Raw genomic sequence first — 72,089 nt, 5'->3', positions numbered from 1 at the left:
AGTGATATTTGGGAACTTTTCTGTCTACAGACTGACCTTTTACACATTGCACTGCTCTTTATTTATTCATATTATACTTTTTATTACAACTTTTTGAACTATCCTCGAACAAAAAGTGAATACATATAACTGTATATATATATTATAAATAAATTGTAGCTGTCTAACAAATAAAATTTATGAATTATGATAGTCTTGTCTAAGTAAAAAGTAGAATAGAGTTTTGAAGTTCTGTACTAACATTATAATGTGCTGCATTAGCATTTGACAACTTCTGATTTGAAAAATGATGTTTAAGATACAAATATTTTATATTCATTTAATATTATTTTTTAAAAAAATACAAAAATTATTTTTTATAATTATTTTATTTTTGTAGAGTGTGTCCAATGAATATAAAAATATATTATTTTATAATTATCTTAATGGTTTGATCGAGTGTGAAACATCATTGTTCAGTTAAAAACGTATAAGTATTAGTGGTGATGATAGTATCTGATGGATAATAGCAACGGTCCCGTGAATGAACAGTGTCGTATGCGGGAATGAAGGAAAGACATGTCATTTTATGGCAGTGTGTTTGCTTGGCTTGTAAATCAGAAGTATCAAACCTTCGTTCTTGTAGGTTGAGCTTGCGCATGCCCATGCGAGCTTTTCAGACACTGTGCGTACGTTTTGTCCCCGACCATCGTCAGCAATGGTCTTTGTCCTACTCTTACCAATTCACTGCTCGTGTCATACTCATAATTAAGCATTCATTTTTCTTTTCCTCATAAATTTGTTCAACTATCTTATTTTTGGATGAAGCCAAATAGAATGAATATATATATATATATATATATACATATATATATATATATATAATTACAATTATTTAATATTCCTTTTGTTCTCTTCTTGCATTATTTTTAGTACTTCTTGGCATTTTTCTCTTCTCGCCTATGCATTGTGGATGGGAAGTCTCTTTATTTAAGATTTCCTTTTTTAGTATCTCTCTATCCTTTTTCACTGACTTGGAGTATATTAAATAGTAAAATAATCTGTGGATACCGGAATACTAGATAATAAACAAAATATGGAAAAAATACAGATAGAAATAATAAATATTAATGAGGTATATGATGTATTATACATATAAATATGTGTGTGTGATTGTTTACATATTGTTATTGTTTAAAATAAAGGCTTTAATTTTTTTTACTGTTAATGTTCATCAATAAAATATATTCTTCGTTATGATGATTTTTTAAGATAGATTATTTTATATAACTATTTAATTGGTTGATCTGTAATTGTTTTACTTAGTCATATATATATATATATATATATATATATATATATTGTTGTAAAAAAAATTTATATGAAACTCCATTCATTTTACTCTCTATTAAATATTCTACAATAAATTCATATTTTTAATTTATTCTTTTGTTTACCACTGTGCATGTGTCGGTATGGAAATTTTAGACTATAGAGCAACAGAGGAACGAGGTGAAAACAACGGCAATTTTCTCTTTCCTTGGTAGAAGTCATAGGTAACAAAAAGAGCAAGTGTCAATTTGACGTGAAATCAAGTAAAACGTATGTATCTGGTTTTTATTTAACCTTAAACAATTTTAAATAATTCTTTTTTATTTTTCAGTTAAATCTAAGATTTAAACTTCCGAAGCAAAAGAAAAACAAAAGGTTAAGCATGGGTTTTTTCTTGAAGAGAAACTTGGATTTTTATTTATTTTTAGCTCTTAGTGCTTTCCTTTGCGAAAGTATTATCCCAACTTTGTTAATTCTTGAAGCGAATTATGGTTTTGGTTATCTTCCATCATAAACTGTAAACTATGCACGTGAGAAATGACTATGCATATATTAAACTCTGAAAAAGGACTTAACAGGATGGCTTCATAATTTGATTTTAGATCCTGAAAGAGTACTCTCGCGCACTAGACAGGTGGTCCCTCCTACCCTCTCACGCCAAAACATATAGTTACTTAAAATATATAAAAAAATCCAAGTGGTCAAAGCATTATAGAATTATTTATATATATATATATATATATATATATATTTGCCACTTTGCTTAGTCAGAAGCTTAATTGATAGTAGCCATCATTTGGAAGAGAGCACGTGTGTAATGATGATAGAAGTAATATCATTCCCTAATTGGTGGTGAAAATGGTGTACAGTCTACCAAATCATAACACCGAATCATAGGCCCCTGAATTTTCTTTTTTCATTTCAATTTTTTACTTTTCCTTCTATTTGTACTATTCAACTCGAATAAATTTGTTTCTGGTAAAAATAGTGATGAAAAAAGAAACAAGTAAAAGATTTTTTTAAGAAATATTTCTTACATCCATTTTTAACATCTTTTTATACTATATTCATGATCAGCTTGCTTTATTACATTTTGTTTATCCTTTTATATTATGTTCATGATCACATCTTCAATGGCTTTCGAATAGGTATGAAAGAGCATTCATAATCAAACACTAATAAATAAGATATTTGAATTATTATGCTTTATTTTTTAAATTATTTATAATTAGATTGTTACATAGGTACTGATCCTGTGATGGGTGTTTATATATTTATCTTTATGCGGAGTAGCGTGAGAATATTATTTTTTTATTCCTAATTGTCATGTAAGTCTCCTTCTAATTATTCATACTCAATGAAATGCAGGTGGTAAAAGATCGAGCTTATTGTGTTTTTTATTCTAATTATTTTTGGCAATTATGACAGATAAAGAAATGAGCTTCAGAGACAGCACCAAAGTCCCAGACCCTAAAGACACAAATGCGAAGGAGCAGAAAATGCCACATGCTTTTGTCATGATGAGGCTTATACTGGTTGTAGTAGGAAGAAAACTTTCCCGAAATCCTAATACATATTCCAGTGTATTAGGACTTCTTTGGTCTTTAGTCTCTTTCAAGTAAGTCATACACAACCCTTTACCGGAAAGTAACTATAATACTGATGTAAACAAGAAATAAATAAGGTAAAAAAGAGAAAAAGTCAAAAAATAAGTGAAAGAAAAGAGATAGTTTCATGAAAAATAAATGAACAAAAGTAATTTTACTTATTCAAATTATAATAATTTATGATCATCATATAAACGCTTGTTTTTTTATTTTAGCATATAATAGGTGATGTGTTTAACATAATAAACACGAATCAGTTATATTGTATATTTCTATTACTTTTTAGGAGAAAGGTTAAGTTTGTATTGTCCTCTTGTTTTTCTCTTATTTCTTTTCTATTCTTCATACATTCACTCTTCAAAACTACCACTCATACTTATATATATGTCCATTTTTCATTTTACCAAAATTTTCAATCTTCCCACCTATATCCTGTCAACTCCACTCATACTTCTCTTTTCTCGTCAAATTCATCTCGTTTTTTGAGGTTATATTGAAAGTTATGCATAATGAATTATATATTTCCCCAATATATAGTCTGAATGATCTACATAATCCATTATGTAGGACTCATAATTGGTTACGTAGTGATTAAATGTATTTGTCTTTAATATCTTATGCAGGAATTATACTAAAGATATAACTATCATTTATATAACAATATTCACATTTCTTTTTCTTATTTCACATGAAACACATAGTCACACTTTTTGTTATTTTCTCTCCCATTCCATTCACTTTCTTTCATTCACACAGTTTCATTTTCTATTTTATTTTTTGTTTTTCGTTCATTTTCAACCAACTTTCTTCACTTTAGACTGAACTATTTCTCCCTTGGTAAAATTTCATATTAAAAAACCTTTTATGCATGTGTAATTAGCAGCTATGTAAATTTTATACCTTTTATGATGTGATTTTACAGATGGAATATGGAAATGCCAAGTCTTATCAAATCATCCGTCAAAATCATCTCAGATGCCGGCCTTGGGATGGCTATGTTTAGCTTAGGTATTACATTTCATATATATAAACAGCTTTAATTATAATATTATACCCGTGCATATTAGTTTCATATACACTACCTCTGTGTTTAAACATAACAAAAACAAGTATCTATATTGAATAAACTGAAATATAAACTAAGTACAATAATTTAATCATATGAAATGTTATAATTAAGAATATTTTTGTTATGACATTATCAAATTATCATTTCTCATAAATGTAATATGTCCCTATAGCACGTGATGTTGGAGGAAAAATGAACCCAGCTGTAAAATGAAGAGGAGAGTAGAAAATTAGTAGTCATATATCTATTTCTATACAAAAGCAGTGACAGATACACATTGCCAAATGTGCAGGGCTTTTCATGGCCCTTCAGCCCCGTATCATAGCCTGCGGTACTAAAAGGGCAGTTATGGGCATGCTTATTCGCTTCCTGTGTGGACCTCTTGTAATGTCTGCATCTTCCATTGCCATTGGATTGAGACATGACATACTTCACACTGCCATTGTACAGGTATTTGAGCTATGCATATATGTGGAATGACTTCACATCTGCACGCACCACATGGAAATTGTACCTCATATGTTGCTAAAGGCAAAAGTTAATATATTACAGTTAGACCAATAGCTGAAATTGCCGTACTTATGTTTCTAAGTTTGCCTCAATTTATACTTCCAGGCTGCTCTTCCACAGGGGATAGTGCCATTTGTATTTGCCAGAGAATATGGCCTGCATCCTGATATTTTGAGCACAGGGTAAGTAAGCAAGGAATTTTTTGCTTCTGAGACCTCATTATTTGGACTTGATTCAATGCCTGTAGCATCTTAATAAATTGAAAATGTTTCAAACTGATGTTAAAGATGTATAAAATTTCAGTGCTGCATGTCATGTTGTCGTTGCTGGCTAAATTGGATTATATGTGTAAGAATATGCTTTTCACTTTCTTGATTATAGAAGTCAGGCCCCAGAATAGTTTAATGATACAACATCAAGGTGATAGTTGAGTGAGAGTGGGGTAATATTCATTGTAGAAGGTTGATTGGAGGATAAAGTACTCAGAAAATGAAATGATGCGAAGACTAAGCAAAGAGTATTGTATGTTAACATGCCCCACATAATAAGTTGATTATTATGCGGCTTTAGCTAAGATAGGATACCGAATCTATCACACATATTGTCCCTAACAACCAGGGCGTGTATAACTTGGACATACATAATTATGTGTGCTAATTGTGATTCAAAATGCATTTGCCTTTTTCATGACGAGTTTCCCTCAAAATTTTAACCTTAAAAGCATTTTCGAGCACCCTCTTTTACCTTGTTAGTAGGTAATCATTAGTACACGAAGTGTTTTCTTGATACTGAAAACCCAGAGAAGGCTCTATGCAAAACTTGGTCTAGTAAGACTTTAACACCATCCTAGCTTACCTTTCTAGTCACCCTTTAGGTTAAATTAAGTCAAGTTAATGTTAAATTTCAATTAACATTTGCTGTCTTTTTCTCTTTTGCAGGGTTATCTTTGGTATGCTGGTTTCCTTACCGATAAGTCTCTTATATTACATATTTCTTGGCATATGAAGGGAACGAAGAGAAGTTACAACCTTAGAGAAGAAAAGTATTATCCAAACTATAATAACCCTACTAGACTAGGTGGGGTAATATATATACACATATTGGAAAGCTTCCATGTTTCTCCATGATTCTGTCAGCACCGACCACAATTATATACGAAGGTTGTCCATTATTGTAGACACTACCTGCGGAGAAGGTTGACTTTGGTAAGGCCAAACTTTTTCAAAAGACACAAGTGTTAAGGGTGTGACAGAAATGACAGAGAGTTGTAGCTAGGATTTATATTTTTAGACATGCCCTGCTACTACATAGATTAGTGGTAGCCGAAAGGGAAATAAATATTATCATGACCAATTATTAAGGTAGGAAACTTGCTTTCTTGTTGGAGGTTGGAAAAGCTTGTGGGAACAAATGTTGACCCCTCCTCCCTCATATAAAAGTTGGAAGGCGACATTTTGCCAGATTTATGGCACTCTAAGGTGATTTATGATTTTGTCTTCAATATATCAAACCAATGAGAATATATTAATTGATTGTATGTGAAACAAGGCCTTACCACAGTTGAATTAAGCTTTCAAAAGCAGATTCTTATTTTCTCTTTTAATGGAACAAGGGTGGGGTTACATGCAACAGTATCAAAATAAGGTTATTACTTATTATAACTCCCTTATGTGTCTTTTCCAACAAATTATTATAATGTACAACAATTGAATGAGTCCTAATCCTACAGGATTTCTTCTGGCATAAGCCTTCAACATCACAGTTTCTTTCTTTTGAGGTGAAAGAGCAATACATATAACTGATTATGCTCTTGATAAGAAGTAGATTTGGAAACTTCCTTCCCAAAGATCTGAAGCACTTTTATATATGTAACACAAGTATTTCTCAAGTACCAAAAGCAAATAGCAGTGCATATTTATAGCTGCTAAATAATCCAGGGCCTATTTACGATCTGCTTAACCTGATCTGGAAATAAGACTTTTAGGCGAAGGAAATCCCAATTCGATTTAGAAAAAAGAAAACTTCAGTTATATATGGATGACATGAGACGGGTCGAAGAAATACATTTTATGAATATCCACACCCGTCTGAATCATATCACACTCGATAAATTTGGTAGTTGATTTCTTTATTTTTAAGGAAGTTAATTTAATATAAATATAACTGGTTTCATAAAGCAGAAGCGAGTGTACAATGTATGTGTTAAGCGTTTATATTATTTTAAATTATAATCAAAATTATTAGAAAGTGAGTTTATGCCTAACTCAACCCCACAAAACCGGCTTGTAAGGTGAGGTTTGCACCTCACTTATATATTATCATTTGACCTTATTTCTAGTCGATGTGGAACTTCCAACACACCCCCTTCACGCCGAGGTATAGACATCTCGTGCGTGATAGTAGAAATTGGGTGGTCCGATAGCGGCCCGATTGCGGGTGGAAGAGAAGAATAGAATGCCCACTTAGAACTCGCTAGGATAGGCTCTAACCATGACTCTGATACCATATTAGAAAGTGAGTTTATGCCTAACTCATCCCCACAAAACCGGCTTGTAGGCTTGAAGGGGGTGTGTTGGAAGTCCCACATCGACTAGAGATAAGGTCAATTCTTAGTTTATAAGTGGATGCAAACCTCACCTTACAAGTCGGTTTTGTGGGGTTGAGTTAGGCTTAAAACCCACTACTAACATGGTATCAGAGCCATGGTTAGAGCCTATCCTAGCGAGTTCTAAGTGGGCATTCTATTCTTCTCTTCCACCCGCAATCGGACCACCCAATTTCTACTATCACGCACGAGATGTCTATACCTCAGCGTGAAGGGGGTGTGTTGGAAGTCCCACATCGACTAGAGATAAGGCCAAATGATAATATATAATTGAGGTGCAAACCTCACCTTACAAGCCGGTTTTGTGGGGTTGAGTTAGGCATAAACTCACTTTCTAATATGGTATCAGAGCCATGGTTAGAACCTATCCTAGCGAGTTCTAAGTGGGCATTCTATTCTTCTCTTCCACCCGCAATCGGGCCGCTATCGGACCACCCAATTTCTACTATCACGCACGAGATGTCTATACCTCGGCGTGAAGGGGGTGTGTTGGAAGTCCCACATCGACTAGAGTTAAGGCCAAATTATAATATATAAATGAGGTGCAAACCTCACCTTACAAGCCGGTTTTGTGGGGTTGAGTTAGGCATAAACTCACTTTCTAATATGGTATCAGAGCCATGGTTAGAGCCTATCCTAGCGAGTTCTAAGTGGGCATTCTATTCTTCTCTTCCACCCACAATCGGGCCGCTATCGGACCACCCAATTTCTACTATCACGCACGAGATGTTTATACCTCGGCGTGAAGGGGGTGTGTTGGAAGTCCCACATCGACTAGAGATAAGGCTAAATTATAATATATAAGTGAGGTGAAAACCTCACCTTACAAGCCGGTTTTGTGGGGATGAGTTAGGCATAAACTCACTTTCTAATATGGTATCAGAGCCATGGTTAGAACCTATCCTAGCGAGTTCTAAGTGGGCATTCTATTCTTCTCTTCCACCCGCAATCGGGCCGCTATTGGACCACCCAATTTCTACTATCACGCACGAGATGTCTATACCTCGGCGTGAAGGGGGTGTGTTGGAAGTCCCACATCGACTAGAGATAAGGCCAAATGATAATATATAATTGAGGTGCAAACCTCACCTTACAAGCCGGTTTTGTGGGGTTGAGTTAGGCTTAAACCAACCTTCTAATAAAAATGGCCACAATTAATTGAAATTAGAAATCTAGTAATATACAAAAGAAAAAAAAATCAATAAATATATTATCTAAAAATTTTGAATTTGAAAGTGGCATCATGATTTTTTGTATACAAGTTTTCTTTGAAAAATTCTCATCTATCAATATTTTGCCTTTTTCGTTATGCCATTCACAAAAAGCATAGGCAAATAAGCTACCAAACCTGGAAGAGAAAAAAAGTGGGACTAACATTGTTTATTGTTTTTTCCCTTTTCTTTTCACCAACAAGAATACGATGAGACTTGTTTTTGACAAAGCTACATGTTTTCCAGATTTTATTATCTTTGTAACATCCTTATCCTTGTTATTTTGGATGAGATTTTTAGAGTTTTTCTTGAAATCTTCTTAGTGATAAAACCTTTATAGATGGGGTTCCTTTGTTAATTTAACTTGTGATGAGTTTTGAGTTTATCATACATATTCTTAAAGTCTCCAAAGTGAAATATTAAGGACGGTTCTCCCACATATGATTGTGGAGGCCCGGGGAAGAACATGTTAAGAAGCTTCTCCCTGCACCACCACCGCCACGTGCACACCTTCCCATTCCGAAAATACCCTCATATAAAAATTAAATGATGGTAGTTAAAGCAAATTTACTGTGTTTCATCTACTTTTCACTTTTCGACTGCTTCATTAATCACACTTCCTGTCCCTGACTATATGTGCACCTCTCACCGACCATTTTCTCATTTTCCTCTCATTCTCCTTTTTCTTTGTGTGGTCCGTGGTCCTCGTGTATTTGTGGTTGAAGTTTCGTGTGTTAGCATAAAGATGAAGCTTAGAAGTTTTGATGTCTAAAGTCAAGTCTCAATTGCTCAAGTTACAAGAATGTCTTCATGAAGACTTGTTTTTATGTTAAAGCCTTTTGTAATTCAGTAGTTTTATGTATAGGGTATTATTTATCCTTTATTACATGTATTATGTGTTAAATTTTTTTCAAAAACTCATTTTACCTTGCAATAATCGATTACCAACTAATGATAATTGATTATCCATAATCGATTATTACTTACCATAATCGATTATCACGAACAAGTATGAGAATTTTCAAGCATGTTTTTTAACGTTGTGCATACATTAAAGGCATGATCGATTGTCACATTTAGATAATCGATTATCACCCGTTAAATAGCTGACAACTATTTTTTGAAGGTATCCTTGAGTGAGATCTCTATAAATTGGATTGTGACTCTCATTCTAAAATACAAAATATGTAAATTTTGAAAATCTTATCTGTTTTGCTATGTGATGTGATAAGTGTGTTTTAGAGTTTGTGTAACCCTTGTACTTGTGGCTTTGAGAACTTGGTGTGGGTATAGAGCAAGAACTTTTACAGGAATTGTGATTGAGTGTTGTTGCTTTTGCTGAGTCAAAGTCTGTCATCCTTTGTGAAGATTCAAAGAGGTGATCATCCTTCGTGAAGCATTCGAAGGAGGTGCTCATTCATTTTGGCTTTCAAGGGAAGTGAGTTTCATCTCTTGGGTAACAAGAGAATTGTTCTAACCTTAAACTTGTTTATTTTCTTTGTGATTGTAACAGTTTGTTGGTTTGTGATAGTGGATCGTTAATTCTCATTTGAGATTAACAATTGGACGTAGGCTCATTGTGATCTTAACCAGTATAAAATCACCTATGCAAATTTGTCTCTTCCTTATACTCTTATTTGTTTTAATTTATCGTTAAGGAATTTAAATTATAAGAGAAAATATTTAAAGGCGCGATCTGCGATTAGAAACCAATTCACCCTCCTCTTGGTTTGTTGTCCATGCTAACCATTTCGCTGCACCGCTCTGACATCGTGGTGCAAGGAGGTTAGTGAAGGTGGTCCCATGGTGCAAGGAGGTTGGTGAAGGTGGTCCGGTGGTGGTCCAATGGTAATTTGTTGAACTCTCAAGAAGTGAAAATTTTTCGAGACAACATCTTTGACTAAACCCTTTAAAAGTCTTAAATTAAGATCCAAAAACATTTAGAAGACGAAACTTGCTAAACACTTTTGCTCTAGATTATACCATGACTTAAACCTTTCACTTTGTCTAACGATTAATTTCTTACTCAATACTTGGTATCTTAGAGAAAAACATAAATGATAAACGCTACCTCAACCGTAGAAAATGTAAAAAGCACTTTGTTGTTTTGAACAAGCATTATGTTCAAAAACAACAAAAGTGATAAGAGATAAGACATATATGTTGTATGCACAATCTACTCTATTATATTGAGATAACCTACTACACGCATCCACCTACTTTATTTGAAATATATCAAAAGTGGATGTTAGAGACAAAGAAGACATTCATAGAATGTTCTCTCCATTAGAAGTCGTGCCTGAAAGATATTACAACATACTTCTAGCAAAGTACTGAAAAAGCAAGTCTGCTTTAATAAGGTGACTTTAACCAATGACTGCTTCACACGACAAGATAGAGAAGACACAAGATTCAAGGCTAAAGAGCTTAGTCTAACGGATATATGTTGAAGAGCCTCTAAATAGAAGGTCATTCGAAGAAAGAATCAAGAGGATAACTTACAACGAAAATATCATTAGACGAAAAGCTTTTAAAAGAAAAGCACAGTAAAGCTCAAGCTCAAAGAAAATATCTGAGAAGAGAAAAAGCAAAGTCAAGCAACTCTCAAGCTTCATTGTAATATTTGCTTACTATTTGTAAGAAAAGAGAAAAGAGAGAAACACATATCGAGTCTATAGACTACATTGTATTGAACAATATCCTCTTTGTGGGAGTAATCGTCTAAACGACTTGTAAGCAATCCGTTGATTGCAATTCTGAAAAGAATTAAAACGCTTGTTCTATAAATAAGGCGAATCAAGGAAATCTAGGTAGCGTACTAGAGGATACCAGGATTGTCTGGTGGAAACCAGGAGCGGGTGAAACTCAACCAATCTAGGGTTATAGGAGTTATTCGCTATTGGAGATACTAAGAGTGGTGAAATATACTGCACAACCAAGAGTGGTTGAAACTCAACTAGGGAGCGTATCGGGTGATACCAGGAGTGCCTAGGTATATCAGGAGTGGTGAGAATACTCAGTTGTAATCTTGTTGAAGATTATAGTAGAACCCTCTAAGGATAGAGGAGACTATACGTAGCTCAGTTATAGTGAATCAATATAAAAATACCTCTCTCTCAACGCTTCTCTTACAAAACCTACAGTCACATTTTAGTTTTAAATAGGTTTAAACCCTTTAGTTGTCCCTATTTATGTGGGTTTTTCCCAATTTGATCCCCTTCTTATTAGAATCACCAATTGAGTCCTTATAAGTGCTAATTTGAATCAATTGAGTCCCTGCCGTTAAATTTAGTTAACGGGGTTAAGTTTTTGCACAGGTGGAAGATTGATGTGTCAAAATTTTAAGACGTGGCATGGTGAGAGTTGAAACGTGGCATGGTTTAGGCCTGCATGGAATTTTGGTAAAATGTAATAATATAATATTAGGATTTCTGAAATGGGATTTAGGGTTCAATCAAATTGAATGGGATTAAAAATCTGAGAAGTGGTTGTAGATTAGACGAAGGGATGGAGATTAAGTGGTTGTAGATCTGAGAAGTGGTTGTTGATCAAATCCACCCCAATTGCATTTCAGCAAATTGGGGAAAATTGTTCGTGCTTCTACGCCGTGAAGGGGAGATGGTGCACTACCGCGACGTGGGTTTGGCTAACTAACGAAGGATTGCGGTTTCAGGGAGAGTGGCGATTTCAACAAATTCTTCTCTTCTCTTTTCCTTTCTTCATTCCTCATTACCATGGTTTCCCTGTCAACCACCATAATCCCTCCTCCCAACACTTTCCGTTACACCAACCACCGTCATAGGGATCACCGGAAGTTTGTGTGCGCCTGCATCGCATCTCCGCAGAACTTCAAGAGCCAGGACTCTTCCCCTGTTAATTTCAATGTAAATGTCTATACTTTGATTTCGCTTTTTGGTTCAATAATCAGATTTTTTTGTTGGGGTTGGTGTTAAGTGAGTCTGGGGTTCTGGGTACACACAAAGTTTTTTTTTCTTCCAATGGATATTTCGCTGACATCAAGGTTGTTGCCAGGGCTTGCACAAATCAGAACAGCTGAGCGCGACGCGGGATCAGGATGATGATTCTAATGTTCTTATTGAGTGTAGAGATGTGTACAAATCTTTTGGGGAAAAGAAAATCTTAAATGGTGTCAGCTTCAAGGTGATGGGTTTTGTACTTGACAATGGTTTTGGTTATATCACTTTGCTAGTGATGGAGGAGAAGACTCGCGATTTCAGGGAGAGTGGCGGTTTGGTTTTTTTTTTTGCGCTTTCTGGATTTTGGGAATTACAGGTGAAAGAAGGAGATCGCGCGAGGAGATTCACGGTGGTGTTCTGGATGTTGTTTGGGTTTTTACTGGGAATATCAGCAAAGTCTAAGTCTATTAGATTCTTCTCAGATATCAATCTCCTTTCTTCTTTTGGCAATAAGATTCTCCAACCGCGTGTTCCTTTCCAGCTCTAAATTTCCCATATCCATGAGGTTCTTTTGGTCATCCTCTGTCCATTTAATGACAAATTTACTTTCATCTTCTTTGCCACCTGTAGCTTCTTCTTCCTCTTCTATGAACCCTAAATCCTATTTCAGAAATTCATATTATTAAAATTTAAAAAGTTGCTAAATTCCACGTTCAACTCTCAGTATGCCACATTTTAAAATTTTGACACATCAATCTTCCACGTGTGCAAAAACTTAACTCCGTTAACTAAATTTAATGGCAGGACCTCAATTGATTCAAATTAGCACTTATAAGGACTCAATTGGGGATTCTAATAAGAAGGGGATCAAACTGGGAAAAGCCCACATAAACAGGGACAACTAAAGGGTTTAAACCTTTTAAATATAAAAGCTTCCCATACTAAACGATTGCTCATTAAAATGGAAGTTCTTACAAACACTACAATGAATATTTTGAATAAGTGCTATATTAGTTTAATATTCTGAATATTCTGAATAGTTTAATAACTACTTGAAAAATCTCATATCGACAAAAGTGCTATATTAGGAAAGTTACAAAAAAGTTTTTCCATTAATATTATTCAATACCCCTCCCCCCTCCCCCTTCTAGTGTTTTTCAGGTACTTCATAGAGCACTGGGCTCTCCTGGTTGACCTCCAAGGTCGACGACACAACACGTCATAAACAATGGCAAGACAACCCGACAATCCTAAAGGCCGACCTCAATGGCCATCCAAGAACTTAGTCTCTATGATCACCACTTCCAAAAAGCTCGACAAAATAGTCAATCAAGGAGCTCGACCCTAAGGCCATATTGCTTTAATCTCAAAGTGAGCTTGATACTACTTTAAGCTTAGAGAGAGCACGACCCCGTGACCATACTACTTTAAGCTCAAAGAGAGCTCAGCCCCGAGGTCATACTACTTTAAGCTTAGAGAAAGCTCGACCTTGAGGCCATACTATTTTAAGCTTAGAGAAAGCTCAGTCCTAAGGCCATATTACTTTAAGCTCAGAGAGAGTTCTACCCTGATGCCATATAACTTTAAGCTCAGAGAGAGCTTGCCACCGTTGTATTACTTTAAGCTCAAAGAGAGCTTAGAGAGAGCTCGACCTCGAGGTTACATTACTTTAAGCTTAAAGAGAGTTCAGCCCTAAGGCCATACTATTTTAAACTCAGAGAGAGCTCGACCTGGAGGCCATACCACTTTAAGCTTAGAGAGAACTCAACCACAAGGCTGTAATTACTTTGAAGCTCGAATACAACTCGACCATGAGGTCAAAATTATTTTGAAGCTAAGATAGAACTCGGCCACTAGGCCAAAATTATTTTGAAGCTCAAATAAGAGCTCATCCACGAGGCCGAAATTACTTAAAAGCCTAGAGAGAGTTCGACTCTAAAGCCAAATTGTATATTTTAGAACTCAGCTTAAAGGCCAATCCATTTGCAAAGCACGACCAAATGGCTTAATTATATCATGAACTCGACCTCGAGGCCAATCTACCTGTAATGCATGGTTGAATGGCCTAACTATGAAGTCAGTTGAATAGTCAACCCGTTTGCAAGCCACACAACTCGACCCAAACCAAATTTCAGAGGCTGAGGGTGCTTATGTTCATATTCGGCTCAAAAGGCATGTTAAGTATGTAACCCAATAAGGCCATTTCAAGCTCTTCATTATGAAGTAACCTAAACCTACTACCATATTTGGGCCATATTTACATATTATAACTAAATCTTAATAGTTTGGCATGTTGGTTATTATTATTAGATTGTTATTATACTTCTTAGGTAAATATTATTCCAATAGGGATATAGGCACACAACTCATGTTGATTTTACAAATATAGGAGTATCCCTTAAGGAATACTCACTTAATACTTAATATTTGATAATTACTTTCATATAATAAATTTTAATACTCTTACTTACTTGAGTGTCACATAGTTTTTATAAGTGGACCTTTCCCACTCATCAACAAGAAAACCCTCTTCAAATGGAAAGCACAATCAAAATATCATTAAAATTTTTCCATGTGTTCACAAAGTCCACATTTAAGATCCTATATTCGATTAAGATGATAACTATACGTTATAACCAAAAGAAAGTTTAAAATTATCACACTTTCGAAGTAATAGAAAAGTATATTTATTGAATATTCTCATATAACTTTTTTAATAATAAAATATATTCAAACGATAATAATAAATATAAAAAATCAAATAAAACAATAACGTATTTAGCAGTATAATACTTGTATGGAAAAATAAGCATATAAAAGTCCACACACAATAACGTATTTAGCAGTATAATACTTGTATGGAAAAATAAGCATATAAAAATCCACACTGCAAATTTGAGACAAATACATAGGAATTACATATAGAAACAATGTTAAGAATATCAAAATGAGACTTTCCCACAAAACAGCGAATAATAACACATTGCAAAAAGAAAAATTGTATTCTTACACTCAATTTTTCTTTTACTGTCATTTGACTATTCTTTTTATTAATAAAATATTATATTTAATAAATAAAATAAATAAAAAGAAAGTTTTGAAATAAAATAATAATATTTATAAATGTCAAGTGGAAGAAGTATAATAAAAAAATCAGTGTGTAGTAACGGGATCCTTGAAAAAAAAAGGAAAACTGTTTCATAAATCCTAAATAAAATCTAGTTTTAATTATAAAATAATAATATATGTTTCTCTTAATTTCTCTTTGAATAAAAGAATGGTATAAAACAAGCAAATAGAAATTCTATTTATGTCTTGTGGGTCAAAGATACGTGGCGAAATGCAAGAAACCACTAGCGGGATTGCAGAGGAAAGCGGAACACAGAAAGAGCATGCAGATCGAGAAACACCATTCGATTTCGAAGATGGCGCCGGCAGGAACAACGTGCAATACCACGAGCGAGGTGGTTTTGTTTTGTGGCTCACTTTTCACCGTGTTTTTTCTTCTTCCCTTTCTCACCACGATAAATACCCTCCCCAAACCCATACTTTCACATCGCAATTCAAAATCTTTCATCTTCCTTTTCGTTCATCTTTCTTCATTTCTCCGTTCCAGCCATGTCTTCAACCGTTGGCCAGACGATCAAGTGCAAAGGTCACCCTTTTCATACTTTACTCTCATAAGCTCATAAGCATAGTCTTTTTCTTTTCCTTCTCTCTATTTTTGCTGCATTATGTATTTTGTTGCAACTGATTGCAGTTTTTTGTTGTTACATTGTCACAGCTGCCATTGCATGGGAGGCAGGGAAGCCACTGGTGATCGAAGAAGTAGAGGTGGCGCCACCCCAAGCCGGGGAAGTCCGTTTGAAGATCCTCTACACCTCCCTTTGCCACACTGATGTTTACTTTTGGGAAGCCAAGGTTTGCAAATGTTAAGACATTATCTTTCTTTAGAGGGATCATATACAGATTACTAAAACAAACCCTCAAAACTGTTAGATTTATAGGATACATGATGTGATAGTGGGAGAGTGATAGAAGAAAAAAAAATGTTTAATAGGTGATTTTTACTGTTAAATATTAAAATCATGCAGCTGATATGATTTGCTTTGATCGAATAGGATATTAACAGATACAGATATCAGCAATTTTACATGTATTGCGTATGAATCATCAATGCATTAGTATCTAACTTGATTTTCCTTTTGTTTCTTCAGGGCCAGACTCCATTGTTTCCTCGTATTTTTGGCCATGAAGCTTCAGGGTATCTTGATCATACTTTTCCATTTAATTCATTTCAAACTTTTCTTTCTTACTTTTGTCCATCTAGCACCTGCTTTGAAGAGTAAGAAAATGAAGAAGAGAGGGTTATCATTAATGAGCAATTTCTTATTAGATTTCCGTTGTTTAATTCAGTGTTGTTGAGAGCGTTGGCGAGGGTGTCACTCATTTGCAACCAGGAGACCATGCCCTCCCTGTGTTCACAGGAGAGTGTGGGGAATGCGTACATTGTAAATCAGAAGAAAGCAACATGTGTGAGCTCCTCCGGATCAACACCGATAGGGGTGTAATGATCAATGATGGTAAATCAAGGTTCTCTAAGGATGGAAAACCCATACACCATTTCTTGGGAACCTCCACATTCAGTGAATACACAGTTCTCCATGCAGGATGTGTTGCAAAGATCAACCCAGCTGCTCCACTTGACAAAGTTTGTGTTCTCAGTTGTGGAATTTGCACAGGTTGGAAGATTACAACCTTGACAGTTCAGACAGAAATATATAATGTTTCTATGTAGCAAACTAGCTTGGTGATTATATTTTCTGATATAATATTTTTGGTTCCATGTCGTAGGTCTTGGTGCTACTGTTAATGTTGCAAAACCAAAACCTGGTTCCTCTGTTGCCATTTTCGGACTTGGAGCCGTTGGCCTTGCGGTATGTTTTTCCTTTGGCGTTTAATAGTGCTTCTTTCAGCAGTTGATAATGTGATAAAGGAATATTAATATTAATTCCAACTCTTGATTTTCAATCACTATTTTAGGCTGCAGAAGGGGCTAGGATTTCCGGTGCTAAAAGAATCATTGGAATTGATTTAGTTTCAGATAGATTTGAAGAAGGTATAAGGTTTACAGATGTGTAAAGATCAGATGTTTAAAGATTCGGCACAACCTAATTGATAGTGACTTGTGATTTTATTTTTGTTGGCAGCTAAGAAGTTTGGTGTTAACGAGTTTGTGAATCCAAAGGATCATGATAAACCTATTCAACAGGTTAGTTCTTGAACAATTTTCTGAAGTTCAATACCCTTTTCTTAACTAGTTAAACTCTTAAAAGTTTCACCATTTTCCTTAATTCTGTTCTTCTAATGCTATCGTTGTTAAACCATTCAATTCTAACATTATAAATAAATAACATCATAGTGCCTTTGTTTGAACAAGAGAGACTGAGGAGTGAATGTTGATGAACAGGTAATTGCTGAAATGACCAATGGAGGTGTGGACCGGGCTGTTGAATGTACTGGCAGCATCCAGGCCATGGTTTCTGCATTTGAATGTGTCCATGATGTAATTGAATCATAACTCATTATCTCTTGTTTCTAAAACACTGAATTAAGATATTTCCTAAGTCTGAATCTTGATTTCTTATTCTCAGGGTTGGGGTGTTGCTGTACTTGTTGGTGTGCCTAGTAAAGATGATGCATTCAAAACTGCTCCTATTAATTTCCTGAATGAGAGGACTCTTAAAGGAACCTTTTATGGTAACTACAAACCACGCACTGACCTTCCTGGTGTTGTGGAGAAGTACCTGAGCGGGGTAAGCTTACACAGTGACTTATGTGGTCTTTAGCAGAAGCAATATGAGAGAAACTTCACTTATTTATAATGTTGCTGACATGATCCTTGTGGATATTGCAGGAGCTAGAAGTAGATAAGTTCATCACTCACTCAGTTTCCTTCTCAGAGATCAACAAAGCCTTTGAATACATGCTGAAAGGACAGTCCATTAGGTGTCTTATTCGCATGCAAGACTGAGATGGATGAAATAGTTCATCACTCTGCTGTTGAGGACAGAGGTCTCCATCTTAATTTTCAAGTGTTAATAAAGTTTTTATAGAAAATCCTCTTTTAGGATTATGATTGTCATTTTTTCGATTGAGTGTTGAGACTGAAACGGTATTTGATCCTTTGTTCCTTTGTTGCTGCTTATGTCTCTTTTTAATTTTGCTGTTTAATTGTTAATTAATATTTTACTTCTACATTAATTTTTCCCCTTTTTTAGACAATTTTTTTGTTAATTTTATCTTTCAAATAATTATACTTTTAAATTCAAATAACTATGCGTGATCAAAAGAAAAACTATCTACAAAATGAAAGAATTATCTATAATAAAATTATAATACAATTTATTTTTTTAAAATTATTTTATAGTTTTATACCATTAATAAAAGAGATTATCTTATTTAATATATATTTTTTTCAATTTCACTTTTTAAGTAACTTTTTTAATTTGAATAATTATTCATAATAAAAAGTTATTTAGATGTAATAAAAAATTATTTATAATAAAATTATAATAAGTATTTATTATTATAATTAATTTTTTTATAAAAATTATTTTACAGTTTAATTAATTTTCCACTGTCTAAAAGAATGATAATGATCAGAATGTCTAATTTCGCTATATTTTAACACTCAAATTTGTTTACTTCCATTTGATATTTATCTTTCTCTGGTTTTTTCACTCTAGTTTTTTCTTCACAGTTACCAAAGTTTACTTTTTTTAAGAGTATTTTATTACTACGTACTAAAGTCAAATGATTGTTAAAGGGGTCAAACAATCTTTTTTCATTATTCACATTTTTGGATTTAATAAATTAAAATCAATAAATATCGATGGTCTTAACAATATTTTGTAGATATATACAACATTTATTGATACTATTACGCACCAATATACTTATTTGAATTGATTGCTATTTTGACATCTAGACACTTATTTGATTGCTACTTTAACATCTGAGTCAACCATACATTTCTTGAGAATGTAATAATGTGTTTAATAATTTGGTTTTTCATTAATTTTAATCACAACTTCGCAAGTTTATAAAGAAATCATAAAACAGATGATCAAATTCATCTCATCGTATGAATAAATATTAGTGTTGTCGGTTGGAACATGCGGTCAACCCGGCCCATTACAGATTTAAGCTGGGTTAAGTTTGAAAAACATAAAATTCATTTATATAGGCTAATTTTCAACTCGATTTACTTAGAACACAACTCAAATTCGTGGGGGGCTAAGTTCTAACCTCATGATCCTTGAGTCAACCTCATGTTCCTTGAGAATGTACTAATGTGTTTAATAGTTTGGTTTTCAATGAATTTTACATCACAACTTCATAAAACATGTAACCAAATTCATCTCACCATAGCGAATGAATATTAGTGTTGTCAAAATGGGTTAGAATCCGCGGGCCAACCCGGTATACCACGGACTTAAGCCGAATTGGGTTTGAAAAACATGAAAATTTTTTATACGAACCAATTTTCAACCCGGCTTAGAACCTAGCTCACCCGGGTTGAACCCGTAGTGAGCTGGGTTGACTCACCAACCCTCTTAGTTTAATTTATTTATTTATTATTTTGTGTTTCAATATTATTAGTTAACATTTTTTTGTTATATTATAAATGAGAATAAAGAAAAAAATGTTTCAAGTTTTAAGAGAGCAAAATATTATAAATTTATTCATTAAAATAAATGAATAAGTGACACAAAAATTATCAATATTATAAACTTATTTATTTGTTTTTTTGGTTTGTTTTTGGATTACAATTAAATTTTATGTTATTTTTTTTTATTTTGAATTGTCTTTGAAGTTTAACCTCATCTTAGAGTAAAATTATTTAAATTTGAATTATAAACAAATTGTAATTTTCTTTATTAAAAAAACTTATAATTAAGTAAGTCAGTGAGCTAACCTGTTTAACCAACCAATCTGTGATGGATTAGGTCAGGTTCGAATTTTCTCGATTCACTAATAAATAAGCCAGGTTAAGTTAACTCAATAAGTGATCAACCCGCTATAGTCGACCGGATTAAGAGCACTAATTACATTTTCTTAACTTTACATCCATCCTCTAGACTATGTCGTGCTCCATTCTTTCTAGAGGATTATCATCATCAACTCATGAATGTGTCATAGGTAAATGAAATTCAGAGTTTAGATAAAAACATATATTTACTCAATGGTGTTTTATCTTGTGAAAATCTATATGCTAATCATCTTAAATACAATCTTTCCGGTTCAGCTGAGCCACAATCCTATGAAAAAGTAGGTTAATCACCCAATGGACTAAAGCTATGAAGAATGAAATTCAAGCTATGCAAGAGAATAATACTCTAGGAAAACCACCCATTGGATGTGAATGCCTGTATAAGATAAATAGAAGTCAAAAACCAAACGTTACATAGCAAAAGTCCTACTAGTTTTGTATCCACCAAAACAACCAACCATTGATCCAACAATGTGTCCACTACACGCAAATCCATGCTAATACTTCCTTCCTACTTATTAATTATAAGCAAAAGGCAAAACAACAAAACTCTATAATATTAATACTTACTACCCTAAACTTGTAATAACATCACTTAATCAACCCCATTAGACACAACTTCCATGTGCAAAAGGGCTTTCTGCTCTTTAATTTAATTAATCATCACACAACTCTGAACTCAAATTTCACAAAAGCAGTTCCCTATTGAACACCCAACTGAACTTCACACTCTGCGCCTTCATCTTACGCGCTCGCTCATCAGCGCGTTCTTGCAACTTCCTAATCCTAGGCGCTAACCCGCACACGTAATCCTGTGCCCGCTTTCCTTCCCCCGTCAAACCTTCAAGCTTCTCCAATCTCCACCGTCCAACCAGAAACTCCAAGATATCTGCATAATCATTGGCTGTGTACACGCCCATTCGCTGGGCCACTGCAGAGTAATGCTCGAATAGCTTAGGGTCGTCCCCATCGTACATAAGATGTGCCGGCATTGTGATCTTCTTCTCCATCATGTTTCCTATTGCAAGCATCGCTCCACTGGGATCAACTTCTAGAAGCTTCTCCACAATCCTTGAATATGCATTCTCATGGCGCTTCTCATCCGCAGCAATGGTTCCACATATGCGCGCAAGCACTGGATCACCCCCTTCCTTCGCAAGCCGAGCAGTGTTCCCATGCGCCACGAAAGTTGCTCGCTCTTGGAACGAAGTGTACACAAACCCTAAATAAGGATTGTTCTCTGTTCCAGGGTCCTACCCATCAAAACAAAACCATCAAAATAATGAATTTTTCACTGATTCCTTGCAATGCCAAACAGATCCCCAATTTTTAATAGGAATTGAAATTAAAAAAAAAAACATTTTTTACCATCCCAGCTCCGATGAGGTAATGGACAGTTTTCTCAACCTTAGCCATGTCAACGCGACCGGAGAGGTACAAATAAGTTCTGAGCAAATCTCCGTGTCGGTTTTCTTCTGCGGTCCAGGCCCGGGTCCACACGGCCCACGGGCTTGGACTGGTTCCACAGTCGTCTTTCACGCCGTCGAGGTTGTTGATCATGGTCTGATAAGTGGGAAGCGCGTCTTCGGTGACCATGTCACCCACCAACACTACGAAGTACTCGTCGGGGAGCTCCTTGGTGCGTTCGCGAAGGGCTTTAACCTCCTCGCTGAACTCTTCGAACGGCAGTGATGAGTCAGGGACCAAGTTCTGAGGCTGCCAGCATTGCTCCACGGGCTTTAGCAGTGGCAGGACCCACTCCGAGGCCCAGCCCTCCAACGACTTGAAAACCTCCATTTTCTCCGGAGGCATTGAGTGGGTCCTCCGAGCCTTCAGCGACGCCGTGCAGACGGCGGAGACGGCGGCTTTGGGCGGTGGCAAGAGGTGGCGGTGGCATGAGCTTGTTGTATAAGCCCGTGGAACAAGTGTTTGAGTGGTGATGGAGTTGCAGGGTGGTATCTGCATGGTTTCGTTGTTTGAGTGAAACTGTGTGTGCTGCTTAGGGGAGTAAGATATTTGTAAAGGGTATGAATTGTGATAAGTCGTTGTTTTTCTTATAATTTCGAAAATGCCATATAAGTTGTTTTGAAATTTATGAAATTTTTTGTGGAAATTTGACTCTATACATTGAGAAGTTGTTGTTTTGGTTAAGAAAAAAATACCATTTCTAAGGGTAGTGATAGGTACTTAAGGAAGGGTATTTTTGTCATTTAAAAAATGTTACAGGGCATGAAAATACAAAAGTTTCAGGGTGTGCATATTAAATAAATATGGATTTGTGTAAAACTGGGGGTGCTGTGGTTTTGGTAGAATAACGCAAAGACCGGTCAATCATGATTTCTGTGGATCGTTTACATCTTTGTGGGCGTCTTTAAATTCGCCAGCTCATTTAAAGAAATTATGATACATTTTGATACTTCGGACTTAAAAGGTAATGAAAATAGTCATTTTAATTCAATGATTTTAACTTTTCTTTTACGTGTTAAAAGATTTTTTAATCTGTCAAACTATTAAAACAACTCATACACCAATCAAACACCACTAAAAATTAATATAATTGGGATAAAATGAGTATATCAATTTATTTTAGATTCATTTTAGAGTATGAGAATTAAATTGTATCAAAATTTCAAGAGAACGAATTCTAATTTTACGTTAATGTTTAAAGAATAAAAACATATTTAATTCTTTAAATAATTATATTTGTCACAACATAAATTAAAATATTATATTTAATAGTTTATATCAAAGGTTTAGTAATAAAAAAAATCATATTTCTTAATATTATAATTTTTTTTTATATTTACTAAATTTATTTTTTTACTCCAATTTCAAATAGTTAAAGTTTGTCACTTTAATTAAACTAAAACAAAAAGTAAAAACTAAATAACTAATTGTCTTTAAATATACTAATATATTTATATTATCATGAGTTCAAGAATATATATTATATCTATATTAATTAGACAGTCTAAAAACAAGCACTAAAAGTATAAAATAAAATAAATTGTAATACAATTATTTTGTCTTAAACAAATTATGTTTATCTTTTTTATTTTAATTTATAATATAATATTTTTATTGTTGAATATTGTTTCATACTTTTAGTATATACATCAAAATTAGCATAAGGTTTTAAATAATTATATTTGTAACAAAGTAAATCAAAGTATTCTACTTAGTTTATTTCAAATGCTTAAATTAGATATAGTTAATAACAAAATCATACTTCTTAATTAATATTATAAATTTTGTTTTATATTATTTAAATTCACTTTTATTATTTTCAACTTGAAAATGTAGAGTTTAAGACTTTAGTTAGGGAAATGATATTTTGACAACAACATTTGACAACATTTTGACACTGGACACGTGTCAAAATGTGAGTGGTGCACGTGGAAAATAATTTTAAAAGCCGAGAATGACGTGACAATAGAATTGTGGGCAGATTTTTTTACTTTTGGGTTCATTTTCTCTTTTCAGATTTCGAATTTGAGGAAGCTTTGAGAGAGAACCGAGACCGCGAAACCTAGAGAGAAAGTCTCCTCTTCCCTCCACCCAGCCACCCATTGCCGCCAGAGTGCCGCCGTGTCAAAGGTGAAACCTAGAGAGTCTCCTCTTCCCTTCACCCAGTCACCCATTGTCGTCGGAGTGCCGTCGTTCGTAAGCGAAACCTACAGAGTCTCCTCTTCCCTCCACCCACCCACCCACCCATTGCCGCCGGAGTGGTGCCGTAGTGTCATCGTTCGTACGCGAAACCTAGAGTTTCCTCCCACCCACCCATTTTTGTTGTCCGTCGGAGTGCCGCCTGAGGATTTGGGTGATTGACAATGCAAAGAAAAGAACATTTATTACACAACTAAGTAATCCACTGAATTGGTGGACGACCACCATTAATGAGTTTTAAATTGACCATCATTGATGGCAATAAAAGTTTAAATTGACCATCATTTACGTTGAACATAATTTTCATGGTCCAGTAACAGAACTGGTACCAAAGGCAAAATAAGTGGGTACATTAGGTGAAGTTTTTGCACAGGAATGTAAACTATGAACATGAAACTCATTTTGGAGTGCCTAATTTGTTGGTCATCATTTTTTGCACTTGTAACTAATGTGGAGCCAATTTTTATACAATTTATGAAGAAATTGATGGCAAAGGAACCATATTTCCTAAAAGTCATGGTGCAGAAACAGAACTGGTACCAAAGGCAAAATAAGTGGGTATTTAAGGTGAAGTTTTTGCACAGCAAGGTCAACTATGAACATGAAACTCATTTTGGAGTGCCTAATTTCTTTGTCATAATTTTTTCAACTTAAAAGTGATGTGGAAATAATTATTATACAATTTATACGAAATTGGTGGCAAAGGAACCATATTTACTAAAAGTCATGGTCCAGGAATAGAACTGGTACCAAAGGCAAAATAAGTGGGTACTTTAGGTGAAGTTTTTGCACAACAAGGTCAACTATGAACATGAAACTCATTTTGGAATGCCTAATTTATTTGTCATCATTTTTTCAACTTAAAAGTGATGTGGAAATAATTATTATACAATTTATAAAGAAATTGGTGGCAAAGGAACCATATTTACTAAAAGTTACTTCGACGACAATGGTGGGTGGTGGAGGGAAGAGGAGACTCTGTAGGTTTCGCCTACGAACGGCGACACTCCGGTGACAATAGGTGGCTGGGTGGAGGGAAGAGAAGACTCTCTAGGTTTCGCCTTTGACACGGCGACACTATGGCGACAATGGGTGAAGGGAAGAGGGGACTCTCTCTCTAGGTTTCGCGCTCTTGGTTCTCTCTCGATGCTTTCTCAGATTCAAAATCTGAAAAGAAAAAATGAACCAAAAGTAAAAAAACTCTGCCCCCAATTCCATTACCACGTCATTCTCAGCTTTTAAAATTATTTTCCACGTGCACCACTCACATTTTGACACGTGACCCGTGTCAAAATGTTGTCAAATGTTGTCAAATGTTGTCAAATGTTGTTGTCAAAATATCATTTCCCCTTTAGTTAGATTGAAACAAAAAATTAAAAGTTAACAATTTTTTTTAAAATATACCACTAATATATTTACATTGTCATTGCTTAAGGATATAAATATATAGTAGACAAACATTGATTACATGGGTTTAGCAACACATATTAGACAAATATAGCAAAAAATATTATATGAGTCTAATAATATACACATTAGACAAGTTTATACATACATTGATTAGACGAGTATAACAAAAAATCATTAGACGACTCTAGCAATACACAATAAAGGAGTTTGTCCATACATCAATTAGATGAGTATAACAAAAAATAGTAGATGAGGTATTTCATACATTGATTAAACAACTATAAGCATACATTAATAAGATGAGTATAAAAAAAATACTAAACGAGTTTGTCGATGCACTAATTACACAAGTTTAACAATATACATTAAATGAATTTGTCAATACAATTACTAAACAAGTATAGCAAAAAATATTAGATTAATTATTCCACACATAGATTAGACGGGTCTAGGAGTATCCATTAGATGAGCCTAGTCATACAATAATTAAACAAGTCTAGTAATAAACACGAAATGAATTTTGCCATACTCTAATAGGATAAGTCTAGCAATATACATTGCACAAGTCTATGTCTCCATATGCAAATTATACGAGTTTATTAATACATATTGGACGAGTTTATCCATTTATTAGTTAAACAAGTCTTGTAATACAATTAAATGAGTATGTAAATACAATTATTAGAGGATTATGTCTATACGCTGATTAAACGATTCTAGTAACAAACACTAGATGAGTATGTCTATACACTAATGATGGCATATTCCCCAACTATAAGACCAGGAAACATGGAGAATATTTTTATTATTATATTATGGTTTGGTTGTTTGAGGATAAGGCATTTAATAATCTATACATGTGCATGTTTTATTATAATTTGTTTGGCTACCAAAGGGGTTAAATAAGGTTTATATATTGGTTTTTGCGTTATACATTAACTTTGGCATGTTGGCAGTGTGATGAAAGAGCTAGTCCTACATGCAAGGGCCTTATTTCGAACCCTGACTATAACACTTAAGGGATTATTTCCCATTTCACGTTGTTAGGCCTATTTGGTTTATGACTTGGGTTGGGGCTATTGGATTCGGTCTAGTTTGATTAGTCTGGTGTGGCAATGGTCTAGAACATTAAAAAGGGTTTTTCTTTCTTTCTTTCTTCTTTTCCTTACTTTAATTAGAAGCCTAAAATGGTGAGTTGAGTACATTTTTTTTTATTTTTGTAAGGTAGAGGGATCGTAGCCTCTTATAGGGCTTGTAAATATTAGGTTTAGTAAGGTATAAGGGAGGGGGAAAAAACCTAGATGCCATGAAGAGGGATTTGAGAGGAAGAGATTCATGATTTGGCAAAGCCAACGTTTATGGGTGGAAGTAGAGTAGAGCAAGTGATGGAGGACCATCTAGAAGACACATTAGACCTTCCACTAGAGCAATGGTAAAGAGAATGGAAGATGAAGATGAAACTCAAAGAACTCTACTTATGTGGAGGATTACTTATTAGTCTCTCTTTTCTCTTAAAAACTTTGTAAATGTGTACATATATCTTCCTTTTAGGCCTTGTATTTCGGTCGAGAACCTTGTTTAGTGTTGATTAAGTATCTTAGTGCAAGCTAGAGAATATTAGCACCACTTTTGGGCCTAGAGCTTGATTAACACCTTATTTGAGCTTATTTTAGGCCTTGAAGATTCATTTGGACTTGGAAGAGTGAAGAAACATCCCCTTTGGCCGACCACTTAAGGGAGAGGCTCCCATGCATCCCCCTTGGACGAAATGTGAAGAGAAAGGCTCTAATTCACTCCCCTTGGACAAAGGAGGCTTTTAGAACCTTTTGATATTCAAAGTACCTTGAAGATACATGAATGATTTTCTTTTCTAGAGGGTTCTCCTTCTCCTATAAAAGGAGAGCTCCTCCCATTGTAAAATGATATTAGAATTGAATATAGTAAAACTTTGCCAAATTGGTGTCTCACTTTCTCCAAGATCAAGTAGTTGTCTTCTTCTAAGACTCTTCCTAGCTCTCTCTTGCAAGGTTGGTTGAACCTCCTCCAAGAAACTATCCTCAAGCCACTCTTCATCAAGTACTTCCTTCATCAATTCAAGTCATCCTCAAATCTACTCTAGTGTTGACCATATGGGTCAATGTTTTGTCTTTGCCTTGGTGAGAAAGGGAGAAGCGTGTTCCACCTTTAGGAGAGAGTGGCCATGTGTCATGCTCTTAATGGAGAGGATTTCTCATAGGTAGTAGCCATGCGTCATTCTAGGAATAAAGAGGATTCTCCTATGTCAGTGGCCATATGCCCTCCTCCTAATGGAGAGGATTTTTACCTTGGTCTCCAAGCTAGTCAAGTTAAGATTTTTAGGCTTTTACTTCTACAATTTGGAGACACCTTAAGCATATAAATAGAGGTGTCTCCTCTCATGTAAATGAACCTTTGAATTAAGTATTATTATGTTACCAAATTTGTACCATTCTACTCAACTTGGGTCACCAAGGCTAGAGCACTCCTTCTAGATTTCCTCTAGCGACCCTTCCTTAAGAGTTGGCCTAATCTCTTTTAAGAGCATATAAACACTGTCATAGTCTTTCCCCTTGCTTGAGTCATATATCTTGGAGGAGGACCACCATCTCACCACATTAAACCCACCATCAAGCTTTCGTAACCACCAACCCATTTGAAAGCCTCCACCTTTCTTTAGTCATATAGCTTGGAGGAGCTTATTCCATCAATAATTAGACAAGTTTGTCTATACAAAAATTAGACGAGCTTATTAATACACAATAATTGAGTTTTTCCACTCATTAATTAGACAAGTCTTGCAATACACATTACACGAGTTTGAATATACACTTATTAGACGAGTCTAGCAATACACATTATACGAGTATGTTTGTATATTGATTAAACAAATCTAGAAATACATATTAGGTGAGTTTATCGATGTATTGATTAAAGAGTCTACCAATACACATCATACAAGTCTTTCCACACGCTGATTAGAAGAATATAGTAAAAAAATTACACAAGATTGTCCACACAATAATTAGATGAGTATAATAAAAAATATTAGACAAGACATTTCATATGTTCATTAGAGAGGTATAACAAAAATTATTAGACATGTTTGAGAATACATTAATTAGATGAGAAAAGCAAAAAAAAAAAAAATTAGACAAAATTGTCGATGGATTGATTAAACAAGTTTAGCAATACACATTAAACGAGTCATTCATATATTTATTATATAATTATAGCAATATACATTAGACAAGTTTTTTCACATACTATATTAATAAACATTGGACGAGTCTATTCATTTACTGCTTAGATGAATATTGCAATACACATTAGACAAGTTTGTTCATACAATTATTAGAGAAGTATAGCAAAAATCATTACACAAGTCTAACAATACACATTAGACGAGTCTGTCCATATATTGATTAGATGAGTATAACAAACAATATTAGATGAGTCATTTCATACATTATTAAATGAGTCTAAGAATACATATTGACGAGTATGTCCATATAATGATCAGACGAGTCTTACAACACACATTAGGCGAGTTTTTCCATACATTGATTATACTAGTCTAACAATATATGTTAGACGAGTTTGTTCATACACATATTAAGTTAATCTATTAACATAAATTAGATGACTCTATCCATTATATTATTAGGCAAATCTTGCAATATACATTACACAAGTTTATTTATATACTAATTAGACGAGTCTAATAATACACATTAAACGAATGTGTCAATATACTGATTAGACGAGTCTAACAACACCTATTAAACGAGTTTATCAATGTATTGATTATATGAATATAGTAATTCACGTTACATAAGTCTATTCATATACTAATTTATATTTTTAACGGGTTAAATTTATATATTTCTGCATATCCTTTATATTTTTAAAGAGTCTCCTATATTTTTGCACACACTTTAACCTTTATAATTTTACAAATTCTCCTATTTATTTTTTTATAGATATGTTATCTTTTAAACTTATAAATTATTTTTAAGATTGATTCTATTCAAAACTTAATTATAAACATAAAAATTTATATATTTTTTCAATCTCCAATTCTCTTTTAATAAACACACAAATCAACATTATCCCGTATATAAACACGAATTTAAAACTAGTATAAACAAAACAATCTGTACATTATTTACTTGGGGTATAATTTTTTATATTTATGTTATTAATATTTATTATAATAATTTTAAAACAGTAGTAAATATATGGAGAAGATTTTGGGTCTAAGGAAAAAAAACAATAAATTCTATTTTATTATGATGAAAACAAAATATAAAAATAAACTATTTGCTCATATTATTAATTTAGTTATAATTAAGATAAAAAACCATAATTTATAGTAAGAAAAATTTCATGTACAATTTGATATTTTTACATGTTAACTTTATTTGCACATATTTATAATATATATTCTTGTATTTAAGTATTTGAATTCTTTTCTAATGAAAATTTTACAAAAAAATATAAAAATTGTTAACTACAATTCCTATTACATATTGGTGTCCAGATTTGATTACAATTTTATGGATTTTCAAGTAAATTAAGAATCACAATAAATATGTCACTTATTCAAATAATTTCACTTTCTTAATAGATATTTTATTTTTATCTACTATGAAATACAACCATGTAATTTATTTGAGGATAAATTTGAAATAAAATCATTAGCATTTATTTTAAAAATTTAAAAATAAACTAATTTAGAAATTTTATCAAAGACAAAAATTACCTTCATTTTGTGTCAAGAGATATATGTTTATATGTCCATATTAGTATGTTTGATAGAATATCATCACAAAAGGATGAGAACTATGGAGTTTGTGTTCACAAACCATTATCTTCTACTAATTCTCACCACTTTCAGGTTATTCTCACCACATACGTAAAATATTAATATAGAGTTATTTTGATGGTCCAGATTCTCGCTGTATTCTTTTTCTAAATTGTTGGATAATTTAATAAACTTAAAAAAACAATGGTAGACATGTGTGTTTCATGGTTATTCTGTGATCACACTACTATGTTGGAGCACTTGTTTTGTTGTGACATGATATGGCACTTTCAACTCTCTAGTTACACCCTTCAGTCATAAGACTTCTTTCACTACATTTTTCATGTAATATACTTTTCACTACATTTTTCATGGTAATATACTCTTCTAAGTGACCTCATTAAAAAAGAAAAAGAAAAGATGTTTGCATATGAAATATCATTCATCTTATTGGATCACTCAACTTATGGTGAGAAGCTAGAATTGTGGATATGGATTTAAGGTTTGTCATCCCAAACTTATCAAGAATTTTTCTGAATCCCTAAATCATGTCATTTAGTGATATTAATCTTCAAAATCTTTCTTGTAGCTCTAAGATTCTTCGTATCGAATTCGCTATTCACTCAACTTTAACCTTTTCAGCCTCAAGCTTATTGTTGCTTGATATTTTAGAATATTATCAACATACAACAACAATACTATAGGAAATATCATACTAGTTATGTCCAAAATCAATACTATAAGTGAACTTATCAAATTGCTTGTTCTGTTGCCTTTGAGATTGTTCCATACCATAACAGTCAACAATATGCATCTCACTCTTTACAAAATTGTCCTATTGAATATTTCTGCTAGGAGTTCCTACAACAATCTTTTTCAGATTATATAATCCAAAAGTTGTTTTACTTTTACCATTCAAAAGTGATTTAATGAGAATTTATTAATTTATGAAGTTCAAAAGGAAGTCCATAATAGCGAGAAAAACCTTAATAGTAGAACATTAAACTGATTTTTTTTATAATAAGGAAATCCACCATAATTATGGACCATCTTTCATTTTCTTTCATGGTTTTCAGCACACCAAAAGTACTTTGTATCCATGTCCGTTTCAACATTTTGTAAAGATTACATTGTATAATTTCTGGATGGAGGGGAATCTTTAGTCCCAAATTCGATCACCGAACAAATAATTTCTAATGCCATGTTTTAATTTGGCACAATTACTCCAAGTTTAGGAGTAAAAGGAAAATTCCAATCTTCATGTCCTTTCAAGCTGCGCAGTACCTCCATCACATGGTGCCGGACTTGTCCACTGCTGGCGAACATAGCTACATCATGCTCCTAATCACTTACAGTTTGCCACCCCAAGCATCAACTTTCTTGCGTGTGCAATGGTAAGTTGTGAAAGCATCATATTAAAAAAATACAAAAAAAAGAAAAAGTTACAATTGAATTCAAAAGAAAAATCAGCCCGATGAGCCAAACAACCAGCCAACAAATTTTCACTTTTATATATATAAAAACAACAGATTAGTACAAGGACCCTATCACGACCCCGTTGTGTTCTGCCATCTCGAGGGCCAAGGAGGGCGAAGGCCATTCTAGCATTTCTCATGCTGCACAAGCAGCCGCCCAAGAATCGCAACATCCACAAGATTACAAAGGCTCTCATGGAGATGGTTTCCAATCAAATTGAAGATTATTAAAGCCATTTACTGCTCCTAGCCCACTAAGTAGTTGGGTTGACAAATCTTGCTGATTCATAACTTGCTCGCGAGCAAGAGATGCCAGTCCTCCCCTTCCATTCATTATGGAATTATGTCCCATTACAGGTCTCATTCCATTGCTCATACCCGATGGACCAAGACACATTGTGCCATAACCACCAACCCCAACACCTGAATTACTGTTCACAGCCCCATTACCCACAAGGCCACCGTTATTGTTGAGCCCTGAATTGTTACTCCCTTGTAGAATCCCGTTTACATTTTTCATGTCGTTTCCAAGAGAACCAGCCATTCCACCTGGGCCGTTCATCTGGGAGGACATCATCATTTCATGAATGATTTTCTGGACTGAGCTCTGGGCATCCGTCGTGTCAGCTTCAGCAGGGAGAGAACTCTGTTGTTGTTGCAAGGGAATATTGGCAGGTGAATTTGCCGCACCCATGTGGTTTCCAGAAGTTAATGCCGGATGAGATGTTTGTGGATTGTTAGATGAGGATGGTGTGGGTGATTGAAAAGGGGAGGCATTTGGCTGCGCTTGTGGAACATTACCAGACGAACCTGGGGATGGAATTTGAACCGAACTACCCCCATAAGGACTGCTTGCATTGTTCATTGAATTTTGTCTAGAATTCACAGAATTCTGGTGGAGAAGTCCAACAATGGTGCTTGTGGTGGTTGATGCAGATGCTGCATTGACAGAATTATTTACATTTGTCACACCATTGGTGGAAGTAATCTGCATCGCAGCAGTTTGCACAGAATTTTGATCACCATTTGAAGTATGGGGAACCATATGCGGGAGTGGCTGCTGAGGCTGTGACTGCTGCTGTAAATGATCTTCAGACTGTTGTGCCTGACTATGAAGTCCAGATGAACCGTTTGTTCTACGAGGAAATTTTGCTAAGCTGTCTGATAAAATGCAACAAAAATACGATTCTAAATTCAGTATTATTACAGTCAAACAACTGGCAACTATGCATTAAAAAACTTCCCGACGATTTCAAACTCAAATTTATCAAGTACCAAAACTTATGAAGAGTTTTTACACAGTTTCCCTAGTCCCAAACAACAAAAGAGAAGCATAATTTGTACATTGTTACTTTTATGGTGTTTGGTTAGAGAAAAACTGGAAAGGAGTACAGTGAAAAATAAGGATGCCAAAATACCTCCCCATTTTTTATGTCTTTTATATTTGGGGAATTGGAAGGGGAGGGAAAATGCTTTGAGCCAATAAACAGTTATGACTAATTTAACCTTGGTCGCTTGATGGATTTATTTGTTTACTACAAAGTATACTAGTAAACTATTTCATCCACCCCTAAATACAGTTTCTTCCCTTGGAACGAAACAAACACTATTATAGCAAAAATTGGTTTTGACCAATTGCTCTTACCATCTGCCAACCAGCATGTAATGACTTGAGAACTTCTATAAACACAAGACGCAGTTCGCCAATTAAATACCCAAGCATATTCCAAGAATGAGAAAAAGGAATTACACCATATGATGTTAGGATATATGGAAAATGTAACAATAGTATCTTCATTATATCTTTAGAATAATTTAGACTATCGTAGATTATCTTGTCAGATTGTTCTCATATTTCCTACTAAAAAATTATTTGTTTTTTTATTTAGCATGATGATCTAGTACATAAATAAGGGCCAGTGGTTTGGTTCTTCATCATATGTTAAGTCAAGAAATATCATTTTCTCTAGTCTCCCTTTCCTCCCTCTATACCTAAAATCCTATTATTTCAATATGGTATAATTGCAGTACCATCTTCAGAGACCTAGAATACTCTGCAGCTCAGTTTCTTAAAATCACTCATTTTTAATAAATAAATATACATTGTCTAAGCCTGATGATTTTAATCAGATGTGATTGGACCACAGTGGTCCATGTGATCTGGCTCATAATAGCTCGTGATAGCAGCACTATCCCCATGTGTTGTGTTGGACCAACATAACCAAAGTGGAGTGCTTTCCATGGCGAAAATTGTGTCTACCGTCAGTGTGCTACTATATTCACATGTCAAGACACATCCTTGTCAGGTGAAAGACAACCCTGAAATTCAGTGTAAGTTCATTGGTTATGGTGTGTGTGGGTGGTGGGGTGGTGGGGTGGGGGGGGTCAATTTGTACTTTCCAACCCTTATAACCTGTTTTGCTCATTCCTAACCTTGTCTCGTCACTTCTTTGAGCCCTAGTCTCTGTTCAGTGGTTCGACCTTGCTCATGCATAATACATCTAACTAATCTGACACCGTTCTCTGGCACCATCTCGGATATTATGTTATCCCTTGTGTTTCTGAAACATGAGCCTCTACTCTCAGATGCCATCTCAGGTAAATTTCTAAAGTTTTCCAGTACTTTCTTAGTGTTTCTGATCTTGCTCTGTTCTCTGAAATGCTTTGCTGTGTTGGTTTGGTTCTATTCGGTTCACTGTCTAACTGTTCTCATATTTTCTTTTACTTATTGCTCCACCTTGTCATTATGTTCAAGTACGGTCGTCACCTTGTCATTATGTTACAGTACATGCTCATTCTCACAGATCTTTCATGATTTCTCTGTTCTCTATAACGAACATATGAATGTCTATAATTTCCAGGTTTTATGTGCACATATGAAATTATGAATTGATTAACTCGCATATAAAATTTCACAATAGCTCAACCTACTACAGCTATTTATAAGATCCAGAATTGATAAATATGATCAAGCATCAAACTCAATCCCAGGTGCAGCCTAGTCACTTGCCAGTTTTAGTTACAAAATGCATTTTGGACCCAATTTTTCACAAATACAATCTGCCCTTCCAAGCATGACTGACCTGAGACACTGGCCTGCATCAAGCTCAATCCCAGGTGCAGTGCACCTGCAAGGTTTTTGTTCCAAAATGAAATTTGACCCCAATTTTTTCACAAATGCAATCTGCCCTAATAAATGTGATTGACCTTAGCACTAGCCTCGTCTCCATCCCAAACCATTTAATGTTTGTCAGGATTTCTTTAGCAGTATCAATCCTTCCATTTTGTTCACAATGTTTTGTATAGAGATGAATTGGCTAGGATTTATACTGCAAACCTTCCATTTGATGCAAAGACTAAAAGAATTTGGAAGTTTAAAAGAGAGACCGCATTGACAGAATCTGAACATATTTTTTGCAACTGATAACGATTCTTGTTGCGATCTGAGAACAGGACAGTTTGTATACTAGTTTGTCTGCAAACTTTACAACAGTAACTGACAATTGTTGAGGGCCCAATCGTACAATAGGACAGATAAGATGACTGGCTAACACAATACTTACACTAATGGTGATTTCTCTGATCTCACTAATGGATTCCCTCCTTGTAATGAAATATTCCACCCAACTCTCTACGATTACAATCATATTTTTGGCACAACCATATTATATTTAAAAGGTTTATTTTATAAGTTTAAAGCATAGCAAACTTATACCTTTTAGTCTGCGGAGCATTACAAAATATGAAAAATATCCAAAAATTGTTTTAGAATAGCTTATGAGTATATTAGATTTCTCAAGATTTGATTCTATATTCCGGATATTTCATTATTTGTTTCCTCATTGACTATTGGTATAAATAAGGTTAGTGCTTTATATTCTTAATACTATCACATGATGACATCAATAATTCACACTACATGAATAAACAAACAAAAAATCCAAATAATGATCATAATGGACTGAGATGAACTGACAAGCGACACTTCCATGTCACAGAAAATGAAAGTGATCACTCTCCTCCCCTCTTACATTAGTTATGTTACCCTGTCATTTGCGAGAATTGGAACCTTTTGACAAGGTGATCACTCTCCTCCCCTCTTTTATAGGAAGAAACATGCCTTATTTCTTTTACCAGCTACCATAACTAATGTAACAAACTCATTAACAAAAACTAAAATTATGCTAAGACATAACAACACTAACAGACACCTAACGATAATCCTTACTTAAGTATTCACCTTGTCCTCAAGATGAAGGGCGATGCCAGCTGCTGCTAAAAGTCCATATCAGTATTCAGGTTGGTTCAAGCATAATCACCAAGCCAACAAAACTGTAGCCAAAAATTCATTTTCGAATGTTCCTACGATGAATGCAAATATGGATCAAACACACAAATCATAGAAAATCACTGCCATCCCTTCAGAGTCATTGTTCTTCTTGGTCCGTGAACTTAGAAAAAGAACCTTCTGTTTTTTCTTGTCCTTCATCACTAAGGTCCATTCCTTTGACTCACTTTGTCGGGTTTGACACATGAGTAAAACACCTCTGGGTGTTTGGTGATAATAAACTTCAGTGCTAGTGGCATGGTCCATTACGTCAAAAAGTAACCAACTACTTATAATTACAAGCATGCCCTTGTCTGCACCCCCTTGCCAGCAGCATTTCCAATATGGGGTAGGGGATCTACACCCATCTTCTCTGACTCTAGCATAATTCTGACAAACGTATTAGCACCAAGGTGTAGCAGTTCTCCTGATAGCGCTTCACCAACACAAGAACCCAAGCTGATACTAGCCCTGATGACATCTTTTAATCATTTTTATGAACAGATCCCTATAGCTCTCCAAGGAATATCTTCCTTCATAACAGTGCCTAATTTGCAGAAATTTGAAGGTTTTAATATCCCCAATGCCAAAGGCTTCAATTCTCTTGCAAATTACAAGATGATCTCTCTTTTCCCTCCCTTTATTCTTTAACCCACTAGCTCACGGGTGCAATTGACTAACTCCTCAATAACAATTACTTGATAACTATTACTAACAAACACCTAAAAAAAGATAAAAACCTTGGGAGAGCCCAAAACCTTGTAAACCCCACATTAGAATCGCATACTACCAATGTGGATTTCATGTCTCATCCAACAATTTGGAACAGATATCCCAACACTGTTTGCAGTCTCCCGTCTCAGCACAGCTTGGCTATGCACTAGCCTTTTGGGGGTGAACACGGCAATGCTGGAATCACCACTGGCTCCTCTCTTTGGCGGCTAAGACACATGCAAGAAGGTTTTATACCAAGGGATAAGAACCTTGGGAGAGTCACACCAAAAAAGCTAGGTTATGTAATTGGAGGCCCAAAGCCTTGTTCAATATCCTTCACTAGAAACCCATATTTTTAATGTGGGCCCGTACCTTCAAATTGGATCCTAACAGTTTGCCAGTATACTTTATATTTTTAATTTGGATTAACATGGTTATCATAGAGACATGATGACATCTGACAGTTAGGAATATTTTGCTTAGTCTGGATAATAATTATGAAACCTGTACTTTTGTAATAATAGTTGAGACTAACCTGAATTTCTTTAGCCAGAAACCATAGGAAGTAAATAAATAATTTAGCCCAACATAAACTATAAAGGTGTATGCAATGAGGATTTCCACATCTATATGAAGCCCATTGTTCAATTAGAAAACGGAACGTTGCAGCAACATATATGGATGAGATAGCTGGGGCTTTTGATAAAACATGACACTATTTCATAACCATACTAATATCCATGCTCACAAATGTATTTCAAACCAGTAAAAAGATCATTAACTTACCCATGGGTCCAGTTCGTGTTTCTCTGCTATAATCTATCAGGTCTTTCATACTATTTACCACTTCTGATATCTGCAACATGAGAGAAAGGAAGCTTTGTCAACTTAACTCGGGAGACCCTATACTCAAAAAAATTCACTTGAGAACATATTTCATTAAGCTCGTGATTCCATAATTTTCCCAATAACTTTTTATTTACTTATCCATGAAAAATCTAAAAAATAAAACTCTCTTTAGGTAAAATTTAAGTAATCAAAGGGAAACTTTCATAACCACTCCTGAGAATTGCCAAGAAAATATTAAACATAAGAAATAAAAATCTACAGTTGTCAATCTTTTCATATGCAGCAGTTTAAATCACAATAGGATTCAACTTTCAATATTAAAGGACACATCTCAACAAGTAGAACATTACCTGAAGGCACCGCACATATCTCTTTGTATATCCTAGATCATTGACCAATGGAACTTCCAAAGCTTTTGCCAACTGACGGGCTGATGCAACAAACCTGGTAAAGCATTAAAGCAATACATAAATTAAGGAAAACGAACAGAGATTATTAAATCAAGTGAACTTATTTTTGTTAGACCACAAGTCGATCAAGGAAAAGGCATATCCGATACATCCCTAAAAGCCTAAATATGATGAGAGCTTACTTACACATGCAAATTTCTTAATACCAATACCAAAGTTTAGAAGTCACATAAAAACCGAGGAACAAATTTTCTTTCAAAATCAAAACAAATGTCTGACTGTAGCACAAGATAGTTAAAATCAAGATTAATGTAAAGATTGTAAAGGACTCAAAATCCTAAATTGTGGGATAGATTTTACTTTCTACAAAAATTTGATACACACACACACACATATATATATACCTATGAAAATAACATAAATAATTAAAACAAAATTGATCACTTTGTCATTACTTCTGCAAACTTCATCTTATAAATGACTCAAATTAGAACAAAATCAAGGGATCTTCATTAGTTCTATCTCCTTCATGAAGAAAAACCGTGCCAATGCCATGAGTCATTGACTGTGATTGCTTTTTGGTGACCAACGAGATGCAAAAGCAAAATCGTGCCAGTGGCATGACTTGTAACTACAGTTGCTTTCCAACAAACAAGGAGATGTGGAAGCAAAACTGTGCCAGTGTCGTCAGACTGAGTGCAAATCAATTCCCTTGAACAAGGAGATATGGAAGAAAAACCATACTGATGCCATGAGTCCTCGAGTTTGACCGGTTTCTGAATTTCTTACGAAGAAACTTTATGTAGAAAAACATTGTGTCCTTATATTTCAATTGGGTTTGGGTTTTACCTAGAAGTTGAACATGCTTTTGGAAGTGAGCGAACAAGGAGATGTGGAAGAAAAGCCATACCACTGGAATGAGTCCATGAGTGCGAGCAGTTTCTGAATTTCTTAAGAAACTTTATGTAGAAAAACATTGTGTCCTCATATTTCAGTTGGGTTTGAGTTTGAATTGAAAACTGAGACCCGAAAAGTTGAACAAGCTTATGGAAGTGTGGCATAAGATAAACAACGAAAGCTCAGATCTGAACAATTCCCTGATTTGCTCAACAATCCCATAATTTTACTGTACTACGATCACACACAATTTGAATCAGAAGTGCTATACAAGACTGTAGAATTGGACAATTTCACAATGTAAAACACAATCACTAACATTGGTGTAGCAATTCCTAAGTTCTTGTAGTCTAAGACAAATGCACCGGCTGGAACCACATGAGAAACTTTAAGGATAGATATTTGCTATGGACATGGAAAAGACAAATGTTTCCCGCTTCTCCCATTAAATATATGTATTAATCAAGGATAGGTAGACTTTAAATAAGCCAGGACATTTGTTCTCTTATTATACCAAAAAATAAAAAATAAGATTTTATTAGAAGCCACTATGAACACATTCAGTATAAGATTCACATAAAAGATGCCGTAACAATTCAGGAAATCAAGATGCAGAAACTTACCACTTAAGAAACAAATAATTACAAGTTTCAAGAGCAGGAACAACTTAGCAAGTATATATAACAACTTCATGATTAGATAATGAATAAAATACTGAAGCTCAGACCTAAGCAGAAAGAACATAAAGGAAAAGCAGACTCACATATTGCAATTACTTTGTAACTCTGGAACCGATAAATTGGGTGTCGCATTTTGAGTAATTGCCTGGTATTTTTGAGCAACTGCTCCAAGCTGACTAATCTGCATACAACAATAGAATACATATAAGAATAAATAAACATCGTGTACAACACTTGGTCACTGTCTTTGAAACCAATAATCAAAATATATAAGTCTGCTTAATCTGAATTCTCCTTAATCTGAACAATACATATCACAAACATATAAAGTCTCTCTAAATTCTAAGCCTAAAATATCAGTTAACCATCATAACAAACGTCTTGTATTCATATATTGATACATCATCAGGATATAAAGTCTCTCTACAATTAATATTTTATCAAAAACCTGAGGTATTAACAGTCTTCTAGGAATGAGCTCTTCATGTCGCCGAGCACAAAATTCCCAAGAGCATATCTGAAAAGGAAATAACAAACAAAATGTCAACTATTTTTTGAAATACAGAAAATATCACTAATAATGTATGCTGAATTTAAGTTAAAAGCTAAAGGTAATTCTAAGAAAATATCAATAATAATATCTACTTACTTTTAGTTAAAATCTAAAGGTAATTCTAAGAAAATATCAACAATAATGTGTGATGACTTGTAGTTAAAATATAAAGGCAATTCTTCTTATTCACAACCTTCAGGTCTGGAGAAAAAACTATTCGAAGCTGACCATCACGAACAACACGAAGTTGCTCAAAAACACTTTCTTGTATTGCTTTTGCATAATCTAGGACAATCTGTCCAGAGGAATTATGGTATTCTCGAGGCATGTCAACATAAAGGAGCTCTTCCAGAGTACCACTTTCATACTTTATTTTGAAAAGCCTAGGCAGAACCTCTGCAGTCGCTTCTGAAAACACATAAAAACTTCAGAAAGGGGATAATGAAGTATAATCATATTTGTAAACATTTGAAATGCTCAAAAATTCAAAATCACTAGCGGTAAGATAGTAGCTGACCAAAACATAATGGGACCGAGTTAAACTGAAAAATTAAAATAACAACTTACCAAACCCACGGCCAGGTTTGCGATTACATATTTCACAGTGCCATACATCCTGAAAAAATTTAAAAATCAATGTTAGCTAAAACTAACGCTTAGCTTCATAAACTTAACATGGTTGCACTTGATTCTCGTGTTCAAGATAATAGTAGCTTGACACATAATAATATGGCAATCACAACTATAAAATCAAGATGCAAATATAGGAAAATAGTAGAATGGAGAATGGACTACAGACATTATTGAATAATCAAGAGACTAACTTAGATGAAGTTATCCAGGCATCAGAAATAGTTTATAAGGTTTTCTCTTGCAGCAGACCTGAGGGAAAACTCCAGTAGTTTGTCTGCCACTTCCATACATGGAAACACACCACTTCTTTTTGGCATTCGGAGCAAAATACTCAGCAACAAATTTCCTCCAGAATTCAATGTTATTATCCTGCATAGTAAATGCATCATTAATAAGACATAAGATATAGATATTTAGAGAAAACACAATATCAAGAATAATCTCACTTCAGGTCTATGCTGTTGCTGATACATGTAATGGGTCAGCCGCCTAGCACACATTCCAGGTTCATAAGGTGGCTTCACAGGAGACCGCATATTCTGCTGTTGAAACTGCTGTGGTAGATGGGGTCGTTGTTGAGGCATTGCCTTCAAGAGTTGTTGTTGTTGCTGTTGCTGCTGCTGATGTTGTTGATATTGCAAAAGTCTCTGCTGCTGTAAAAGATGATTCATGTGAGCAGCAGCAGCCTGAGAGGATTGCCTTGACATGTGGAGAAGTTGTTGTTGCTGCTGTTGCTGCTGTTGTTGCTGCTGATGCAAAAACTGCTGATCAGTATGTTGAGGCTCCATTTTTACTGCTGCCATGTTTCTCATTGTTTGAAGCTGTTGAGGTTCCAACTTCACCTGAGCAAGATTCCTTGAAGGCAAATGCTGCTGCTGCTGCCCAAACTGGTCGTTGTTTACCTGTGGCTCCAACTTAACCGATCCAACACCACCCATTCCACCACGAATTGACTGAAAATGCTGTTGTTGCTGCTGAGCGTTCAGAGGAGCAGAGAACTGTTGCATTGATGGTTGACTATGCTGAAAACTCTGAAGTTCGAGTTGCTGGGAATGCTGTTGATCTGACATCATCTGATTACCAGAAGCATTTGAAAATTGTTGACTCTGACCTTGACCAGATGAACCCGGGTTACCCAAATTCGATTGCAAAGTATTGCCAAAATTGATTCCACTGCCAACACCAGACAGCGGATCCGATTCCGCCCCAACATCAACCCCTCCACCGCGCTGGCTGTTCCCATGGCCAGCTAGTCCAGAATTCGGAATTCCATTCGGAAAAGACTGATTCAATAAGGAAGTTACATTAGACATATTACCTATCATGTTCATGTTGTTAAACTGGTTTCGCTGCGCAACCAGCGAAGGGAACGAAGTTTGTGAAGGCACAGGGCCACCTTGACCCCCCAACATTCCGGAATTCGATCTCAAAAGTGACGGCACAGACTGGGCACCAAGAGGCGTAGGGGGGCCAGGAGGAACCATTCTCTTCACTGTCACTGCCCTTTCAAAACCTAAGCCCAATAATTACCACAGTCAAACCCTCTAACACTCAAACCACACAACGTTTCATTTCAACCCAAAGTCCAAGCCCTTGCTGCGCTTCCGAAACAAACTCAAACATTGAAATGTGCACACTCCAAACACCTTCCGCATGAGTCTGCACAATACACCAATTTTCAGATCCAAATCATCACCAACAGTCAGCAAAACACCACCGGGTAACAATTAGCATAAATAAACAAAGTAATATAATAAATCACACTAAATACCGAAATCCTTAAAAAAAATGTCAAATTAGAGCTTCTCCCTCAACCAAGTCGTAATTGAAAAGGAATGATATCAACAAATAAAAGAAATTTAACTTAATTTAATCAAACTAAAATGCGCGGTTGAATTTAAAAGAAAAAAAAAACCTAAAAGAACAGAAAACAGCAGCAAAATAAAAAGGGGTCGATCGAGCCCTAGGTGAAGCGAATCAACGATCCACGACTCGGAAGAAAGAAGGTGAGTTGGACTCAGAAGAACCTACCGAGTTGAAACCGAAGAGAAAACAGTTCTGAGAGGAAAAAAATGAGAACGGAATGGAAAAGGAATTTGAATTGTGCCGAAAAATATGAAGAGTTGAGTTGAGTTCAGCTGAGTATAGCCGAGTAGAGCTGAGTTGAGTTGAGTTGAGTTGAGTTGGTCCTTTCTTTCTAGGGTTTCTCCTTCCTCTTCTTGTTCTTGTTCAGTGAAGGGCCCTACTCTGTTCTCCAGCTTAGGTCCTTTTTAGAGAGAGAAAGTAGAGAGAGAATGGTGTGTTGCTGCGGACGTCAAGATTGTATTCGATCTGATTGAATTTTTCTTCTCTCTCTTTCCTTTTTCTTTCTTTCTTTCGTTTTCTGTTTCTTTCTTCTTTATAATATTTAGTTCGAGCACACTCAAGTCAAATCTTATTCTTCCATTTGGCTTCTCTCTTTCTCTGTTTTCTACATGAACCTTGCTTTGCCGTCCATCCTCACCTCATCTCGGCCGTTCATTACCATATGTTTTTCAGTTTATATATTCATTATAAAAATACTATATTTAAAAAAATTATGAAAAATAAAAGTTTGATTGAAGATCTTTTTATATCTTCAAATTTTAGCTTAAGTTTTATTTTACCTTAAATTTAAAAGTCATATTTTATCTCAGTTTAAAATAGTTTGTTTTTAAAGTCTAACTGAATACAGATTTTGAAAGTATTTACATAAATAAATGTTAAGCTCAATAATCATTTATATCTTTAATATATTATTATTATTATTATTATTATTATTATTATTATTATTATTATTATTATTCATATGTTTAACTTTAAAATTAAAAGATCTAAGAACCTATATATATTAACACTTTCACCATAATTCTAAAAGGGAAGTTCTAAAAACTTATATATTAGTTCTTTAACGGACTAATCTTCGCTGCATTTAATGTTTAATGTTATATTTTGTTTATTATACTTATTACCTTTTTATATTTTTTATAATCTAAGCACTACAATGTCATTTGCAGATAGAATATTGTTTAATTCGTGCATAGTTAGCGTAGAGTTATTTTCCTATTAATATCTAAAACTTGGTTTATAAAGTTTAAAGGTTTTTCGATAATTTTCAAAAGATATTTATTATTTTGGTAAAAATATCAATAGTTTGAGGTTTTTATTTGAAAGCTTCAAAATATATTTTAGATTTAAATCTTTCATAATTTTATATCATAATTTCTCGTTTTCTTTGAAAATGTATGGATGTAGTTTCTTCCTATCAAGATTTTTCATATAAAACATTTGTAATAGGAATTATTGATTCTTTTAGTATCCGAACTCTTTTGGAGTCCTTTCCTACTAAATTTAAGAGATTGTCTCTCATATTTACACTTGACACTAGTGTATATAGACTTATTGTTTCAGACACAGCAAACACACCTTGTCATTTAAAAAAATATTTTGTTATGATCCTTGTTAAAAAAAATCAATATCCATAATTTTGATTTTAAGTGTTGAAAACAATAAAGCATAGAACATGAACGTACTTTTTTTTTAAGACACAAGCTTTGTTAATAACAAATCATGATAGATGGATGGAAATCATCTAATCACTAAACTCAAGGCTAAGATGATAGAAGAAGATGAAGTATAAAAAGAAGACTCTTAATTTGAAGACTAGAATATTATAATTATTACTTTTTTTAGTATGGTACAAATTTGTATAGGTGTATTTTCTTCTTGTATTTTTTTTTATGATTTTGTAAAGACATAAGTGAACTTCTTTGAAGCCTTAATTAGGTCTTGATTTGGCTTGAAAAGTCATCCCAGAACCCTAGAAACTTTGGCCAAGGCATGGAGAAGACATGGAAGAAGAGGATTCAAGCATCAAGTCTCATGTCAAGTAGAATAAGCTAGTTCCTTGTATGTGGTGTCCAAGAGTTGCTTTTTAGTCTAACATCTTTTTTGTCATGAAATGTGTAGGGGATATGTATATATAAATAAGACTCCTTGATTCATGCACAACTTACCTTTTGATCAATAAGAATTTGGATTGCTTACATGTCTTTCTTTTCATTCTTGAGGTCATAACATGGGAGTAATCTTCTCCTAATTCTTCTCCCAAAAATCTTCTTTTTTTGAGTTTCTTCTAAGAGACTTGGAAAAAGTTTAAGAATTTTAATCAGTCTTTTGTTATAGGGGAGAATATGATTTCCATCAATTGGCACCAATTGCTATAGGGGAGAATATGATTTCCATCAATTGGCACCAAAGTTAGGCATAGAGGTCTACATAATTATGCAATAGATGAACAAAATCACTCTCTTACAAACCAATAGCAATCACTTAACTCTTGGCAAATCCACACAGGTACACAGTAGATAAATTGTTTATGAAGAACCTGATCTCTAAAGCACACTCCTCAAGTGCAGATTGAATCAGAACCACGTTAGCATAAGTAAAGCTTACAATGATATATCCATTCTGAAGAGAAAAAGAGAGAAAGAACTCAAAGAAAAGAATACATATGAGCTAAAGAAAAGAGAAGATAAGAGAAAAAAAGAAAGAGATACTCTCGAGCTTAAGCGTCAAATTTCATACCATTGTAAGAGAGAAGAGAGAAACACCTGCGAGTGTTTAGGTTGCATTGTATTGTAATCAAATCCTCTATGTGAGAGATTTAATCTGAACTACTTGTAAGAAATCGTTGATTGCGATTCTGAAGATAATTAAAATACTTACAACTGAACTCAGTTTGAGTTGAGGAATCTAAGTGTAGTAGTCTAGTACCATGAGTGCTTCAAATACTCAAAAGAAATCTCAGTTAAGGTTGTTGAGTACCAAAAATGATGTATATACACATATACACATATGTATATATACATATATCTACATACACACACACACACACACACACACACATATATATATATATATAATAAGTCGAGTGTTTAAGCTTTTAAAAGAATATTTTAAGAGTTTGATAGCATGCTATTTTAGAAGGGTTGCGAAAATGTTTTCCATTAACACTATTTAACCTCCTTTCTAGTGTTTTTTAGGTACTTTATGAGGTGAGGTTTAACAAATATGGGATGTATGAACTGAAAATAAATAAAAAATAAAAATTAAAGTGCATGAAGAAAAGGTTAGCTGAGGTCCATACAAACCCAGAAACATGAAATATATATGAGTGAAAACCAGGGTGCATGAAGAAGAAGAAAAAAAGAAATAGAACCGAACAAGAATGGGGTCTATAGAGGAGAACTAAGGGTGTAAGAGGCAAAAGGGATTGTCATCCTACTCTTTCAAATAAAAACCCTAAGTTTTTATTTCTTGATTCACGTGTGAAGGCCTCCTTCTTCTCCACTTTAGAGACTTTCTTCTTCATCCATAAACACCAAAACAAGGGTTTCATCATTCTGTTAGGTGGTTCGGCAAGCGTATCAAATCATTTAATTAATAAAATCATGGTAAGAACAGGTATCGTTTTTCTAAGAGACTCGTAATATTAGAGAATTGTGCGATTAACAACTCATATAGACTCAATAGAACAACATTCATTTACAAACATGTGAAAAAAGATAAAATTACAAATATGCAAGGTTGGACTTTGGTATTTGAAGACCCTTAGAATATGGATTAGACTAGAAATGGTATGAAATGACATTGTTAAGGTTAGTTTTCACCAATTCACTCTTGTGTATACCCAATTTCATCATCTCTCCATCAATTTACTAAAGTCAATCCACTAAAACACTCTAACCCTAATCTCTTAGGTGAAAGAGCCTAGTTTTTCCCTATTAAACTCCAATCCCTTGGAAAATCTAACAAGCAAAACCCATATTAAAGAGCTAGGATCTTAAGACAACATGTGAATCATTTTCGATCCCTAAAATCAATGACAAAAGGACTTTTGTTTCAGTTCTAGGTTACATCTTACATCCCCATAATCCATGAAACCTCAAAATCAAGTCATGAACATTCCTATTACATGAAGATTGAAAACAAGAATACTAGCAATTGATAGAAAAAACATATATATAATCAAATCATTCAACAATTACACAAGAATTCATAGGGTACATCTATCCCAACCAAGACGGGTTTGGCTCTCCATTTATCCTTTAAGCTTACAAAATGGCCATGGAAGAAGAAGAAGAGGCTAACGAGGAAGAAAGGAGTATTCCTACGAACCCTAGCATCCCTTCAAGCTCTCCTTTGAAGGAAATCGCACCTCGAAACCACCAAAGACCCTTTTCCCTTCGTCTTTCATATCTAAATAGACCATATTTGCCACATCAGAGTGCTCAGTAGTAGCCCAACTGCACCTTAGCACCAGCATTCTAGAGACAGAGCGCTCAGTCGTAGCCTAGTGGCACCCTAGCGACAACATCCCAAAACTCTACTTTTTTCGCCGTTTTGCTTGCTTTTGTGGCTGGTTAAGCTCTTTAAATATGTGGAGGTTATTGGAAGCACAATATTAGCTACAAAATAAGGGATTAGTGATGATATTATATTAATATAGCCTAAAACACAATTATTTAAAAAATTAAGACAAAAGAGAGGATTAAGCAAGTTACAAGCTAGAAAAAAGTTGATTTTGCTACTAAAATGGTAAGAATTAGCATTATCACCTTCCACCTCCTTCCTTGTGTGATTCCTTCTTGGACCAGCTACCATGCCGAACTCCAAGTCGCACAACCATCGAAGACGTTGTTGAGTAGCACCGTAGGCCCTATCGGCATCACCACAACACTCGTTCTTATCTCCTTATCTCATGCGAACCTAACCTCTACTGAATAAGCGAACCACAAAGACGTAGATCGATCTTCTGGAGCTTCATCGCGCCAAACATTGACTACCATCTCACTTCCATCATCAACCAAAGCCAAGCCATCATCGTCCTCGCTGACTAAGGTTCTACTAGTGCCTTTGTCATTGTTCTTCTCTTCTCCATGCGAGCCTCACCATCTTCTATGACTGCGAGACTAAAATTTTGGTTGGATTTCTCTCTTTGTGGTGTCGTTACCATTGACGCCCCTAGTCGTCGCCCACATTACCATCTTGCTTGCAATTTGAGATAATCACTAAGAATTGCCATTGATAAAGTTATTGAGTCTGTTCTTTCATTTCCCCTTTCAATCTTGGTTTTCTGATTGGGTGTTGGCAATAAAGATGGTGAGGGTTGGGGCTTACTTATTCTTTGTTTTTTTTATACTTAAAATTGTGTATGGTTTCTAGAGACAATGAGATTGGTTGGTGTGTGTAATCTATTATCTGTGTGATGAACTGGAAGAGAGGACTTCATGCTTCAAGAGTTTGGATGGAGGAAGCCAAAGGATGACTATTTTCAAAAGCCAATGAGAGGAAGAGGTTTGGTCTAGATTGTGAGAATTTGGCTTGGTGATTTGATAGAGGTTACTAGAATTTTGCTTTAGCAAGAAGGAATTGTAATTAGATTGGAGGAATTTGTTTCAGTTTTTCTGGGTGCATTGGTGTTGTGATGTTAAAGGGGTGATGATGATAGAAGATGAAGGCATTGTGAGGTGTGCATGAATGGTTGCTGATGGTGAAAGAAATAAGGATAAGTGGTGCGTGAGAGGTCCTCTATGATCGGGGTGTAGATGGTAGTTGAGAGTCTTGGTTGTTGGTGATGATGGTGAAGTGGTTCTTTGAAATTGTTTTTGTTGGCTATCAAGGTCTGCCTCCCTTTCTTCTCCTTGCATGAAAAATGAGTATACTCCCATAGTGAAAGAGAAATATGGTGGTCTTTAAGAAGATAGTGATGTCATGTTGGAAGAAAAAATTATAAAATAACATGCTTCTATGTTGGGGGCGTGAATTGATGAATGTGATGTTTGTGTGTTAAAGTGTTGTAGAGTGTTAAGTGTTGTAACTAAAGAGATCCTCTAATATTATGAGTCTCAAAGACGAAGACGATGAGACCATTAAGGGATCTCTAATATTGTGAGTCTCAAAAACCAAGATGATAGGACCATTGTCTGCATGTCGGTTGTGAGTGACTAAGTTGCTAATTGTCAGAGAGAAAAATTACTTTCTAGGAAAAAGAAGTAAGGGACAATATGGTATGGAAATAGAATTAAAAATAAAAATAACAAAAAGACTAGGTATTAAAAAAAGTGGGCTTAATAAAAATATAAAAAAGATGTAAAGAAAAATATGGATGATGTAGACATTAAAATATTTGGGCCAACACAAAAATGTAAAAAACACTTTTTTTATGACATTTTTTCGAAAATAAATTTTATTCACTTGGACAAAATTGGGTGTTGACACATTTGTTATATGAACTAGTATAAATTATTGTGTGATCTTTTCTTTCCCTTATTTCTTTTATCTTGATATTATTAATCTTTATTAATCGTTATTCCTATATCAATTACATGTAGCTTTGTCAAAAAAACTAGTTTTCCAAGCACTTAAAGAAAGATTAAAGCATTTATCTAGTTCATTCAGACTTAAAATTTTCATCAATTATCATCTATCCAAATTTTAAAAAATATCAAATTAATCAAACAAACATCAATCAACTCATTTGGAAATTTATATCAAAGTATCTCTTATGTCTTTAAGTATCTACATTTGAAATTTATATCCTTTTATCTCTTGAATTAAGCAAATAATAAATTGTTATAATTAAGCAAAAACTCAACTACAATTAAAGAACATGGTAAAATTATCAACAAATAAGCTTATATGAATGAATTAACGATGTAAACACACTTTGATTACTTCATTAAGTATCTTTCATATCTCAAAACATTTATATTTGGTACATATATTATTTTACCTCTTTGATACAATTTTATCTAGGAAAGACTATGATCTTTTCTGTATTTAAATCCTTAAGAAAATAAATCAGAGAAGAATGTGAAATAAGACAGAGATGAGGACGCCAAAATCTAGTAGATTAATAAGTCAAGTGAAGATTCGCTACGAAAATGTTGACCTTTGATGAGAATCAAAGTTCAAATTTCATGGCATACCCCCTAGCCATGACCAAGCACTTTAAAGGAAGAATAATTTTATTTAGACTTTGTATTATGGGCCTAGTATAGTAGGATTTAATTTGGGCCTTGTATTTTGGCCCAAGTAGGATAAGGTTTTGACTACCCAATTCAACAAAGGGCCAAGGCCCAATGTTGACCAAGGTGGGATGTCCACACTATGAGTTGGCTAGCTTGGTGGACAAGAGAGAATGGATTGCCTTGACAAGTGTCACCCTTTTATTGGAAAGGTTTTCCTCTTAATTAGTGACCACATGTCACTCTAGGAATGGAGAGTATTTTTCATTGGTAGTGGCCACATGTCACCCTCTCATTTAAAAGAATTTTTTCCACTTGTATCCTTCCTATTGTACCGTTTTCTTTTACTGCACTAGTGAAACGATCCTCTCAAAAGATTCTAACACACCAAACAATCATGAGAAAATCAAACTAGGCTACAAAATTACGAGAAATATGATTAGACTATCAGAAGAAAACACTAAAAAAACATTAGGAAAACATAATCAAAATATTAAAGTCAGGCCAAAAAAGGTAAACACTTAGGATCTTAGAAAACAAAAAAATAACTAAGAAGAACACCCAGACACAATGTTAAACAACTATCGAGTCAAAAACGTCTAAGAGAGTTGAAGTTAAAAGCGTAAAGCCTATCATACCTAAAGGGTATTCAGTTTAGCACTCGGAAAAATAAAACAATGTCAAGACGATGTCATTGACAAAACACACTAAAAGACTAAAACTTAAAACACAAACAAAGCTAAATGGTGTTTGTCTATAAAGGAAAAATAACAAGAAGCGTTTACTCTGTCTAAACGATATCATAAGCTAAAACATTACTTCATCAGACGATGAAGTCTTTAATCAATGCTAGGTATCTGTAGAAGGAAAACTTGATTGTCAAACGCTACCTCAACAGTAGGATATAAAAAACACTTTATGTTCTGAACAAGCATTAAATAACATTAAATGCTCAACGTTCAAAAACAACAAAAGTGATATCTGACGAATAGTCTACACAATCAGTAGTAGGTATCAGTAAGAAGAAAGATATTCACGGAATGTTTATACCTTAGAAAATCATAACACAATACCTACGCCTAAACAAAACATGAAGACATAAGTAAATGAGTAAAAGTCGTGAAGAAGTATATGAGCACTTAATTATTAAACCTTTTCCAAAAGGTTATACAGTGTGGCTTCTACACGGGGAGAGAAGAGTAAATGACGAAGCTCCTCAAGTAATGGCCGAAGCTCATCAAGTAATGGCCGAAGCTCCTCAAGTAATGGTCGAAGAAGATGGTGGAAGAGTTGAAATTAATGATAATATGTGTGAAATGATAAATGATAATATGGGTGCAGAGTCAAGCCATACTAGAAGTCATGATGGGACAAATTTTTTTGAATTAATGCAAGATGGACAACAAAGCTTATATAAAGGATGTGATAAATATTCAAAACTTTCTTTCTTGGTGAAGTTGTATCACATCAAATGTCTATGCAGAATAAGTGACAAAGCTATGTCCATGATACTGGAATTGCTAGCAGATGCATTTGAACATGCTAAAATTCCAAATTCATTCTATGAAGCCAAAAAAGTGATTAGTAAGCTTGGTCTTCATTACACCAAAATTGATGCTTGCCCGAATGATTGTATGTTGTATGTTGGAGAAGACAAAGATAAAGATTCTTGTAAGAAATGTAAGACATCAAGATGGAAGCCAAAAAAGAGAAATACAATTGGTGATGATGTTGTTGTTAATAAGCGAAAGAAGATTCCTGCAAAGGTGTTAAGGTATTTTCCTTTGAAGCCTCGATTACAGAGGATGTTTTTGTCATCTAAAATAGTTGAGCATATGAGATGGCATGCATCAGAAAGTACGGATGAAGGCATGTTAAGACATCCAAGAGATTCTGAAGCATGGAAGAAATTTGACTTGATGCACCCTCAATTTGCCTTAGACCCTCGAAACGTGAGACTCGGTTTAGCTACTGATGGGTTCAATCCATATGGGAACTTGAGCAACAATCACAGTATTTGGCCAGTTGTTCTCATACCATACAACCTTCCTCCTTGGATGTGTATGAAACAAAGTTCATTCATTTTGTCCATGATCATTCCTGGAAAGCGAGCATCGGGCAATGATATTGATGTTTACTTACAACCATTAATAGAAGAGTTGAAGGAGTTGTGGAACACTGGAATTAAAACTTTTGATTCATATGGAAATGAAGTATTTGATATGCGTGCAACCATATTGTGGACTATTACTGACTTTCCAGGACTTGGAACCTTATCTGGATGGAACACACATACAGGATTGACATGTCCGAGATGTAATTTTGACACTACTCCTAAGAAGCTTGTCAAAGGTGGGAAATTTTGTTTTATAAGTCATCGTCGGTGGTTAGATGGAAGACATAAGTTCAGATTGGCTCATAGCAGGTTTGATGGAACTATTGAAAATATAAGCCAACCAATGGCAATCTCAGGACATGATATCCTACAACAACTTGGGAATGTTCACGTTGAATTTGGGAAAGAACCTATAGTTGAAGAAAGGTCAAAAAGACAACGCAGAGTTGATCATTCTAAGGTAGATACTCTACAATGGCGAAAGAAGAGTATATTTTTTGACCTTCCTTATTGGGTAGATAACTTATTGCACAACAATCTGGATGTTATGCACATTGAAAAAAATGTTTGTGACAATATATTGTTTACATTGTTGAATGATAGTACAAATAATAAATGCAAAGACAATCTAAAGGCAAGAAAGGACTTACAACTTTGGGGTATTAGACCAGATCTGTGGCCTGATGAGAATGGTAGATATCTTCCTGGTATATATACATTGTCAAATGTAAATAAGGATATATTTCTACAAACTTTGAAGAATATAACTGTACCTGATGGTTACTCAAGTAACATCAGTAGATGTGTTGATGTCAAACAACGTAAGATTGGAGGACTAAAAAGTCATGACTCACATGTGTTGATGAAGCAAATTCTTCCTTTGGCAATAAGAAAGACACTCCTTAAAGAAGTGTCCTCTATTTTGATTGATCTATGCTCTTTTTTTAAACAATTATGTAATAAAGTTTTGAAGATAGATCAACTTGTCCAATTACAAGATAGAGTTGTCCTCACATTATGTCACATGGAGATGTTATTCCCTCCTTCTTTTTTCACAGTGATGGTTCATTTGATTGTGCATTTAGTAGAAGATGCCAAGCGTGGAGGACCTGTCCAATATCGATGGATGTATCCTATTGAGAGGTACTTGGGAAAATTGAAGTCTTATGTGTGTAATAAGGCACAAGCTGAAGGCTCAATAGTTGAAGGGTACTTGGCTGAAGAGTGCTTAACTTTTTGTTCTAGATACTTAGATGGAATTGAGACTGTGTTCAATAGATTGCGTCGTGTTGATGATGAACCGAGTATTGGCTCTTGTACTGTAAGCACTTTATTCCCACCGATCAGAAAAGCAGTTGGAGGTTTCACTTATTTCACTTTATCTGAAAAGGAAAAGTTAGAGGCACATCGTCATATCTTAACAAACAGTGCCATAGTTGATCCATTTCTTCAGTAAGTATTTTCACTTGATCAATTGTATTAATTAGTCTTTTATTAGAAAGTAACTATGTATAATTTGGACACTTCGTGTAGGGAATTTAGAGACACTATACAGAGACAATTGAGAAATCAGAGTCAACAATCATCTTTGATAGACAAGAGAGTTCATAGGGAATTTGTAGATTGGTTTTCACGTCGTGTACGTATATTGGGTCCATTGCTGATTGGTTTCATTCTATGTTATAATTAATAATTGACTTGGACATGTTATTTCTTTTTTCCTTTTAGATAAGGAATGACTCAACTAGCCTTCACTCAACTGATTTCAAATTCTTAACCATGGGTCCAATTGATATTGCAAAGCGATATAGTGCCTACAATGTTAACGGATTCAAGTTTAGGATCTTGGAACGTGACTTATGGCTTAAAACACAAAATAGTTGAGTGTTTGGTACATTTGGGACAAGGAGTTATGCAAGTACTAGTGATAATCAAATGCAATTTGGAGGTGTGCCTTATTATGGTCGATTAGTGGACATAATTGAAATAAACTACCATGGTCGTTTCTCAGTTGTTTTGTTCAAATGTATGTGGGCTAATACAACTACTTCTAGGGGGATTGTGACTGATGAGTTGGGATTTACAAGTGTATGTTTTGGACACTTGATTCATACCGGTGATAATGATGATGATGAACCATACATTCAGGCATCAGAAGCACAAATGGTATATTATGTAGATGATGAGTTTGATGAAAATTAGTGCATCCCTGTACATATAAAGCCTAGAGACTTGTACAACATGGGTGAAGATGATGTTGACAAATTTCATGAATGTGAACCGTTTCAAGAACAAAACTTAGAAACATTATTTCCTGATGATGAAAGAAATATACCATTACCAAGGTTTTAATTTTAATTTAGTTATTTTGTTTGTTTTCTTCTTTATTATATCTTATATAGGTGGTTTAATTTTTATTTGTAGACCATTTGAAGATGAAGAAAATGACATATAAGAAGAAGGAGACAAAACATCATACACAACAAAGTGCCTCTCATACATGGGGTCACACAACTAATCATCCACCAGCTCCTCAAGTCCAATCCTCTCCCTCTCTTTCTGCCCCTCAAAGAAGTAAGTTCCCTTTTGTTAAATGTCTAATACTTGTTTTATTCATGTTGTTATCATTTTTTGACATTCATTTATTTGTAGGAACATACAAACTAAAGCTACCTTCAACAAGCCAAAGCACATGCACTCCTACTCATAATCAGTCCCCAAATGCATTTGTTTTTCAATCAGCATGGACTCTTGCACCTATTCAGTCCCCAGATGCATTTGTTTTTCATTCATCAGTTCAAGTTGATGTAAGTGTTTTGTTTCCTTTAATAATTAACTTATGTCACTAGCGAATTTATAATTGAAGCTGCTTTCTATTTGAATTAGTTTTGCACTTTATGTCTTTCTTCAAAGTATAAGTGAGGGGCGAAAGCTCTAAATGACTTAACTGTCAAATTCAATAAGATAAATTCCCGAGAAATTCCTAAAAAATATCAAGAAAATTAGTGTTGGTGTTCAAGTCTTTCCACTCCATTAATCACCTAGCAATGCCAGAATATGTTGAGAAGCAATATTATGATTCACCACCAACAGCTTCAGCATGTAGAGGTTGTTCCTTTTCATGCAACAGAAAAGTCCAAGCTTCCCCAAAATATTTCAAGATAACTCTTATAGTATTTGTGCTTGGCAATTATTAAGAGGTATCACATTGGTTGGGAACATGGCCTAAATACTCTTTATAAAACATAAACAATCTTCCCCTTTTGAACTAACTTAAATAACCATCATCCAATACCGTAAACTTCACAACACTCCAAATGTCAATTGCCAAAACTTTAGGAACCCTTTAGTCATCACCTCGCCTTCAAAATTACTTTGTTGCTTCATCTTCATGAATATTTGCATCAGAGGGAGGAACTTTCACTGTACTCCAATCCAAATGTGCAAACTCCAGGTTTATTCTACAATATTTATATTTATATTTTGTCTAATGTATTTAAATTTTTATATTTATACTACAGTGTTTGTCCTTAACATTTATTTCTTTCTGAATAATATCTTAGATATTATTTTATATTTATATTTTGTCTAATGTATTTAAATTTTTATATAGTTTATTCATTGGAATCCAAACTTCATTGTACATAGGACAAGTTTAAGTCAATGTTGACCTGATGTACTGATTTTAAATGCGAATTTAAAGAAGTATGCCACTATAATTAATATATCTTCCTTTATGTAGCCCTCAAATGAAGATGTTCTTCATTCACCACTTCAAGTAGGAGGAAATTCTCATGTACAAGATGAACATGAACAAGATGAAAATCAGGATACTTTGTTGGAAGTTGAACAAAAAAGGCCAACAACACACAAGGGAGCATGGTTGGTTGATGTTATTGGTAAGACACAAGTTCAACATATTAATGCTTTCATTATGTTACTTATATGAATAGCTACTGTTGAAGTTGTTTGACACCAGAATATTTGACACAAATTTTCTTTCTTCACAGATGACCAATGTAAGATGACTACCAAACACTTAAAAACAAATGATGTTTGGAATTCTCCTCAAAATGAAAGGATTATTGTACATTGGAATGAGGAATATCAACCAATCGGAGATGGTGGCGCATTATTGAATCGATTCTTGGGAAGTATCGCTAGAAACTTCAAGGTATTCCCTATTTGTTATTCTACTTGGAAGAAGATTCCTAAAAATTACAAAGAAGACATAATTCAAAACACAATTCAAGTAAGTAATGTAAATTCAAAATACCATTACAAAGAAGGCATCCAAAATTTATTTATTGGGTAATTATTGTTAATTTTTTTATTAAAATCTGTTTTGAAGGCAAAGTTTGTAGTGAATTCCGATATTCAAATCAATTACATCTTGAAAGCGCTTAATCATAAATGGAGAGATTGTCGCCAAGAATTGTGGCAACAAAGAGATGATGGCACCCGTACTAGAGATGAATTGATTGCCATGGCTCCAGAAGGCATAGATAGAGATCATTGGGCTTCTTTTGTTGACTATCGACTTGATGAAAGAACAAAGGTAAAACCTATATCTCTTTTCATAAAATTTTGTTATGATTTAATAACTTTTCTTATCACAATGTTAGGAGATTGCCCTAAAAAATAAACACAATAGGACAAAACAAACTCTTGCTCACACAGGGGGATCCAAGAGCATTGCAAGGAAGAGAGAAGAAATGGTGAAGTGTTATTTATCTTCAATTTTCTATTTCTCATAATATTTATAACATACCTAATATGCATTTGTTAATTTTCATAGGAAAAAGAGTGTGGGCACAAAGTTAGCAGAGGAGAAGTTTGGATAGTTACTCATAAGACGACCAATGGAGCTTTTGTCAATGATGAGGCAAGAGAAATTGGTGTAAGTTCCAATCTTTTTAGTATTTCCGATAATTGTTGTATTTCCTATATTGTTTCATAAGTTTCAATTTCATATTGTTATTTCAGTCGTTGTTCATTTTAGTGCTTACTATTTTAGTACTTCTAATCTATTTGCTTTTTATGCTTGTTGTGTGGTGTACTTTGATGGCTGGATTTCGTTCCCTGTACTTTGGTGTACTTAGGAATTTTCTAGAAAATTTTTCTTGAAATTGCACTTGCTGAGAGTCCTTTTTGCATCATTGCTCTTGTATTCTGAATTGAGATGGATCAACTTGGGATTTAAGTGTGTAGGCTTTGCTTGTATGTTCTACAATAGTAGAGGTCTTAAACACATCAATTTTAGCTTTGATCAAAAACACATAATTAATCAATCATGCTTGGTCGAGACTCCTAAATTCAAATCTGCATGCTCCAGCAAAATCAAATTAAAAACCAAATTTGTTTGCTTGCATTGGCTGGTCCGGCCTAGCCTTTTTGCTCACTGTTTTGTGTGTTTGGTAGCCTCATTTTGAGCCTTTCTTCTCACCAATTTACAGAACATATAGGTTTGAAGCTTGCCAAATTATTTCCACTTATTTTGAGGTCTTTCTCTTCATGTATCCATAGAGTTTTTGGTGTGCATTGCCTCTTGTTTGTGTCAATTTTTGCTACAGTATTTTTTGCACATGTACCTTTGTTTTGACTCTTATTTCCTTTGTGTTTCGTCTCTTTTTAGTCTCTAGCTTGATGCTAATTTTTTTGTGCCAATTTTATTGCTTTCTTAGGTTCCTTTTACATCACTCTCCTATATTGTAAAATCAAAGCCATTCATTGTAAGAAACCATTAGTTTAGACAGTTAAGCATTAGATGTGATCTTTCTTTGGATTGTCATAATCTCTTTAGTGACAATTCATGGTGTATCTCTTTAGTGATATAATTATTGATTGGCAATTCTTGCTACTGTTTTTGCAGACATCTTAAGTTTAAATATAAGTATATTGTTGCCAACTCAATAGTTTGTCTCTTTATACAAATGCAATGTTTTTAATGTTGGCATCATTGATTACATTGTATGTAGGAAAAAATTCAAACATATGAATCTACAACATCGTCTCAATCAAAAGAAATATCAAGTTTAGATTCATTGGCTCATGTTTTAGGAAGCCAAGAGCATTGTGGACGTGTTCGCGGTCTAGGTTTGGGTCCTTGCCCATCTAAAGTCTTTGGAGTCCATGCTCGTTCTCATATTGGATCATCTTCATCTACTCCTTCTAATGTTGAATTACAATCTCAGGTTAATGAATATTTAAATATTTATTTGGTTTGTTCCTTTTAAAATTAACATGTTAGGTATCATATTTCTCACTTTTTAAATAAATTTTTCTGTTATAGGTATCTTCATTGACTTCTTCTAATGTTAAATTAGAATCTCAGGTTAATGAATATTTACTTGGTTTGTTCCTTTTAAGATTAACATGTTAGGTATCATATTTCTAACTTTTTAAATAAATTTTTCTATTATAGGTATCTTCATTGACATCACAAGTCAATGAAATGAAGGCAATCATGACACTTTTGTTGCCAAATCATCAAGGTCCATTGCCTTCACAATTTGCAGTATTTCAAAGATCATCGGTAATAATTGTTAAATTTATTTGTATGATTTTCTTTTTAAATATATTATCGACTAACTATTATGTTATATTGTAGGTATCTGATCAAGGGAGTGGACCAAACAATGGATGTAATGAAGAAAAAAATTAGATATTGTTATTGAATACTTTTATGAGTCATACTTTTAGTATTGAACATCTATATTGAACATATGTAATGAACCTCTTTCTTTTTAATTTTTATGTATGAACAATTAGTTGTATGAATGATATTAGGTTGAACAATATAGTTTATTTTATACAATATTATTAAATTTTAGTTCATATTAATTTATTGTTTGTTTTGTCAATAAAACCATTTTTATTATAATCTAATTTTATTACAATAAAAAAAATGAACTATACAAATTCTCGGCGGTTTTAAAACTCCGGTAAACTAAACCATCAAAAATAGGGGCGGTTTTGAGATAATCCCAGCTAGTTCCGGCGGTTTTTGAGTATACCCGCTATTCCCGGTGGTTTTTATAAAGCCCCAACTAATTCCGGTGGTTTCTATAAAACCCCTGGAAATTTCGAAGGTTTCTGGAAACCCCCGCTAATACTGGCGGTTTTTTCCAGAACCTCCGGTACTTGCTTGGCGACAGACGTTTTCCCACCGATTTTTCCAACCGCGAAAAATATGATTTGCAGGGGTTAAAACCGCCGATAATATTTAAAAAAACCCCGATAAAAATACAGATTTTTGTAGTGAAAGTTAGATTTACAGTCAGAATTTATTTTCAGGAAATATAATTTTTTTACCAGTATATAGTGCTACTTCCGTAAATAAAAAGACACAAATCGTGAAAGAGTACTCAAGTAGCACACTTTAATCTAAAAATTATACTATACTAAATATTTATAGTATAATTTTTTAAATAAAATTTCAGTTTGCAGAAAATTGAATTTTAAAGTTTGTTTTTTTTTTTCAAAATCTCTTCCTTCTTTATGTTCGAATAGAAAAGAAAACAATTAAAAATTCATTTCAAAATTCAGGTTTTCGAAAATTGAATTATGATTTCGTTTTTAATATATTATTTGATTACCGAAAATTTAATACCGATCTAAAAAAAACTATTTATATAAATGTTTTATGTAATATATTATAAATTATTCGGCTAACTTTTGAGTTTATATATACTATTCGGTGAAAAAAGTCACTGTGTATACCTCAACAAATTAAGAAAAATATAGATATGATAAACATTTTAATATAACTAAAACAAATTGGCCTAGAAGGTTACCAACAAAACATATTCACATTTTCCATTCTTCTTTCAAACTTCATCCAATCACAAAAGTGTTTCCGCCATGGGAGAGAAAGAAAGAAAACGAAGAAAACAAACAAAAAAAAAACACAAGCACAATGCCTAACCTAACAAAACCATTATCAAAACGAAAGCTGTAAGAAGATCCAAATCACTGAGAAAACACAGACACAACAATAAAAGTATAAAGCACTGTCGAAATCAAAGAGGCGGTGGTCTTATCGCCGGAAGGTGTCCCTCTAGACGCGTTCCTCTTGCGTAGTTGTTCCATTGGAGTTGGTATGGTTCGGCATTTCCACGGATCCTTCTTCTTCTGTTGCCGTTGCCGTTGCCTTCTTCGGATCAGTTTTACTGTCACGGTATATAAAATAGAGTATTAGCTGCGTCGCTCCCAAGACTGAACCCACGCCATTAGGTACCTACAGTACGTAACAAAACAGGGTTGGTCCAGTTATAAAGGTAATACTAATAATAAAGTTATAAGAATCTGCGTGGTGTGCAACTTACAGCCACGAATGGGTCACGACCAAGTAGACCGTAGATGAACCAGGAAGTGCCACAGAGGAACACAAACAGTGACAGAAAGAAGGGCATAAACTCCACGCTCTTGCTTCTGATCACTAGCCGCTGCACCCACACATAATGCCAAACAACACTAAATCATATAATTATGTTTAATTGCAAAGCTTTTAAAATACAAAAATTATTTATATACACCAAAAATAGTAAATATAGTAATCATCACTTAATATATATTTTGAGAACCAAGGAAGATAAACAAAAAGCTCATTTGAATTTGTATAAATTTTTTTTTCAAATAATTGTAAAACTTTTGAAATAGAAAAATATTCATTTACACCATAAATGATGGCGGTACTTAATGTATATTTAGAGAAAAATAATGATAAACTTTATAATATATATATATATAATGGATATGTATATTTATAATTACTCCTTAAAAAATAACGTTTGGTTCTGGATATTAGCCTTTGTGTGTGCGTGAAGAAAAAAAAACATTTTAGAATATTTTTAACATTTACACAGAACTTTAGGTCTTGTTATATTATTTTTGTAATTTTTATTAAATTGAATTGGAAAAAAGTTAGTTTATGCATTAAAAATATCTTACTGCTTCTTCTCGTCATCTTTATAATAAAATAAAAATGTAAATGAAGTCAATGATGTAATAAAATAGCTTCGTAAAACACAGGCAAATTAAACCTCGGTTATCTATTACTATCCTATTAATAGAAAAATACCATGCTTTTAAGATATTCTCAAACCTTTTTATAACCGGAGAGGAAAGAAATGACATTTAATTTATTATGATGTTATTTTTTTAAAATAATTTTTGTTTTTGTTTTTATTGAGTGAATGATTAGGAGTTACGAAATTGAATGAAGTGAGAGTGATGTTGGATTGAATGGAGTTACTAAAACAATGTGAAACACTCTTAAAATAATGATTAACAAGAAAGACAACATGAGAAAAAGTAAGTTGCCAAAAGAGGAAAAGGGAAAACGAAGAGACAGGAGCAAGCTGGCCATGCCATGATGACATGATAAGGATGTGATGAAATTATTCGATATAGAAAGTGAAGTTTGCTTACCATGATGGAGAGAGGTGACCCATACATGATGATGGAAAATATTGCAGCAGCGAAGCCACAGAAGAGTTTTCTGGTGTTTCCATGCAGAGCCAACAGAGACACCAGAACAACACCAGAGAACACTGCCACCACGAACGAGAAAAGCCCAAGAATCTTTGCCTTCTCTTTCTTCGGTGCAAACAACACGAAGATGAAAACGTATACGATCTCAATTGCAGCTCCTGCGCCATTGATTATTGACACTAGAATGTTGTGTGGGGACACAAAGGGTAAACCATACCTGTGTATTGTACAATACAATCAAAAGAATCAGAAACTTTCATTTCTCAGATTGAACTCACTGTTAGAAAATATGCAGAAAGATGTATCTTATAAGAAAGAACAGGAATAATAATAATAATCACTAAGAAAATATGCAACTTTTTTTTTATCTGTATTATGTCCCTCTTCCCATATGAACTGAGTAAAGAACTGAGGGAGAAAGGTACCAAGCAGAAAGGAGACAGTTGAGAAGAGTCATAGGGTAAGGAACGCCAGAGAACTTCTCTGTGGATTTGTTCGCAATGACCCTCTTGAATGTTACTCTGCAAAAACCAAACTTGTCATGAATTTTGTCAAATGGGTAACCTACGCACAGAAAAGGATGATTCTTTTGTGAATTATAATGAAAAAAACAACATGGGGGTAAGATAAAGATAACAGTTATGAGAAGCATACATTGGGGCCAAGAAGAGGAACAAACCAGAAGCATTCCCTGCAGCACATAAAGAAAATTAAGAAACCAAGAAGAAAGGCAAGAAGAAGGGTATGCAAATGATGCAAATGGGAGGAAAACTCACCGAATATGCCGAACAAGAAATGCGCAATATTATCCATGGTGTTGAAGCTTGGAAACGAGAGAAAAATCAATGGGAGTTGAAGAAGGGAAAGAAAGTGGTCTAAAGAACTAGTAGTTTCTTTAGGAACGGTAGGTAACTCATAACTGGCTACAATGAGGGGTAGTTTTGCAGAGGTTGTGAGATGATTATTTATATATATGTGGAAATGGAAGAATTGAAAGGTAACTTCTTTGGACTCTAAAATAAAGAAGAAAAAATGATTTGATCTTATCAATGGAGAACCGTTTGTGCACTTGAAAGACAGTGTGTGTCTTTTATATATTAATTGCACCAAACCCAAATGAATGCAAGTGATAATGTAACATTCATGCGGTGGAACATGCAAACTGTTCAAGCTCCCTCTCATTATCTACAAGAAAATATGTTTATTTGAAAGACACAATAATTAAATAAGAAAAATAAAAGATATTTGGGGTTATTTAAAAAGATGTTCACTCACATTAAACAACTAAATCAGCCATACTCACTTGTTTGATCAGTGAGATATAAGGTAGTCCGAAGATGATACATTTGTTCAAAGAAAGTTAGAATAGAATAAATTTTAGAAGTAGTGAAACTTACCAATATTTTTTTTTCACTTATTTTCGTCAGATTTTTAGTTTTTTATTTCTTTATTTACTATGAAGTGAAGATATTTCAATTTCTTAATTATGGGTTAATTTCATTTACTCTTAATGTTTATGTATACTTTCTTTCTTTTATTATGTCATGCAGACCATTACAAGTGATTTTGTTTTGGAAAATTATAAACATACAACTCCCAATTTTCCTACACCTATTTGATGCTTAATAAAAGTTAATATTTTAACTTTTCTACTTTATTCATTTCATTTTGTTTAATATTTTAAAATATATTTTTTTGGTGTTGAATAACTATAGAATGAAAAATGTGATGTCTGTGTATCTCTCTTTTTTTTTTCTCTTACTATATTACAAGTGTAAATATGAATTCTCTTTGAAATACTAGAGTTATCCACTGGAAGTTGCTAATTGGTATGTGTGAAATGGTAGTTTTATCATTAGTGATAGTAGTAATATATTATAATATAAAAAAAAATATTAGTAAATTTACTTTATTACCTATTTTATTTTGTTGGTAAATATCTTAAAAATTAAATTTTATTTATTTGGTATTTTTAATTTCTTTATTTAAATTTATTTTATGTAATGTATTTACTTTTTTATTTATTTATTTTATTTTTTAATTTATTTTTTATTTATATTTATTTTTTTATTACATGTTTATAAAATTTATTTTATCTTTTCATTCATTTTATTTTATTTTCAAACTAAATTGTTTATATTATTTTATAAATTTTAATTAATTAGTCATTTAATAAATTGTTAAATAATAAATTATATTTAAAGTATAAATTTTTTATACTATTTTTCTTCATTTTTAATTTTATCTTTGGTCACTAATAAAATTAAATTTTAAAAAGCTGTATTTTATTTTTTTTTTTAAAATAATATTATTTAAAAAGATAGTATAATATATATATATATATATAATACAATTTCTTTATATTATTATATAAAACATTATCTCTTTAAATATTTATTTTATTATTTTATTAATTTGAATTATTTTTAAACTGATTTACCATAAAAATAATAATATATATTAACTTTATCATTTAATATCTAATAAATTATTATTTTAGCTCTTAAATTTAATTATTACTTTTTTAAATTTGAAATATTCGTATCAATCTCCAAAATGTTAATTATGTATTGAATTATATAATTTAATTCATGTGCATTCCTAAAAATTATTTTAATTTTTATTTTATTTTTTTATGTGTGTCCTTAAACATATTTTAATCATCATTAAAAATTTATTTTCAATATATTTATTATTAAAGAATAATTTATATTTAAAATATTAACTCATTTATTCTATACTATTTTTTTCATTCTTAATTATCCACTTGTAATTTTAATTACTTATTTATTTAATAAATTATTAAAGAATAACTTATATTTTCTAATACTATTTTTTTCATTTTTAATTTTCTTTTTTTATGATTTCTAATTACTTAGTTTGTCATTTAATAAAGTTAAATTTAGAAAAATAAATTTTATTTTTATTTCTTAAAATATTATTATTTAGAAAATAATATATATTTATTAATTTTTTGTTGTATACTATTTCTTTTATTCTTAATTTTACTTTTTCATAATTTTTAATTACTTGATCGTTTAATAAGTTATTAATAATTAACTTATAATTAAAATATTATTTCTTTTTTCTTACATTGATTAAATGAACAAAACAAAATAATTAGACAAGATTGACAATGTATTGATTAAACGAATCTAGCAATACACATTAGGTGAGTCATTCATATATTTATTAGACGACTCTAACAAATATACATTAGACAAGTTTTTTAATACATAAATTAGAAGAGTCTATTAATAAACATTAAACAAGTCTATTCATTTACTGCTTAGATGAATAATCCAGTACACATTAGAAGAGTCTATTCACACATTGATTATATGAGTATAGCAAAAAACATTACATAGGTTTAGTGATACACAATAGATGAGTCTATCCATATACTGATTAGACGTGTATAGCAAAAAATATTAGATTACTCATTCCATACTTTGGTTAGATGAGTCTAAGAACATACAATAAACGAGTATGTTCGTACACTAATTAGATAAGTCTTGTAACACACATTAGACAAATTTGTGCATACATTGATTACACTAGTATAATGTTTAGAAAAAAATAAGAATGTTTGACAACCCATGTTTTGAAGTTTATAAAAAAAAATCAATGAAATATTATTTATAGAAAGAAGCGTCCAATCAATTGGATATACCAAAAGACAAATGCTTAACAAATAAAATCGTTCATCTAAATCAATAGGACAAAATATACATAATGAATGTTAGAGTAATTCTGACCAAATAAATAGCATCTGATGCAATTGAGAAATGCATGTGTTAAACACTTGTGTAGTCATATTCAAGCTACTTGCATCACCAAACATCTGACTAAGTAAATCATGGATAATGACTAAAAATAGGCTTTAAACATTATCGAAAAATATATATAACATAATGTGTCGAGATAAACAATGGTAATTCCATTAAGCAACATGTTAGCTCAAACCTGCATTAAAGGATATAAAAAGAAAGTTGTTGAAAGGGCTATAAAGCCTATTATTAAATCAACTCTTTATCCAACAATCATCTCTCAAGAAAGCCTATATAAAGAAGATCAATTGAAGAAAAGAAAGTTGTTGAAGAAGATATGAAAAGAAGTGAGAAATGAGAAAGAAAAAGAGAGAGTATGCTCAAGAAAGATCATAGAATATCAGCTCTACTCTATCCCAATTCTCATATCATCCGATGATGTTCAACCCAAAGAAAAATTATGAAAGCAAGCTCAAGCAAAGGAAAACATGAAGAAAAGGCTATCATCATATCTCGCTTTCTACTACATCTCCAAGCATACAACGTCTCAAACTTTTGGAATGAAAGGAAGAGTATAAATAGAAGAGAAAAGAGAAGAGAAGAAAAGAAAAGAAATTAAGAACTTCATAAGCTTATTTTGTCTAATTATCTTCATCTTAAGAGAAGAAACCTCATGAGTTCAAATATTGTTTTGTATCTTATTAATCCTCTCCTTGAGAGTTTATTCAATATGTACTTGTAATCAAACACCAAGTGTGTTTGTATTAAAAACACTAATATTATTTGTGTACTAGTCAGGTTAGACTAGGGAACCAAGGGTGGTTCACAATACTTTGGTACCAGGAGTGGTCGTAATACTCAACAACTAGGAGTAGGTAAACTCGGACTAGTCATGTTGACTAGGTGAACCAGGAGTGGTGTAAGAATACTCGAACTAGTCGTGTTGACTTGGGGTACCAGAAGTGATTTATAATATTCTAACTAGTCAAGATTGACTAGGGGACTAGGAGTGGTAATAATACTTGTAACTAGGAGTGAGTTAAACTCGTTGTAATCTTTGGTAAGATTATTGAACCCCTTTAAGAGTTCTTAATGGAGAATTGAACGTAGCTTAGGTTGAGTAAACCAGTATAAAAACAGTGTTTTATTGTTTTCATTCCTTAAAAGCTTTTATTCAGTTTTCTATGACATTGTTTGAAGAATATCTTTATCCTTTGAAAAATCAATGACATTGTTTGAAGAATATCTTTATCCTTTGAAAAATCATCAGACACCCTTTAAAAAGTTTTAGAAAACACCTTCCCCCCCCCCCCCCCCCCTCTATAGTGTTTTTCTGTGTATTTCATCTAATAATATATATTAGACAAGTCTCTTCATATACATATTAGATGAATTTATTAATACACATTAGACGACTTTATTCATTCAATGATTATGTGAGTCTTGCAATATACATTACATAAGTTTACTCATATACTAATTAGGTGAATCTAACAATACATATTAAACGAATGTCTCCATATACTGATTAGACGAGTCTAACAACACATATTGAACGAGTTTGTCAGTGTATCGATTAGAGGAGTCTAACAATTCACATTAAATCAATTTATTCATACACTAATTTATATTTTTAGGAAGTCAACTGTACAAATTTTTGCATATTTTTTATATTTTTAGAGAGTCTCTTATACTTTTGTACATGTTTTTATCCTTTATATATTTACAAAGTGTACTATTTATATTTTTATAGACATATTATCTTTTTAAACATATAAATTATTTTTAAAGTTGATCTTATTCAAAATTTAATTATAAATTGGAAAATATTTACTATATTTTTCTTCAGTATCTAATTCTCTTTTAATAAATATACAAACCAACATTAACCGGGCGTAGACACAAATTTAAAACTAATTTTTAATATTTTTGATGATAAATTATATAAGCACATCTAATAAAATTTTTAAATAATATATTTATTATAAACCCATAACAATGACAAGGGATAAGAAGGAAAGTTTAATATATATTTTTGTGCCAATATTTATCGAATTTATTTAATATGATTTTATTTATTTTTCTTAATTTAATTTCTTATTTAATTAAAAAGAGTTAGTTTAGTTCTTTTCGTTAAATTGAAATTGATTTGTTACACATTGAACGTGATAGATGATTTAAAACATTAGTACAGTGAGAAAAAAAAAACATGTCATATTTATCTCTTTTACATAGTTTAGTTAAGTTAGTTGATAAGAGTCTAGTTTATTTAAAATTATATTATTTGAACATTTATCTTGTTCAATTTTAATATAGATCTTAGTAAAAGAATATATTTTAATTTATAACATAGAAAGAAAAGTAAAAAAGTTAATAAAACGTGAAATTTGATATGATTATAAAAAGATTATAAAAAGTTAGGGGTGCCTACATAACCCAACAAAATTTCTCATATATACACAAAATCATATTTTACGCATGCCACTTAAATCCCAACGACTTTGAATGTGCACCAATTCTATTTTTATACTGCAATATTAACCATTAATGTATTATGGAATCTAAATTAAACCATAGACAATTTTTAGTCATAATTCTAGTCTTTTTGTTGGTATAGTACAATAAAATAACAACAAAAAAAGTACATATATTTTCACTCTCTTCTTTATTCGTTTACTAATACTAAGGTATGAAGTAGACACAAGTACATGACTATTTAATGCGGATGAATTTTTTAATGCTTTAAATTATTTAATGTAGTCATTCATTTATGTATAATAGTGCATGACACTTAACATGTCATATAGGCATTAAGAATGTAATTAAAGGAACGTTTATTAAAGAACCAACGTTGATGGTGAGATGTATTTTCAGAATTTATATTTTATATATTTCTATTTATTATCTGTTATATATATATATATATATATATATATATATATATATATATACTTTTAAGATCCTGATTGAATTTTCTTTTATCTGATTTACATAAATTAGATATAAAAACAAAATTACCTTATTGAAATGATTGTGATTTTTAAGGAAAAAACAAAAACACCCACGATGCATTATTAACATGTCTCATGTTTTTTCTTCCTTTCTCCCTTAAAAGAGAATGCTTCCAAACTAACCACGCGATGCAACTTTTTTGGTCTATTGCAATTCATTATTTTAAAAATAATTATTTTTAGTTTATTAAATATATTTTTGGAAAGGTGATTCTTTCTTAAACGATATCGATTGGATGCTCACTTACGTCACGTATAAATAAATATTTATTTATAATTATGAAAAAAAGTTAGGTTTTCATTATTAAGCTTTGTCTTAAAAAGGTGCGGTGTTATTCTTAATAAAATCATCTTTAATTTAACTTTATAAAATTTGACTAAGATATGTACTCTGCTTACTTACATATTATGATTTAATTATATTTTTTGATTGATATATAATCTTTACTGTAATAAAAATAAATATCTTAAATGAGATTAAATATTTATTAATAGTCTTACACAAGTTCGATAACTAGTACCTTAACAATTTTAATTAATTTGAATATAATAGACTCATAATTGTTGTAACATTGAGTATAAAATAGTATCAAAAGACAAGTGAATGTGATCTTATATTGTCCTTTGATGCAATATATATATATGTATATAACCTACAAGTCTAACAAGAAAACAATAATGTATGATGTTTAAATAAAATTAAAATAGTTGTATTAAAAGTGAATTTTTTGTATTATATTAAAAATAAGATATATTAATTTTTTTTTTGTATGAATTAATTATTTTCTTTAAATAACAACGTATTTCAATTATAATAGAATTAGAAAGAAAAAAAAACTTTATATTTACTCATTACGTATCCTATTCTAGTCCTAACATGATATTAGAGATGAGAAACTTAAACCATATTATTGATCTGAATCTTTAACGAAAGAATTAACAAGAGTATATCATTTTGAAAAGTGTGCTTAATTCTCAGAAAGAAAATGAAAAAGATGGAAGGAAAAAAAATGAGACTTATAAATAGTCTTATTTAATTTCTTAAAACAATAATGGGTCAATTTTTGTGAGACATATACAGTTTATTGCTTCGCAGATTTAAATCTCGAACAAAAGGAGAAAATGACTAAGCCGTTCAAAAACACCTTTAACGTTCTTAATTAACTTTAACAACTTAGACCCCAAACATTATAAAATGAATTTGGATTATAATTTGGTTGCCACGACTCAACTAAAGTATTCATTAAATATTTTGTATTGTTATTTATTAGATGAAATATGACATGTTTTCATTAATATTTGTATTGATAAACTTAGTAATGATAAATTAGATAATAAAATATTTATATAATTAAAATTATCTTCTTAATTTAACTGATTAATAATTTTATATATCAAATAACAAAATTGTTTAGTTCATAAATTTATGTATAGTATTCTCCTTAACCTTTATATTATATTAAACCTTCTACTAAACATCTCAAATAAGCCGTTAATTGTGTATAATTGTAATATAATATGTTTGCCTTCCTCCTCATAATTTTTTTTAACATATAAAATGTTTTCTCATTAACGTAAATTATATATATATATATATATATATATATATATATATATATATATATATATATATATAAAGGAAAGAAATAAGGTGGATAATTGGTATTCACGAGTATCTATTATCCGCGGGTAGTGAGTAACATGTACTTTAATACTCGTTTATAAATAAGTTGGATGTAGATATCATATTATTTGTACCTGCGGGTATCTATTACCTATAAAAATTAAAATTAAAATTTAATTTATATTTTATTAAGTTAAATTCAATTAAAATAAAATAAAAATTTAATTTATAATTTATCAGGTTAAATTTAATTAAAATTAAAATTTACTTTATATTATCTTTTATATATTTTTTTCAATTTTATTTAGATTTTATTTTTAAAATTTGTAAAATATATATTTTTAAATATTTGCCGGTATCCATGGATACCAACGCATTTTAAAAAACTCGTAAGTATTTTTTAAACAAATATCCGACAAGTAATGAGACGGATAATGGTTTTATTTTTTTTGTTTGGGTCGGGTGGTTGGTAGATATTATTTGTGTCCGACCTGATTCTTTGTCATCCCTAGTCACATCATATCCTATGGTTTCACAATATCATTTATTCATATTAAATATTTATCACTACAAACAATTTACTCTATTTCTAAAAGACTTACGTGTTGAATTGGACTTAAGATTTTGCACCTGACATATGACCTTCCACTCACATAGAGTCACATCTTTGGAACTAAATCCTTCTCATATAAAAAGGTAAACTCTATATATAATTCATCTGATATAGTTCTCTTTCACATTTATTCAGGTTATAGGAACTTTTATCAACTCTCATTACCTAAATATTTTTTTCTATGTGAGTCTGATATTTAATAAAGTTGGGATAATCTTGTCAAGAAATTCTCATTTAATTTACATTCTAAAACCTCACAACATATTATTTTGTCCTTGAAAATAACTACATTCACATCATATATACATCAATAAAAAATCTCAATAAACTATGGCACATGCCTTAAATCTGCTTAATCTCTCTCTTTCTCTCTCTTTCTCTCAAACACACACACACACATGTTAACTCCTAGGCAAGCTCACCCAATTGTTCAAGTAATAAAACATGATAAGACCAAGTATCATTTTCCAAGAGACTCATGAAATATTAAAGAATTGTACAATTAATAACTCACATAGACTAAAGAATGTAAAATTATGTGCAAGTAAGTAGATACATAAAGAATAAAGCTGGACTTTGGTAGCTAGACACACTTAGAAGTGAAAAAAGGTTAGAAATGGTATGTGATAGCATTATTAGGGGTAGATTTCATCAAGTTCACTCTCTTGCACACACAAAATCATCTCTTCCCCATCAAACACTAATGTCAATCCACTAAAACACTCTAGCCCTAATCCCTTAAGTGAAAGAGCCTAGGTTTCCTAACTAAGAACCAATCGCTTGGACACTTAACAAGAAAACCCGCCTTAAGATCTAGGGTTTAAGACAATTAATGGGTTATTTCGTAGATACAAGCTCCCACTAAATCTCTAGTTTCAAGCCTAAGTTTCACAAGATTCTTCCCAAAACCCTATGAATCGCAAATCAAGCCATGAACTTCCCCATTACATGCAAGCATTAAGAACGAAAACATGAGACTAGCATTTAATGGAAAATACATATATATAATCAAAATATTTACAAGGTAGAAGAGAGTTTAATGGCTACAAATGCCCCTAACAAGATGGGTTTGGCTCTCTCAAGCTTAGAAGATGGCCATGGAAGACGATGGAGAAGCCAAAAGGAAGAAGGGAGTGTTCCCACGAGCTCTCTGTTGATAGGGGGAGCTAAACCTACCCTTTTTATCTATGTTTTTTTATGATAAATAAGAGAATGATTTTATAGTTTCTTACATAACAAATGACATAACAATTGCTTTATCTTTATTTTGTTTGTGCTTGATATATAAATTCATTATTGGTAAATGAATCATGCTTCTAACCGATTGAATATGTCATTTTTGGATGAAATAATTGATTTAATAAAGTGTATAATTTGTTAGATTTTTTCAGACATCACGTGTGCTTAACAGGGGCAAACTATTATGTAGTAATTGATTACATAAGTTGCCTAATCGATTAAAACAAGAAGCAATGTCATTATCTATTTCATATTTGTTTAAAATGGAAATTTGATTGAAAATTTGCTTAATATAGGATTAATCGATTACATAAATTGTATAATCGGTTAAATCAAGTTACTTTGTTTAAAGCCATTTCATTTAATAGCCTGAACTATCATAACGGTCAAATGAATTTATAAATGGCTAGTATGATTATATAATCGATTACATGCTTGGTATAATTTGT

The 72,089-nt window shown here is 32.9% G+C and overlaps 5 protein-coding genes across 5 annotated transcripts in view; 2 read left to right on the top strand and 3 right to left on the bottom strand.

Annotated features, from left to right (window-relative positions):
- LOC108337229 (auxin efflux carrier component 6) overlaps nt 1–5,972 on the top strand; it is a 9,930-nt gene extending 3,958 nt beyond the window's left edge. The window contains 5 exon segments of the mRNA NM_001329826.1: nt 2,740–2,929; nt 3,841–3,926; nt 4,280–4,437; nt 4,603–4,679; nt 5,436–5,972. Of these exon segments, the coding sequence (NP_001316755.1) occupies nt 2,740–2,929; nt 3,841–3,926; nt 4,280–4,437; nt 4,603–4,679; nt 5,436–5,502 (578 nt within the window). The 3' untranslated portion in view covers nt 5,503–5,972.
- A 9,761-nt stretch (nt 5,973–15,733) lies between these two features.
- LOC108338286 (alcohol dehydrogenase 1) lies at nt 15,734–18,494 on the top strand. Its single transcript, XM_017575077.2, has 10 exons — nt 15,734–15,885; nt 16,015–16,151; nt 16,448–16,494; nt 16,647–16,972; nt 17,085–17,167; nt 17,274–17,349; nt 17,441–17,502; nt 17,701–17,796; nt 17,885–18,046; nt 18,148–18,494. Exons 1-10 carry the CDS (start codon nt 15,849–15,851, stop codon nt 18,262–18,264), a joined length of 1,143 nt encoding a protein of 380 aa, XP_017430566.1. The 5' UTR covers nt 15,734–15,848; the 3' UTR covers nt 18,265–18,494.
- Nucleotides 18,495–20,648: 2,154 nt separating this feature from the next.
- LOC108338285 (stearoyl-[acyl-carrier-protein] 9-desaturase 6, chloroplastic) lies at nt 20,649–22,441 on the bottom strand. Its single transcript, XM_017575076.2, has 2 exons — nt 21,655–22,441; nt 20,649–21,539 (listed from the first exon to the last, which is right to left on the bottom strand). The coding sequence occupies exons 1-2, from the start codon at nt 22,249–22,251 to the stop codon at nt 20,973–20,975; spliced, it is 1,164 nt and encodes a 387-aa protein (XP_017430565.1). The 5' UTR covers nt 22,252–22,441; the 3' UTR covers nt 20,649–20,972.
- A 9,142-nt stretch (nt 22,442–31,583) lies between these two features.
- Nucleotides 31,584–43,129, bottom strand: LOC108337985 (transcriptional corepressor SEUSS). Its single transcript, XM_052866673.1, has 10 exons — nt 42,754–43,129; nt 41,169–42,381; nt 40,972–41,091; nt 40,657–40,705; nt 40,283–40,497; nt 39,985–40,053; nt 39,620–39,717; nt 37,900–37,993; nt 37,487–37,556; nt 31,584–32,820 (listed from the first exon to the last, which is right to left on the bottom strand). Exons 2-10 carry the CDS (start codon nt 42,204–42,206, stop codon nt 31,853–31,855), a joined length of 2,721 nt encoding a protein of 906 aa, XP_052722633.1. The 5' UTR covers nt 42,207–42,381; nt 42,754–43,129; the 3' UTR covers nt 31,584–31,852.
- A 16,551-nt stretch (nt 43,130–59,680) lies between these two features.
- On the bottom strand, nt 59,681–62,451 carry LOC108337485 (bidirectional sugar transporter SWEET1). Its single transcript, XM_017574018.2, has 6 exons — nt 62,160–62,451; nt 62,038–62,074; nt 61,809–61,904; nt 61,321–61,600; nt 60,216–60,335; nt 59,681–60,127 (listed from the first exon to the last, which is right to left on the bottom strand). The coding sequence occupies exons 1-6, from the start codon at nt 62,194–62,196 to the stop codon at nt 59,948–59,950; spliced, it is 750 nt and encodes a 249-aa protein (XP_017429507.1). The 5' UTR covers nt 62,197–62,451; the 3' UTR covers nt 59,681–59,947.
- Nucleotides 62,452–72,089: the final 9,638 nt, after the last annotated feature.

Source organism: Vigna angularis, chromosome 7 (assembly GCF_016808095.1).
Source record: "Vigna angularis cultivar LongXiaoDou No.4 chromosome 7, ASM1680809v1, whole genome shotgun sequence".
NCBI lineage: Eukaryota > Viridiplantae > Streptophyta > Magnoliopsida > Fabales > Fabaceae > Vigna > Vigna angularis.
Note: the sequence above shows the minus strand (reverse complement) of the source record. Positions and strands in the feature narration are given on the sequence as shown.

What these genes read in the sequence shown, in the direction of transcription:
- LOC108338286 (XM_017575077.2), top strand. Translation starts at nt 15,849, where the DNA reads ATGTCTTCAACCGTTGGCCAGACGATCAAGTGCAAAG. An exon ending in TTGGAGCCGTTGGCCTTGCG is followed by an intron (nt 17,168 to 17,273) that starts GTATGTTTTTCC and finishes TCACTATTTTAG; the next exon opens with GCTGCAGAAGGGGCTAGGAT. An exon ending in TGGAGAAGTACCTGAGCGGG is followed by an intron (nt 18,047 to 18,147) that starts GTAAGCTTACAC and finishes TGGATATTGCAG; the next exon opens with GAGCTAGAAGTAGATAAGTT.
- LOC108338285 (XM_017575076.2), bottom strand. Translation starts at nt 22,251, where the DNA reads ATGCAGATACCACCCTGCAACTCCATCACCACTCAAACACTTGTTCCA. An exon ending in ACCTCATCGGAGCTGGGATG is followed by an intron (nt 21,540 to 21,654) that starts GTAAAAAATGTT and finishes TTTGATGGGTAG; the next exon opens with GACCCTGGAACAGAGAACAA.
- LOC108337985 (XM_052866673.1), bottom strand. Translation starts at nt 42,206, where the DNA reads ATGGTTCCTCCTGGCCCCCCTACGCCTCTTGGTGCCCAGTCTGTGCCG. An exon ending in CTACTGGAGTTTTCCCTCAG is followed by an intron (nt 40,706 to 40,971) that starts GTCTGCTGCAAG and finishes AAATTTTTTCAG; the next exon opens with GATGTATGGCACTGTGAAAT. An exon ending in GAAGACTGTTAATACCTCAG is followed by an intron (nt 39,718 to 39,984) that starts GTTTTTGATAAA and finishes TGTTGTATGCAG; the next exon opens with ATTAGTCAGCTTGGAGCAGT.
- LOC108337485 (XM_017574018.2), bottom strand. Translation starts at nt 62,196, where the DNA reads ATGGATAATATTGCGCATTTCTTGTTCGGCATATTCG. An exon ending in TTCCTCTTCTTGGCCCCAAT is followed by an intron (nt 61,905 to 62,037) that starts GTATGCTTCTCA and finishes TGGTTTTTGCAG; the next exon opens with AGTAACATTCAAGAGGGTCA. An exon ending in AACTGTCTCCTTTCTGCTTG is followed by an intron (nt 61,601 to 61,808) that starts GTACCTTTCTCC and finishes TACAATACACAG; the next exon opens with GTATGGTTTACCCTTTGTGT.